General features: G+C 42.1%; 1 protein-coding gene across 1 annotated transcript; it reads right to left on the bottom strand.

The window, feature by feature from the left end:
- Positions 1-2,404: 2,404 nt before the first annotated feature.
- On the bottom strand, positions 2,405-59,367 carry LOC109904478 (plectin-like). The gene is made up of 30 exons (XM_031788501.1): positions 59,281-59,367; positions 53,866-53,943; positions 53,073-53,165; positions 51,243-51,409; positions 46,277-46,392; positions 46,038-46,144; positions 45,573-45,692; positions 45,102-45,197; positions 44,808-44,935; positions 41,640-41,733; positions 41,216-41,370; positions 40,143-40,470; positions 39,902-39,979; positions 39,638-39,799; positions 39,264-39,368; positions 38,677-38,772; positions 38,456-38,581; positions 38,170-38,322; positions 37,757-37,911; positions 37,322-37,448; positions 36,790-36,973; positions 34,536-34,693; positions 24,317-24,495; positions 24,043-24,181; positions 23,439-23,795; positions 23,104-23,187; positions 22,900-23,004; positions 22,119-22,217; positions 11,970-15,320; positions 2,405-11,583 (listed from the first exon to the last, which is right to left on the bottom strand). Exons 2-30 carry the CDS (start codon positions 53,923-53,925, stop codon positions 5,221-5,223), a joined length of 13,485 nt encoding a protein of 4,494 aa, XP_031644361.1. The 5' UTR covers positions 53,926-53,943; positions 59,281-59,367; the 3' UTR covers positions 2,405-5,220.
- Positions 59,368-72,089: the final 12,722 nt, after the last annotated feature.

Here is a 72,089-nt window from a genome sequence, read left to right on the forward strand (position 1 = left end):
TACCACGCTGCATCTTGGTCCGATCCTTACTCCTCTTCAGACGAAGAGGAGATCTGCCGTTACAGAAACACCCACCAACCAAGGACCAAGCAGCATGGTAAACAGGCAGCAGCAGCAGCAGCAGGAGAGGCAGCGATACTTGGAAAATGGACTTGGGAGGAGATTTTGGACGGCAAAGGACCCTGGGAACAGCCAGGGGAATATCGCCGCCCCAAAGCAGAGCTGGAGGCAGCGAAAGCAGAGAGGTGGCATTATGAGGAGCTAGCACGGCAGAGCGGCTGGAAGCCCGAGTGGCAGCCCCAAACATTTCTTGGGTGGGGGCACACGGGGAGTGTGGCGAAGCCAGGTAGGAGACCTGCGCCAACTTCCCGTGCTTACCAGAGAGCGAGAGGGACCGGTCAGGCACCGTGTTATGCTGTGGAGCGCACAGTGTCCCCGGTGCAGGTGCAGAGCCCGTGCGGTACATTCCAGCTCCTCGTATCGGCCCGGGCTAGAGTGGGCATTGAGCCAGGTGCCATGAAGCCGGCTCTACTCATCTGGTCTCCAGTGCGTCTCCTTGGGCCGGTGTACATAGCACCAGCCTTATGCATGGTGTCCCCGGTTCACCAGGACAGCCCAGTGCGGGCTATTCCACCTCGCCGCACTGCCCTGGCTACCGGGAGCATTCAACCAGGTAAGGTTGGGCAGACTCGGTGCTCAAGAGCTCCAGTGCGCCTGCACAGTCCGGTCTACCCAGTGCCACTTCCACGCACCAGCCCTCCGGTGGCAGCCCCCCGCACCAGGCTGTCTCTCTGTTTTCTGCCTACAGGTGTTCCCGTCTGTCCTGAGCCGCCAGAGTCTCCCGTCTGTCCTGAGCCGCCAGAGTCTCCCGTCTGTCCTGAGCCGCCAGAGTCTCCCGTCTGTCCTGAGCCGCCAGAGTCTCCCGTCTGTCCTGAGCCGCCAGAGTCTCCCGTCTGTCCTGAGCCGCCAGAGTCTCCCGTCTGTCCTGAGCCGCCAGAGTCTCCCGTCTGTCCTGAGCCGCCAGAGTCTCCCGTCTGTCCTGAGCCGCCAGCCAGCCAGGAGCCGCCAGCCAGCCAGGAGCCGCCAGAGCCGTCAGCCAGGAGCCGCCAGAGCCGTCAGCCAGGAGCCGGTGCGGTACACCGCCAGAGCCGTCAGCTAGTCAGGAGCCGCCAGAGCCGTCAGTCAGCCAGGCGATGCCAGAATCGCCCTTCACTCCGGAGCTGCCGGAGTCGTCCGGCGCTGCCGGAATCTCCCGTCCATTTGGGTCCCAAGACTAGGGTCCCCAGTCAGAGGTCGGCGGCAAAGTGTCGACGTTTGTCCGCCACCGCGGACAAACGTCCACCCAGACCCTCCCCTATAGGTTCAGGTTTTGCGGATGGAGTCCGCACCTTTGGGGGGGGGGGGGGGGTACTGTCACGTTCTGACCTTTATTACCTTTGTTTTGTCTTTATTTAGTATGGTCAGGGCGTGAGTTGGGGTGGGCAGTCTGTTTGTTTTTCAATGTTTGGTTTCTGTTTCAGCCTAGTATGGTTCTCAATCAGAGGCAGGTGTCGTTAGTTGTCTCTGATTGAGAATCATACTTAGGTAGCCTGGGTTTCATATCAAATCTAATCACTGTTGTTTTGTGGGTGTTTGTTTCCGTGTGTGTTTGTCGTCACACGGTACTGTTTCGTTTTTTGTAGATTTCACGTTACCGTTTATTGTTTTTGTTCGAGTGTTCATTCGTCTTTATTAAAACTATTATGGACACTTACCACGCTGCATCTTGGTCCGATCCTTACTTCTCTTCAGACAAAGAGGAGATCTGCCGTTACAATATTGATATTCATTTGTTTCAAATGTATATTCAATACGCACCAGTCACTGACCTTCCACCACTTGAGGTTCTCTGTTGACATTGCTTTCGGACAGCAACATATGGATAGAATAGTTAAAGTGCTTATCAAACCATTCAGAGATGTTAGTCTGGATTATACCGTGTCTGCAGGCAGTGTCTGGTAATAGATTCCGCTAGTGTGGTTCGACTGAGTATGTTCTCGACTTTGAGTAAATACTGTTTGTTGCAAACATCATACAGCAACAAACCAATAGGACAATGACCAATAGGCATTTCACTATATAATCTTTTTCTCAATATGAGCTGCATTGCTAGACCTCAAGCAGTTGATGAGTGTCCTGAGAATTGTTTTGGGGGGGAAATGTTGAGTCTTATGATTTTAGGTAAGATGTACAACTACATGAATAGTTGACATTTCAATATCCAAAATAATAACTGTGATATGTATTTCCCGATGTGCAGAGATGATACCTATAGCTCCCTGTAAACAAGAAATTGTGAAAAATATAGTTTAGATTAAGATTCATTTCTAAATTAAAAAATGCAGAGTCAAAAATGCAATGGAAATAGATTGAACTTTAGATGTTTATTTGGTACATGAAAACTTAAGTGAAAAGCTACATTTTGTGTGCATATGTCATCATGCACTGATTTTTATCTGCAAGAAGTCCGTTTGGTGGAAACACCACTGGTGGGAAAATACACATTTTCTTCATGTGGATTTTTTAATATTCACATGAGAATCTGTCACCAATTGGATGGAATAGTATCCCCTTTTCTAACACCTCATTTGACACTTAACAGTGACAATATTAGATAATATGTAAACTGTGGCTCAATTTCACTTGTGCTGATGTAAAGATGGAGTTCCACACCTTTCGTATTGTATTATTGTCTGTGTCATTAAATAATTCATAAGAATTTGAAAGCTATTAAGAGCAAGAGTTGTGTATAGTGTTTTGTGAGTACAATAAATTACTGGAGGTGACAACTGTCTAAGAGCAATGCATTCAAACCTTAAAATACTGATTCTCCAATTACATCCATGAAGCCCTTATTCTTGTGTTGAATTCCACTGAATTAAAGCTAGTTATTGGGCGAGCTGACAAAATACACATAGAAATGTGAGTTATATATCTATCATTCTCATTTGAAAGCAAGTATAAGAAGCGTTAGATCTGTTCAATGTGTGCTATTTCTATGCTTCCCGTTCTAAAGTTTATTTTTTGCATCTTTTACTTTCGGTTTTGTACGCGGGCTTCAAACAGTTGAAAATACGATATTTTTGGTTATGAAAAATATATTTTGCAGCAGTTTACATGGTACAATGATTTTCTATACAAAACTTACTTGTTTGGTTAAATAAACTGAAATTGGGCAAATAATTATACATTTTAGCAACCAGGTAATGGTGGAGCGATTTCTGCATAGTGCATCTTTACATAAAGATTTGTTTGGAGTGCAAAAATCTTCACTCGAACATAAAAAAATGTAAATACTCAAAATACATTGCATTTCGTATTGATACCTCAGAAGTTTATTTACATTCTTAAGGTGTTAACATTAAAATACAATGTCACCCTTTCAATACACCATTTTAACCATGCCTGATAACCCAACTTTAAAGTACATCCTTCAAACCATTTTAAAGGCTTCACAACGAAAAAATGGATACAACTATTTATATTGCATATTTTCAACCAGGTTTGTACAACATGCAAAGCAAAAATAAAATGAATATTGAGATAGAACATGATGATTTACAAAGGCAAGTACTTTTAAGGAAGAAAAAAAAACAAGCAATTGTCTTGGGAAATATGAACACTGGTTCACGAGGCAACAAGTGACGAAGCTAAAATATATTTTCCAAATATGTAGAATACAGTCAGTAAAGAATGTCTTATACATTTCAAAACTGAATAATTTGTGATAAACATTTATTTAAATCTTAGCCTTGTACAAATGTTCTTAGTTTAATCTAGTGAAATAAAAGGGTGTTGATGCGGTATGAATACTGTATGACTGCCATGAATTTGGGAAATACCTGATAATAACCATATTATTTTTCCAGTTCTGAATCACTCAATTTACAGTATTATTCACACCTTGTAGTCTGTGAAACCCTTTCATGCATTGAATATGCAGGCACTAACAAAAACATTACATTACAGCAATTGTGATTCATGTGGTGGTGGTTAGGGCTGTTACCATATGAGATCAGATATATTAGTAGGCAGGTGTAGGGTAGAACCAAGGCAGTAAAATGATTCATTATATTTTGCATAATAAACATTAAGATCTGCCTTTTCAGAGTTATTTGTTAATAATTGTCTGAAAAATAAAAAGGCTGAAATGAATTATGTAAACGTATCTCGGTGTAGTCTTAAGTGTGAACGCTAACGTTAAGTTCTTTGTTTTGACTTGACGGTCTCAGGAAAACATAGGCTTCAACAAAATGAAGAAAAAATTACTTGAATATACAGAATTTATTTAAGATTTGTGTCTGGCAAAAAGATTTCTGCTGAGAAGTTATTGCAGCTTGAGATGAGACCAGGGGTGTCCAATGGTGTTTCATGGTGATGTGAGGCATCTTTTACTTCAAGTGTGTTGGTCCATGTTTTATTATGTTGCCATCCTTGGAATGCTCTCTCCAGAAGGATGCTTAACTGTATAAAGACTGCATAGTTTTAACTCTTTGGTAGTCCATTGTATATCACAAGCAGGGGATAGGTAGAATCCAGACATTGGCACAGTATTAGGGACAGTGTAGCAGAGATAAGAAAAGATTTTGAGGCTTGGTTTTCTTGAAGCATTTGCTCCAGTGTTATAATAATTCATTGTTCTGTGACTCTTTACTCTGCTCTGCTTATTGGAAGTTTAGTATCTATTTCTAGATATTCTAAATGTCCTCCTATCAAATAGTTTAACAGCTTTCACATCTAATTTGGTTTGCTATAAAAATGGATACTTTAACCAAGATACTTTCTTTGATGGAATTTAATAGAATCCAAATATAATTTTAACCCAAGTCAGAAAATATCAATTACAATTAATAACAAGCTGACTTAAAAATAGAACATTTTCAATATGTCTAATATTGAAAACGTTATTATCAATATCATTGTAGTTGCTAAAAATAAAAAGATTGTATTCAAACTGTCAGCTCTTCTGTATTTAAGCATATAAATAATGCAACAAAAATGGACTTCTCAGACACAATATAAAAGAGAGCAACTTAAAATGTACTTTGAAAATGTAAAACTGAATCAAATTTTGACAAAATGAACTTAAAGCCAGCAAAAATAATTACAATATATTGCTGAAAAGCCCCATAATAACCACACGCAGAGCAGAATAAAGGTAGACTATTTTTCTAATAAGAATTAGGCAACTGGGGAGTAATTTGTTTGTATTGTGGTAAAAATTCTCTCTTCAGAATTGCAGTTCCTGCCCATTGCTAATGATGTCAGGGCCTGTGCTAGCGCATCCATGCTAAGTCCGCTGTGTGATCCTGCATCATATCTGCGCCCATAGCTTGTGGAGCTGAAGGATGAGGAAGATAAATTAGTGGAGAAGCCAGAGCCTGTGGCATCAAAGCTCCCTCGTCTGGAGCCTGACCTGGAGCCAGTTCTAGAGTCGGGCCGGGAACCGGATGCTGACCCAGAACTGCTAACACTGTAAGGACTGTAAAGCCCTTTACTTGACTGAGAAGACCCTTCCAACAGACGCAGACCAGAACCCTCCTCAATCATGCTTCTATCCATGGCATCCTTGTATGAGATCTTAAGCTTTGTCTTGGGGCAGGTGAGGTATTTGGAGTATCCACTGATATCCCGTAGCTTCTGTGCAGTATGTGCATCTAGGGTGCCCTTGTTGACAGCAACATCCAGTGGAACTCTGCCATTGACGTCTGGTTCGATCAAACCACCAGTTAGATATTGTACTTCTAGGAATCTCTGACCCGCCTCATAATACAACCACCCCTTTTTTAATGCTTGTGCAGCAGACATTTTTGTTTTTGTTCGGGGATCCTCAAATCCATTGAAGGCCTTCTGTGCCAGGTTGATTCGGTCAACCATGATCTTATCCACAAGTCCCATGTTCATTGCATCTGCAACTGAGAATTTCTCTCCAGTATTTGGATCAATGATGCCACCAGTGGAAGCCTGAGCCTCCAGCAATCTTTGACCTGTGATATTGTCCACAAGATTTCTGTGCATGGCTTCTGTGACTGACACCTTATCCAATGTGTCAGTATCTAGTATTCCAGCCACAGGGCCCGATTCTTCTATTGGGTCATTCCATATTGTTGCTGGGGGTTTGATAGAGGGGGCTGAACTATTGGAGTAAGATGATGTGGACCCAAAGGAGGAGGACCTAGATCTGGTGCCACTTACGTTTCCGGACAGCATGTCCGCAAACTCTGTGATGGACAGAGTGCCAGCACGGTACTGATCCAGAGCAGACTGGTCAATGAGGCCCTTTGTAGTGGCATCATCAATATCATACTGTTGGCCAGACCTTCTATCAATGATCATGGACTTCACAACGCCATCAGATGAGGAGATAGTAATCTCCTCCCACTCACACTCCTGCTCTGCAAGCTCCATGTAGGTCTGGTGATCAATAAGTCCTTTGTGATATGCCTCATACACAGACATCTCTTTGCCTGTCTCTGGGTCAACAATGACTACTCTACATTTACGCACAGACGATTTGGAGGATGTCTTCCTCTCACGTTTCTTTTCTTTTAACAGGAAAAGTGCAAGTCCAGTTTCCGGGTCAATCAGGCATCGCTCCATCAGCTGCAGGTAAGTGAGGTTCTCGTCAGTGTTAGGGTCAAAGAAGCCTTTAGTGTCATCAGATGGGTCTGTAAGAATGCCATTCATCTCCTCATCAAACAGACCACGTGTGTAGGCCATCTCAACTGGCAAGCGGTGACTCTCTTCTGGATCAACGATCCCACCAGTGGCAATTTGGGCTTCCAATAGTCGAATGCCATGGTCTTTCAGAATGAGACCCTTTTTCATAGCCTGGAATAGAGAGATGTTCTTGCCAGAGTACGGATCCCTGTAGCCTGTAACGGCACGCTCAGCAGAGATGAGCTTGTCTTTGAACTCTGAACCAACGACTCCCATTTTAACAGCTTCACCAACATTCAGCTTCAGGTTCTGTATTGGGTCAATTATATATCCTGTTGCTGCTTGAGCCTCAAGAAGTTCAAAGGCTGTCCCGGGTCTTATCATGTTCTTTTTCATTGCTTGGTAGATTGACAGGCGATCTTTGCTAGATTCTACATATACTCCGGCAATGCAGCTTGTGCCCTCAAGGTACTTCTTCACTTCTCTGCTGACCTCTTCCACTGAGATAAGGCCTTCAGTGAGATCATTGTATGTCTTTTGGTCAATAATCTGCGAACAAAGCAGCTCATCCAAGGTAACTTGCTTTCTGAGACCCTTGAAAAGCAGCCTTCTGTCTGCCATTGAAAGTAATCGCACACCACTCTCTTTATCAATTTTGCATCTCTTCAGCAGTTGGGCATAGGTCTGTCTCTCCTCTGTGGTTGGATCAACATAACCTTGTACATCACAGTTTGGATCAGTGATCCTGTCAAATGTTTCCTTATTGATGTACCCGCGTTGCATGGCAACATCTGTGGGAAGGTGGAAGTAGTATTCTGGATCCATAAGGCCTCCAGTGGAAGCCTGGGCTTCAAGGAGCCTCAGGGCATAATCCTCAGGAACAAGGTATTTTTTCATCGCTTGGAAGAGAGAGATTACTTTTCCACTGTAAGGATCCTTGTAGCCAGTGACTGCCCTCTCGGCAGAAAGAAGTTTGTCATGGATTTCAGGGCCGACTATCCCTTTGCGCACAGCCTCGTCAACAGTTAGCAATTCATCTTTCACAGGGTCAATGATGAATCCTGTTGCTGCTTGGGCCTCCAGGAGACTGATAGCAAAATCAGGCTTAATGAGACCTCTCTTCCATGCCTGGTAAACACTGACCTTAGAGTCGGAGTCTGAGAGGATTCCAGCAATACTGCCAGTGCCAAACAGATACTGCTTTACAGATGGCATTTCCATAACCTCACGGATAGTTTTCTTCTCTTGCTTCAACAGATTGTATGTATGAAGATCGATAATGCGAGAACTGTAGAGGTCCTCAATAGTGACTCTTCGTCTGATCACATCACAGGACATGCTCTGCTCTACTTTCAGTATGTCCCTTTGTTCAATGATTTCAATGACGATGATGATCATTCTCTCCTTTGTGATTTGCCCACGGCGATACTGTTCCAGGAGCCTTAGCTTTTCCTCCTCAGGGAGCAGGTTTGACATCATGACATCCCATAGGGTCATTACCTTCCCTCCATAGGTCTGATGAGGGATATCCACTTGACTGTTAGTCAAGTCTGTCTGTGCCTGTTCTTCTGTGTATATGTAGGACTTTTCCACTGGACTTTGAGCTTCAGCTTTTGATAGTGGCAGGAAGCACAGACCAGTATCTGGATCTCTTATGCATTTCTCTTGCAGTTGTTTATACGTGTAATTTTCATTAGTGTTGGGGTCAACGAAGGCTTTGATATCCCCTGACGGGTCAGTAAAGGTCTTAGCCATCTGCTTATTGAAATAGCCACGTTGGAAGGCCACATCATTTGGGACACGGTGACTGCTGACTGGGTCAATAATCCCTCCTGTGGCCATCTGAGCTTCCAAAAGGGGAATGGCATGTTCTCGTAGCACAAGCTCCTTCTTCATGGCTTGGAAGAGGGAAATAATGTTGCCTGTGTATGGATCTCTGAAACCAGTCACTGCTTTCTCAGCTGAAAGAAGTTTCTCGTGAACCTCAGGACCAACAACTCCTGCTTTCACAGCATCATCCACAGTGTACCGCTGGTTTTTGACAGGATCGATAATGAAACCAGTTGCTGCTTGTCCCTCGAGTAATGCAAGACCTGTATTTTGTCTCAATATATTCTTCTTTATTGCTTGATAAATGCTAACCTTTTCCTTTGAGTCACCCATATAGATGCCTGCAATCTGTCCATCTGTTCCTTGCAAGTATTTCCTGACTGCGTCCATGTCACTGATTTCTTTCGGTTTCTTTTCGCCCTGTTGGAGTTGATCATATGTAGCTTCATCAATTATTTTGGATTCAAACAATGAGTTGGCAGTGACAGGTGCTCTAAGACCTTCAAAGCTGGCCTGTTCTTTTTCCTGTTTCTTGGTCTCCTTTTTATCAACCATTGTGACAAGGATTGTAATAATTCGTTCAATAGTCACTGTTCCAGTTCTGTACTGTTGAATTACCTCGATTCTTTGTTCCTCTGTAATATATTCAGAGTTTATGATCTCCCAAATAGTGACTTTCCTTCCTTTGAAAGGTCCATACTGCAGCTCCATTGTTGCCTGATTCAAGGCATCTTTGATCTGGAGCTCAGTGTATTGATGATCCTCTTTTGACTTTTGTTTCTCTTTTGACTTTTGAATTGCATTCTCTGAGAGCGGAAGAAATGGAAAACCAGTCTCTTCGTCAGTGACACATTTTTTCATGAGTTGTACATAAGATGCATTCTCCCACATGTTAGGATCAAAGAATACTTTAGTTTCATCAGTGTGGTTGCTCAAGGTCTTGTTCATTTCTTCTTCAAAATATCCACGTTTACAGGCAACATCATGTGGGATGCGATAACTTTTGACTGGATCAATTATACCTCCAGTTGCAAGCTGAGCCTCTAGTAGACGGATACCCTGGTCTTTCTTAATAAGGTCTTTCAACATTGCCTGAAATAGGGATACATTCTTTCCAGTGTAGGGATCTTTGTAGCCATTAACAGCTCTCTCTGCAGACAGAAGTTTTTCATGCATCTCTGGGCCAACAAGACCTGATTTAACAGCCTCATCCACAGTGAGCTTCTGATTTTTGACAGGGTCAATTATAAATCCAGTCCCAGCTTGAGCCTCAAGAAGTGTCAATGCAGTCTCGGGAGAGAGCATCTGTTTCTTTACAGCTTGATAGAATGGTATTTTCTCCTTGGTTGACTCAACGATCACTCCAGCAATGCTAGGTGTTCCTCTTAAGGCTTTCTTAACACATTCCATCTCAGAGATTTCAATGACAGTTGTTTTGCCATTATGCAATTTGTTGAACAAATCTTTATTGATGATCTTTGATTCTAGAAGTTCAGCTGCAGTGACAGGAGTCCTCAGACCATCAAACACAATTTGACTCTTCTTCACTTTGTCTTCCACAACACTAATGACAATTTTGATACATTTTTCTATTGTGATTTTTCCGGTCTTATACTGATGAATCAGATCCTTCCTCTGTAGCTCTGTAAAATACTCTGAGTTAATGATTTCCCAAATGGTCACAGTCTTTCCTTGGAATCTTCCAACTAGAACAGAGATATTTGCTTTAGTGAGTACATCTTTAGTCTCTTCAGTTGTGTAGGTCTTGTCACTTTGTGCAGCGTTCTCTGTGATTGGTAACACAAGTAGGCCTGTCTCTGCATCTGAGGTGCACCTCTCCAATAATTGCTGATAAGTGAGGCTCTCCTGAGTGCTTGGGTCAAGGAATAACTTTGAGTCAGCAGTAGGGTTTGATAAAGTTCTGTTAATCTCAGAATCCAATTGGCCCTGCTTATAGGCTGTCTGGAGTGGTACACGGTGACTATTGACAGGGTCAATTATTCCACCAGTTGCAATCTGAGCATCCAGAAGTCTAACGGCCTGGTCTTGTTCAATCAAACCCTTTTTCATTGCCTCAAAGAGTGAGATTTTGTCTCCAGTATAAGGATCTTTGTAACCAGTAGCTGCTTTTTCTGCAGAAAGCATTTTGATATGGAGTTCTGGACCGATTAATTCCTCATTTACAGCTTCATCCACAGAGAGCATTCTGTTTTTCACTGGATCAATGAGGTACCCAGATGCTGCCTGAGCTTCAAGAAGCATTGTGGCAGCATCAGGAGAAAGTTTATTCTCTTTCATGGCCTGATACACACTCATTTTCTGCTTGGCTGGGGTCAAGACTCCGCCAACACTATTCTTGCCTTTGAGACATGTTTTCACTTTCTCAGTCTTGCTCAGGTCTTGCACTGTGGTTTTCCCTGTTTTCAGCTTGTCAAAGTCCATTTTGTTCAGTATACCAATGTCATGGAGCCTGCTGGTAGGAACCTTGTCCCTAATCCCATCAAAAGCAAATGGTGAATCTTTGTTTTTCTTTGCACCATCTACTACTTCAGACCCATTGAATACTTTATTTGTAGTCCCCACCATTGTCATTGCAATTAGCTGGTCTTCAGGGACCTCCTCAGTTTGAATCTCCCTTTCTTTAGTGTGGGGTGTTACTGATTTTTTAGGTGTAGAAAGTTGCTGCAGCTTCTCACGAAGCTTTTTATTCTCCTCACCCAACAAATTCTCTTGTTCAAGCCTTTTATTTTCAAGATCCTGCATCTCTTTCTGCTTATTGCACATCTCCTCCTCAGCATCCTTCTGCTTTTTCAAAACGGCATCCATGGTAGCCTGGAGTTTCTTCTTCTCCTGTTCCATCTGCTTCATTTGATGATCCTGCTCATCTTTGAGGGCTTTGGCCTTCTTAACCTCATCTTCAAACTGTTTCTCAAGCTTATTTCTCTCTTCCTCAATGAGCTTTTCTTTTTTCAGCAACATTTGTTTTTCTGTCAGGATAGTCTGCTCAATAATTATCTTTTCCTTTTTAATTTGTTTTTGTTGGGCATTGGCCATCTAATTTGGAGAGAAAAAAATAAAGATAAAATTAATACAACTTTAAAGACATTTTTGCACATGGTCTTAACATTATATTATTCTGATTATAGTTAACTGCTACATAATATAATCAAAATATTAATATATAAATATGATATACGACATGTAATATTCTGAAATGTATTCGAAATCGGTTTCATTTGAAAAGCATTTGCTAGAAAATACAATTTCATTCACAAAACGCTGCAACATTCAGTTCATGAGCTGGACACTTAGTATTGATGACAGTCTCTGCAATTCACATGAATAGGACATTTGGATCTCCTTTATGTGTTAGTGTTTTTGAGAAGCTTATGGTTATTTGCAAATGGATTTTCACAAGATTATTTTACATTGCACAATACCTCTTTAGACTTAGTCTGTAGGTCTGCAGCCTCTTTTTGTAATTTCTCCTTTTCTTTCTCAAGGTCAGCTATGGTTTTACATAAATCATCAGACTGTTTGCATCTCTGTAATCTCTGCCCCTCCAGTTTATCTACAATTACTTTTTCTGAAGCATTTTGCTCTTTCTCTTGGAGACAAACTCTTATCTCATCAGCTTGTTTCTTGAATTTCATGGCCTCCTCCTCTGCTTTGGACTGAGCATCACTGAGCTGTGTCACCCTAAGCTTCAATTTCTCTGCTTCTGCAGTTGTTTCACGCTGCCTCTTGCGCTCAGCCTCTAGAGATTTTTGGAAGCCCTTTGTCTCCTCATCAAGATGCTGATGCATTTGCTGCTTGTCCTCCAGCAGTTTTTGGGCATGCTCCTGAGCTTTGTCCTTTTGTTTCTGGAGCTTCTCTGCCTCAGCTTTCAGTTTAGTTGCTTCTTGGATAGCTTGCATATTCTCCTTCATCATTTTGTCAGCAAGAGCCCTCTGTTCGGCAAGCTCGGACTCTGCAATCTGTCTCTCTTGGGCTGCCTCCTGAGCTTCTAAGCTTAGCCTGGCAGCATCCTCTGCTAACTTCTTCATGTTCTCAGCTTCCTCTTTCAGGAATTTCTGAGCATTAGCTTTGTCTTTACTCATGAGACGCTGATTCTCATTCTCAATTCTAAGCTTAAGTTTGACCAGCTCCTCTATCTGGACCTTGACCTTAAATAGTTCATCCTCAACTTGAACTTTCTGCTTGACAGCATTGCTAACTTCATCCTTCTGGCGCTGAAGCTCCTCATCTAAAACATATTTCTGCTTATCAGTCTCATCCAGTCGCATTTTCACCTTTGCTAGCTCCTGCTCAACTTGTGTCTTCTGCTTCAATGTTTGTTGAGCTAGCTTTTTGTGCTTGGCCATCTCTGCGTCTGCCTGCTGCTTCTGTTTCAGAGCAGAAGCCTCAGCTTCTGCTCGCTTTGCAGCCTCCTGCTCTGCTTCCTTCTTCAGTCTCTCAGCATCCCCCTGAGCCTTGGCCTGTTTGGCGGCCTCAGCTTCAGCTGCTTTCTTCTGTTTCTCAGCATTCTCTGCTTTTTGACGGAGTAAAGCAGCCTCTTTCTCAGCTTTCTCCTTGGCCTTCTCAGCTTCTTGTGCAAGTTTCTTAGCCATGTCAAACTCCTCTTTGAGCTTGGCCTGGGAAAGATTGTTCTCTTTCTGCTTGACCAGAACATCCTGTGCTCTCTTTTCTGCATCACTACATTTCTGTGCAGCCTCTTTGGCTAGAATAATCTGTTTCTCTGTTTCTTTGTCAGCATTGTCCTTCTGCTTGTTAGCATCGGCAGCAATCGTTTTGAGGCGCTCAACTTCTTCCTGAGCTGCACGGCATTGTTGCGCTGCTTCTCCCTCTGCAGCAGTGATCTTTTTAACTTTCTCTTCAGCTTGCTTTCTTTTGTTCTCCTCCTCTAAAGCAAGCTTTCTGAGTTTCTCTTCCTCTTCCTCAGCCTTGACTCTGTTCTTATGCGTCTCATCTGCAATGCCTTTAAGCTTGTTCAACTCCAACTCAAGATCCAACTTGCCTGTTGATGCCTTCTCAAAGTTTAGTTTTAGGATGCAAATCTCCTCCTCGACCACCCTCCTCTGCTTAAGAGTTTCCTCTACAATCTTCTTCTGCCTCTCCAATTCAGAATCAGAAGTCTTCATAAGCTGGGTGATCTTTTCATCAATGTCTTGCTTGTGCTGTTTTGCTTGGTCTTCTAAGACCTTTCTCTTATAACCCTCATCTTCGGCTTTTCTCCTAAGTCTCTCATTTTCTGCCTCTTTATCCTTCAGGGCAATCTCAGCTTCAGTTTTCAGGCCAGTTGCTTCATTAATGGCTGCCAGTTTTTCCTTGAGTATCTTCTCAGCCTCTGCTCTTTGCCGAGCCGCATTATTCTCCGCTACCTGCCTCTGCTTCTTTGCCTCTTCAGCGATTGATCTCAGCTTAGTCGCCTCTTCAGCTAGTTGCCTCATTTTTGATGCCTCAGACTCGAGGAGATTTCTGCTTTTCTCTGTTGTAGACATGGTCTCCTTCTCAGCTTTCAACTTCAACTGAAGAAGAACTTCCATTTCACTTCTCACTTCAGCCAGTTCGTCTTCTAGCTGTTTTCTTTCTTTTACTGCAGCATTCACCTCATTTTTCAGGCGCTGGAGCTCTTCATCCAATAAAGACCTCTGTTGCTTACCATGGTCAAAGTCAGACCTTAGGCGAATTAACTCTTGTTCTGCAGAGAGCTTCTGCTGTGCTGTTCCCTCTGCCAATTTCCTCTGTTTATCCAGCTCCTTCTCTGCCATTTCCTTTTGCTTAAGAGCAGCATTTTCAGCCTTAGCCCTTCTCTTTGCCTCTTGCTCAGCTTCCTCTTTCTGTTTCTCTGCTTCCTCCTGAGCCTGGCTCTTCTTGTGGGCTTCTTCCTCAGCCTGGAGCCTCAAACGGAGTGCCTCATTGGCTTTCTGCCTCCACTTCTCAAGCTCCTTCTCTGCTTCCTCCCTGGCTTTGTTGGCTTCTTCTTGTTGCTTCTTGAGATACTCTGCCTCTTCCTGCAACTGAATAACAGTTCCCTGTTCTTGTTTCAGCGATGCCTCAAGCTTTACTGCCTTCTCATTAAAGGACAAGCGTTTGTTCTGCAGTTCGGTGGCGGCACTCTTCTGTGCCACCTCCTCCGCAACCATGACCTGCCTATGCTTCTCCCCTTCTGCCTGTTTCATGCGCCTCTCTGCCTCTTCAGCTTGCATCTTGAACTTCTGCAACTCATCCAGGGCCTTCTGCTTTTGCTTGGCAGCTTCTTGTTCTGCCTCTGTTTTGCGAATCAGCTCCTCCTCTGCGTTGCGCTTTTTCTGAGTCTCTTCATTCACCTGCTTGCGAAGCTTCTCTGCCTCCTCCTGAGTAACTTTCCTCAGTCTCTCAGCCTCGGCAGCCATGTCCCTGAGCTCCTGAAGTTGGGCCTCAGCTGTGGCCTTTTGCTTTATGGTAGTCTCTAATTGGATTCTGATGATATGGATCTCCTTCTCCATCTTGGTACGACTATACAGTGCCTCCTCAACCTGCTGGCTCTTGGTTTGGATCTCCTGCTCTGACATGTTCTTGAGTTCGTGCAGCTCCTGCTGTATGTTGTGCTTCTGTTTCTCAGAATCTACTTTCACAACCTCTCTCCTGCTGACCTCTTCTTTCATTTTCAACTTGAGTTCCTGGGCTTCTTGTTCCGCTTTAGTGATAGCTTTGATGTGTGCCTCAGCTAACTGCCTTTGTTTGTCTAATTCAGCCTGCATCTCAGCCAACTTTTTTCTCTCCTCTTTCTTTAGTATTTCAGTAGCTGTCTGTATGAGTGGAAGCAAACAGAAAAGTGTCAAACAATGTTAAGTATTACAGTGTTAGAATATAAATGTTTGAGCTGTTTGAAATACTCAAAAAAGTTAAACGTTTAAGTACATGTAGGTAGACAGAGTGGGGTCCACAATTATTGACACCCTTGATAAAAGATGAGCAAAAATGACTGTATAAAATCAATCATTCAAATACTGATAGCTACAGTGCGTTCGGAAAGTATTCAGACCCCTTCACTTTTTCCACCTTTGTGACTCACCACCTGGATTTGGTCTTATGTAGCAAAGCTGAAATTGTGTTTTTTTACATTGGATAAATTAGAGACTCAGAGCTACACAATGGTATATCATACACTGCATTTGAGGAACAATGGGAAAGTAATTCTGCTTTGAAAGTTGATCAACTTGTAAACTCACTTTTGAGAAAATCACCTTCAAATGTTTTGATATCTAGTGATGAGCTCTTCTTTGTCTACACCGATTCATCATCATTCACACCCTCTTAAGCTTTAGCCCCACCCATCTCGTTTCACTCTTGGAGCGCACACTTGACGCTCTGGCTGATGATTTGTTTACCTCTGGATAACATGAAAACAGCCGTTATTGACACCGGCCATATTCAACTGGTGTTATACACACACGTCACGTAATGTTTGCTAACGAGCCAGCCAGCTAACATTAGCTAGTTAAGCAACAATGAACAAAGTGCCAACAACGAACAAAGTGCCAACATTAATAAAAAAAATACATATATTTAACTAGGCAACAAACTAACTAAGAACAAATTCTTATTTCCAATGACGGCCTACACCGGCCAAACCCAGACAACACTGGGCCAATTGTGTGCCGCCCTATGGGACTCCCAATCACATCCGGTTGTGATACAGCCTGGATTCGAATCAGGGTGTCTGTAGTGATGCCTCTAGTACTGAGATGCCGTGACTTAGACCGCTGCTCCACTCGGGGGCCACATTAGGTTCTAACTAGAAAAGAAAACAGCTCTGGGAAATGAATAATAACATCCGCTAGGGAGCCAGCCAGCTAACGTTAGCTAGCTAGCTAACAGTACACCTTAGCTTAAGACATTTACAGTGGGGCAAAAAGTATTTAGTCAGCCACAAATTGTGCAAGTTCTCCCACTTAAAAAGATGAGAGAGGCCTGTAATTTTCATCATAGTTACACTTCAACTATGACAGACAAAATGAGATTGTAGGATTGTAGGATTTTTTAATGAATTTATTTGCAAATTATGGTGGAAAATAAGTATTTGGTCCCCTACAAACAAGCAAGATTTCTGGCTCTCACAGACCTGTAACTTCTTCTTTAAGAGGCTCCTCTGTCCTCCACTCGTTACCTGTATTAATGGCACCTGTTTGAACTTGTTATCAGTATAAAATACACCTGTCCACAACCTCAAACTGTCACACTCCAAACGCCACTATGGCCAAGACCAAAGAGCTGTCAAAGGACACCAGAAACAAAATTGTAGACCTGCACCACTTGGTTTGAAGAAATCAACTGTGGGAGCAATTATTAGGAAATGGAAGACATACAAGACCACTGATAATCTCCCTCGATCTGGGGCTCCATGCAAGATCTCACCCCGTGGGGTCAAAATGATCACAAGAACGGTGAGCAAAAATCCCAGAACCACACGGGGGAACCTAGTGAATGACCTGCAGAGAGCTGGGACCAAAGTAACAAAGCCTACCATCAGTAACACACTACGCCGCCAGGGACTCAAATCCTGCAGTGCCAGACGTGTCCCCATGCTTAAGCCAGTACATGTCTAGGCCCGTCTGAAGTTTGCTAGAGAGCATTTGGATGATCCAGAAGAAGATTGGGAGAATGTCATATGGTCAGATGAAACCAAAATATAACTTTTTGGTAAAAACTCAACTCGTCGTGTTTGGAGGACAAAGAATGCTGAGTTGCAGGAGCATTCTTTAACCCATAGCTAGCTAGCTAGATAAACAATGCACCTAATGCACCTAGCACCTAGCTAGCTAGCAACATTTAAGATCACATACATCATATAACGTTAGCTGGTTAAACAACAACAAACAAAGTGCCAACAATGCCACAGTGCTGGGAGCTAACCAACCAGGGCCAATGTTAGCTAGCTAGCATTAGGCTTTAACTAGAAAAGAAAATGCCTCTGGGAAACAAATAATAACGTCAGCTAGGGAGCCAGCCAGCTAACGTTAGCTAGCTAGCTAACAGTACACTTTAGCTTGAAATGAAACCACTTTCTGTCAAAATTACAAACGTGTAATATCTGAAAATGTAGCTAGCTATCGCTAGACTATCTCACCTATATACATCATCATGCCTGATGGACGCGTCTCCCTGTCAGGAATGCCATGCCACAGTTGCCCTTAGTTTGAAAATGTAATCTGGAGACAGCTGTTTTCTCCATCTCTTTAGCTATCATACTCTAATTCCACTGTTTCAAAACTTGATCCTCCAGAAAGTGGAAAGCAACACTTATGCAGCTCCGCTACACAATACCTAAAAAAAAGGCTGCATTCGACAGGATTACCAACACATACTGATGAGCTCATAGACAGAAGCCTTCAATATGGCAGACCAATCCAAACTCCTCTCTCGGCATGTCCAGCCCACTCATTATCTCAGCCAATCATGGCTAGTGGTAAGGTTGCTCACTTTTTCTGTGGCTTAACTAACAAGGCTCATCATTTAACAATTGTTTTCTTACTTACAGATGAAATGCAAGTTTGTTTGGCACATGAAAGTTCACATGTTCGAGAAGCCATTTCTGCCCCAAAAAACACATTAGTTACGCTTAGTTTCCTGAATCGGGTCAAATTTTGTTACGTTACAGCCTTGTTTAAAATAAAAATTAAACTCAGCAATCTACAACCACAATACCCCATAATGACAAAGCGTGAACAGGTTTTTAGAAACTTGATTGGACATGATTTGGAAAGGCAGACACCTGTCTATATACAGTCCCACAGTTGTCAGAGCAAAAACCAAGCCATGAGGTCAAAGGAATTGTCTGTAGAGTTCAGAGACAGGATTGTGTCAAGGCACAGCTAAGGGGAAGGGTACCAAAACATTTCTGCAGCATTGAAGGTTTCCAAGAACTGAGCAATCGTGGGAGAAGGGCCTTGGTCAGAGAGGTGACCAACAACCCGATGGTCACTCTGAAAGAGCTCCAGAGTTCCTCTGTGGAGATGGGAGAACCTTTCAGAATGACAATCATCTCTGCAGCACTCCACCAATCATGCCTTTATGGTAGAGCGGCCAGATGGAAGCCACTTCCTCAGTAAAAGGCACATGACAGCCGCTTTGAGTTTTCCAAAAGGCATCTAAAGGACTCTTGGACCATGAGAAACAAGATTCTCTGGTCTGATGAAACCAAGATTGAACTCTTTGGCCTGAATGCCAACCTTCACGTCTGGAGGAAACCAGGCACCACACATCACCTGCCCAATACCATCCCTACGGTGAAGCATGGTGATGGCATCATCATGCTGAGGGCTTGTTTTTCAGTGGCAGGGACTGGGAGACTAGTCAGGATCGAGGGAAAGATGAACAGAGCAAAGAGAGAGAGATCCTTGATGAAAATCTGCTCCCAAGCGCTCAGGACCTCAGACTGGGTTAAAAGGTTCACTTTCCAACAGGACAACAACCTTAAAAACACACAGCCAAGACAACACAGGAGTGGCTTGAATGTCTCTGAGTGTCCTTCAGTGGCCCAGCTAGAGCCCAGACTTGAACCCGATCTAACATCTCTGGAGAGACCTGAAAATAGCTGTACAGCGATGCTCCCCATCCAACCTGACAGAGGTTGAGAGGATCTGCAGAGAAGAATGGGAGAAACTCTCCAAATACAGGTGTGCCAAGATTGTAGCGTCATACCCAAGAAGACACAAGGCTGTAATCGCTGCCAAAGGTGCTTCAACAAAGTACTGAGTAAAGGGTCTGAATACTTATGTAAATGTTTAAATTTCTGTTTTTTTTAATACATAAAAAAAAAAATACTGTCTAAAAACCTGTTTGAACTTTGTTATTATTGTGTGTAGATTTATGAGTAAACATTTAATACATTTTAGAATAAGGCTGTAACGTAACAAAATTGGGAAAAAGTGAAGGGATCTGAATACTTTCCGAATGCACTGTATATTGTATGCTAAAAATGTTTTTGAGCACACAATTTATTTTATACAGTCATTTTTCTCATCTTTATCATGGTTGTCAATAATGTCGGAACCTAAATGTATTTCAAATGAATAAATATTTGTTATCTAGGGACAGAAATGTTTTCTATTTGCTTTGAGAAAATAATCCCATACTTAATGTATGGCTCACATAGTGAGACTTTACATTGCAACAACACTATTGAGGTATTTTTCCTTGTTTTCTCTTGTAGTAACCATTTCATCTTTCATTACTAATATCAACTAAGAATCAATCAAAGAACACGTTCAATGTACTGACTTGGCTACTACTCTTGAACTTTTACTTGGACTAAGATTGTATTATCTTTTACCTTCTTCAAATTCAAATCCACCATGTTTTAAAATTGGAAATAAACTTGAAAGGAAAGAAGCAGAGAAATAATAATGTGCAAAGACCATGCAAAGTGTATTACCCACAGAGGCTAAGTTTAAATCGAGTTGATCAGTATTTTTTAATTATTAGGAAAAATTCGGAGCACCTACATGGCCATGTACAGAAGTTTGTAAAATGTCAAAGCTACTGTACGTAAGCAAGGCAATCCCAATTACTGACATTTACTGCATAATCTAATCCTACTTTTATGCAAGATATTGTGGAAGATATATTATTTGATTAATAAGAGACAAGGTCCAAAAATGGGGATTTGATGTCTTCGCTATTATTGTACAACGTAGAAAATAGTAAAGAATTAAGAAAAACTGGTGAACTGGTGTTCTGACTGGTACTATATACTGACAAGGATATACAGTGCCTTGCGAAAGTATTCGGCCCCCTTGAACTTTGCGACCTTTTGCCACATTTCAGGCTTCAAACATAAAGATATAAAACTGTATTTTTTTGTGAAGAATCAACAGCAAGTGGGACAAAATCATGAAGTGGAACGACATTTATTGGATATTTCAAACTTTTTTAACAAATCAAAAACTGAAGAATTGGGCGTGCAAAATTATTCAGCCCCCTTAAGTTAATACTTTGTAGCGCCACCTTTTGCTGCGATTACAGCTGTAAGTCGCTCGGGGTATGTCTCTCAGTTTTGCACATCGAGAGACTGAAACTTTTCCCCATTCCTCCTTGCAAAACAGCTCGAGCTCAGTGAGGTTGGATGGAGAGCATTTGTGAACAGCAGTTTTCAGTTCTATCCACAGATTCTCGATTGGATTCAGGTCTGGACTTTGACTTGGCCATTCTAACACCTGGATAGGTTTATTTTTTAACCATTCCATTGTAGATTTTGCTTTATGTTTTGGATCATTGTCTTGTTGGAAGACAAATCTCTGTCCCAGTTTCAGGTCTTCCATTCTTCCAGAATGGTCCTGTATTTGGCTCCATCCATCTTCCCATCAATTTTAACCATCTTCCCTGTCCCTGCTGAAGAAAAGCAGGCCCAAACCATGATGCTGCCACCACCATGTTTGACAGTGGGGATGGTGTGTTCAGGGTGATGAGCTGTGTTGCTTTTACACAAAACATAACATTTTGCATTGTTGCCAAAAAGTTCAATTTTGGTTTCATCTGACCAGAGCACCTTCTTCCACATGTTTGGTGTGTCTCCCAGGTGGCTTGTGGCAAACTTTAAACAACACTTTTTATGGATATCTTTAAGAAATGGCTTTCTTCTTGCCACTCTTCCATAAAGGCCAGATTTGTGCAATATACGACTGATTGTTGTCTTATGGACAGAGTCTCCCACCTCAGCTGTAGATCTCTGCAGTTCATCCAGAGTGATCATGGGCCTCTTGGCTGCATCTCTGATCAGTCTTCTCCTTGTATGAGCTGAAAGTTTAGAGGGACGGCCAGGTCTTGGTAGATTTGCAGTGGTCTGATACTCCTTCCATTTCAATATTATCGCTTGCACAGTGCTCCTTGGGATGTTTAAAGCTTGGGAAATCTTTTTGTATCCAAATCCGGCTTTAAACTTCTTCACAACCGTATCTCGGACATGCCTGGTGTGTTCCTTGTTCTTCATGATGCTCTCTGCGCTTTTAACGGACCTCTGAGACTATCACAGTGCAGGTGCATTTATACGGAGACTTGATTACACACAGGTGGATTGTATTTATCATCATTAGTCATTTAGGTCAACATTGGATCATTCAGAGATCCTCACTGAACTTCTGGAGAGAGTTTGCTGCACTGAAAGTAAAGGGGATGAATAATTTTGCACGCCCAATTTTTCAGTTTTTGATTTGTTAAAAAGGTTTGAAATATCCAATAAATGTCGTTCCACTTCATGATTGTGTCCCACTTGTTGTTGATTCTTCACAAAAAAATACAGTTTTATATCTTTATGTTTGAAGCCTGAAATTTGGCAAAAGGTCGCAAAGTTCAAGGGGGCCGAATACTTTCGCAAGGCACTGTATTTGATTTTCCATAAAGAGAGTGTTTTATAGTAACTGTTGTTATAGCCTGCGTATGTGAGTCTGTTCGTTCCATCATGCCACTCCTTGACATGCCACAAAATGTTTGGCATGGAAAAGAGTTGACATATGATAGCACAAACAGATCTTGGACCAGGATATTGTTGTTGTGGTTAGTGGATAAGCAGGGTGCTGCTGCCTATTTTCAATCTGTCCCTCAATTACCTCCTCATCCTCAAGTCGGCGCTGTGTCTCCATTATAAACTTGATGTACTGGCTGGTCAGAGTCATCAATTCACTGTAGCGAGTTCTCAGAGTCACATACTGAAAGACAATTCCAGATGTTTAAAGTCCTGAAACAATTGTGAATAATGATCATACCTCCAAGACATGCTAGCCTCTCACCATAACAATAACAGGGGAGGTTAGCATTTTGGGGGGGGTATGATATCTATGCCTGCATTCATCATTATTCATGACTAATTCAAGATTATCCATAATCATGGTAGCATCCAATGTAGAAGTGTTAGAAACATTCTTATTCTTATTTACAATAAAAGTGATTCCAAAATGACACAAGACATTATTTACCATTCATTTCTATTGGGCAAAACATAATCTGAAACACAACTAAAACAAACAGCAAATGCATCCAACAAGTTTGTAGAGTCACTAGCTTGATGTAATTATTGTGTGCTAGGAATATGTGGCCAAATACTACATTTCTGACTACTTTAATAGACATATAATTTCTCCCAATACCTTTAGTCCTCTAAAATGGGAGGGGACTATGTACAAAACCTGCTGCCATTTCTAAATGGTTCACCCAATATGGATGAAAATACACTCATATTAAAGCTGTCAGTCTGCACCTTTATCTCGTAATCATTGTTTAATTAAAACTGTCCCAATACTTTTGCAGCTCACTGTAATTGTAAACAACTTTAAAGCTACTGAAGCTGTAAAAGACTATTAAATAAATTCCCCATCTTGTCTATATGTCTACCTCTTGGATGATATTGTCAGATGCACACTCCATTTTGGTTTTCTTTAGGGGCGAAGCCAGAGGTGCCATCAGAGCTTTGTACGTCACCAACTGAAGCTCATAGTCCTGGGGAAAACACATTGACATAATATACAAATATCATTGCTGCAACAAATCTGCATTTGCATAATCTTATTTTAAGTGACATCTGATCTGCATACGCACCTTGACCGCATCAATATATGACCTTGCATGTTTTTGACACTCCTCAACCTTATCTTTGTTTTTCTCGATCTCTTCTAGGAGTTTCTGCAATAATAAAAGATTGTAAAACTGAAAAACCGAGTCTTGATAACGTAACATTACATTCCATCATCGAGCTAAGAATCTTCATCTCCCCTATTTGTAATGGAAGCCTCCTGATACCTAGTCCTGGGTGCCTCACATCGATGGTGGATTAGGTGAATTTCCCTGTTACTATGTAAAACACTGAGCATCTAGGTAGAAAAGCGTTATATAAATCCAATCAATTATTATTATTATTATCAGTTGTACAGTACCTTCTCCTGTGCCAACTGCTGCTTGAGGGCCTCGCTGTCACCGATGGGCACAGCCTGGATTTTCTCCTGCCTCTGCTTGGCATCATTGAGCCATCTGATGAGCCAGTCATAGCTCTTGCGGTAGGAGCGCATCTGCCTCCCTAGCAAGTCCAGCTCGCGTTGGCGCAGGTCTATCTGGCCGAACACGGCCTGCCAGCGCTCCTCTAGCACAGCCACTACTTGGCGAAAGTGTTCCAGCTCGGCATCGTGCTCGCTGTGGACCTGCGTCATCCACTCGTTTACGACCATCGCCTTCTGCAGCTCTTCCTGGAGAGTGTCGAACGTATTCTGGTCATCCTCGGCCTCGCCAAGCATTGTCTACCAGAGAGAGAGAGGGAGAATAAGAGAGTAGACAGAGAGAGAAAGCGAGATTTATATATATATATATATATAAAAAAAAGAGAGAGAGAGAGAGAGAGCAAGAAAGAGGGGGAGAGAGAGAGGAACATTGCTAGAAATGGATAGAAATCATTAAGTCACTGTCTGATAACCAGTCCGTCCATATGAAAGCATTGTCTACACACCAACGGATAGAATACAGTTAATTCTAACAGAGATACTGTACCTTTAGCTGGGTGCGGTAGTTCTCCACCGCTTTTTCGTCTGTTGGCATCTTATTGACATCTCGTAAACGGGCTTCGTACTTTTTGAGGGTGTCCTCTACACCCTTTGTGCTGCGGATCACTATGTCGATGGTTTGCAGTCTAAACAAGGAGTGGTGTATAGTGTTAGCTGTGTGTATTATGATTCAGATAAACTATTTAGATTGAAGATGTTACTTATTGGTCTTATGGTTTTGATATGCATGTAGTAACAATCAGAGTTAGCGAGGTCCTCACTTGTCCAGGTACACGGAGGACAGGCTGTAGATGTGCTCCATCTTCTTCAGCGTAATATTCAGCTCAGAGCACAGTACTAGGGCGGAGCTGGACTGCTGAGCGGATGTCAGTACCTTCTGTGTCTTCTCAGCCACATTGGTCAGGTCTTTCTTCAAGTCCTCCAACTCTGACTGGACTTTCTATGAGCAGAAAAGGGAATAATGGACCATAACTAGCCATTCCACCTGTAGTCTTTTTTTCATGGAGTTGCTAACAAGCAAAATAGGAATACAAGGGTCTTCTGAAATTATTACGACAAGAATCGAGCAGATGTAACATACTACACAGCATGTCTGATCTAAAAACGTTAGTTTGCCCTTTTACTGTCTAACTTAATTTACTTGATACAAGGGAACTTGAAATAGTTTCCTAAACAATAACCCTCTGTTGAATGTGGCCTGTTTCAAATAGGCATGTTATCTATTTTGGGCTGACAATTCATCACAGATCTACCATTAACTTCAATCTGTTTACTTTGGGATTGGATGTGTGATTTACGTTAACCATTGCAGGTGGCATGGTGACCCCCGGAATCTAAATTACATACAGTCATATGAAAAAATAAGTACACCCCCTGCAAAGTGTTTTTTATTTTGTTTTACATATTTGGACACCTGGATATTTGAGCTAAATTCCAACCACATGCATTAATAAAGGTAAACCAATTAACAAATCACACACAAAAAAAAAAATAGCTTTGAAAATGCAATTTCCTCATTGGAAAAAGTCAGTATACCCCTACCTTTACCATGACATAAAATGGCAAAGATTTGAATCAGGTGCACCACAACAAGTGCAAATAATTAGAAAATCATTAGAGAGTAACTTGGGAAAGTCCAGCCTTCCAGAAGGTCCAGAAACTTGGTCTGGTTTGGTCTTAACCATATGTGTGGTAACACATCATGCCAAAATCAAAAGACCTATCAAAGGCCCTTAGAAGAAAGATTATTGATGCCCATGAGTCTGGGAGGGGTTAGATATCAATTTCCAAGCAATTCGAAGTACATCATTCCACTGTCAAACAGATCATCTACAAATGGAGAAAATTCCAGACCACTGGCAATCTACCTAGGACAGGTAGTCCCACAAAATTCAGCCCGAGAGCTGACCGAAAGATGCTCATGGAAGTCTCAAATAACCCCAGCGTAACATCAAGAGATTTACAGGCTTCTCTAGCCACAATCTATGACAACTGTCAGAAAGAGACTAACTTGGCCTATATGGATGGTCAGGAAGGAAGAAACCTCTGGCAAGAATTGAAAATGGCTGTCTAGCAATGATCAACAATCAACTTGACAGAGCTTGAAGTATTTAAAAAACAATAATGGGAAAATATTGTAAAATCCAGGTGTGCAAAGCTCTTAAAGACTTACAGCTGTAATCACTGCCGGTAACATCTGTTTCCAACTCACACCCTCAAAAATGTAGATGCCCTGAACGCAGCTCACTTTCCAGCTCACACTCTCAAACACCTAGATCCCCCTGAACGCAGCTCACGCTCCAGATCCCAATCAACTTCATTTTAATCACCTGTTCACACACCTAAACGTCATTATCACACACTATTTAGATCAGTTTTTTGCACCCAATCACTGTAAAGTATTGTTTGTTTTTGTGACATGCGTCTTTCGGAGCGCTGGTTTCCCTGTGATTTACTCCTCCGTGTATGATAGTTTTTGCCTGACTCACTAACAACGCCTTTTGCTATTCCCTGCCTGTAGTTTAGCCTGACTCACGAACAACGCCTTTTGCTATTCCCTGCCTGTAGTTTAGCCTATCGGATTTCCTGTTATCTACATATTGCCTGATCTTACTAGCCTTTTCCCTGCCTGTACTGTTGCCCTTTTGGACCCCCTGTGTATGACCTTCTGCCTGCCCCTGGACCCAGCTATCTGCCTCCTGTGGCCCTTTGCAATAAACATCGCCCTGCGCTTGAAACCAGCTCTGTCTCCCCTCGTGTTCATTACACCACCAAAAGGTGCTTCCACAAAGTAGTGACTCAGGGTGTGAATATTTTACTTTTGGTGGGAAAATATATACTGTACACTACCGGTCAAAAGTTTTAGAACACCTACTCATTCAAGGTTCTTTTTATTTATTTTTTTTACTATTTTCCACATTGTAAAATACTGAAGACAACAAAACCATGAAATATCACATGGAATCATGGAATCAAAAAAGTGTGAAACAAATCCAAATATATATTTGAGAATTCAAAGTAGCCACCCTTTGCCTTGATGACAGCTTTGCACACTCTTGCAATTCTCTCAACCAACTTCATCAGGTAGTCACATGGAATACATTTCAATTAACAGGTGTGCTTTAAGATAATTTGTGGAATTTCTTTCCTTCTTAATTTGTTTGAGCCAATCAGTTGTGTTGTGACAAGGTAGGGGGGTATACAGAAGAAAGACCAATTTGGTAAAAGACCAAGACCATAATATGGCAAGAACAGCTCAAATTAGCAAAGAGAAACGACAGTCCAGCATTACTTTAAGACATGAAGGTCAGTCGATACGGAACATTTCAAGAACTTTGAAAGTTTCTTCAAGTGAGGTCGCAAAAACCATCAAGCGCTATTATGAAACCATTTTATTTGTAAACTACACGGTAATGTAAAAGTTTTAAAAAACAATTTGTGATCCAATACGTAACATAGTACATGTATCATCATTTGGTTTTAATCCAGAGAAAAGTATCGAGATCCTCTGATGGTGTAGAGGGATTCTAATTGTGGATTTAAAAGAAAACATCAATCGAACAATAACACCTTTGTTTTTAAGCCCTGCATTTCTAATCCCTTCATATTATTGTTGGATCTGATTTTAACACCTAACATTAACGATACATAGATATGCTGATATTTGACAAACTTACTTTCCTCTTGACAGTTTTAAACTTTCTGAGATGTAGCCATTATTTACTATTTTACACCTATTTTACACATAACTTTAACCAATTTTATAGGAGATTCTCAAATTGAAATATTCCAGGTATTTATACACTGCTCAAAAAAATAAAGGGAACACTTAAACAACACAATGTAACTCCAAGTCAATCACACTTCTGTGAAATCAAACTGTCCACTTAGGAAGCAACACTGATTGACAGTAAATTTCACATGCTGTTGTAGAAATGGAATAGACAACTATAGGCAATTAGCAAGACACCTCCAATAAAGGAGTGGTTCTGCAGGTGGTGACCACAGACCACTTCTCAGTTCCTATGCTTCCTGGCTGATGTTTTGGACACTTTTGAATGCTGGCGGTGCTTTCACTCTAGTGGTAGCATGAGACGGAGTCTACAACCCACACAAGTGGCTCAGGTAGTGCAGCTCATCCAGGATGGCACATCAATGCGAGCTGTGGCAAGAAGGTTTGCTGTGTCTGTCAGCGTAGTGTCCAGAGAATGGAGGCGCTACCAGGAGACAGACCAGTACATCAGGAGATGTGGAGGAGGCCGTAGGAGGGCAACAACCCAGCAGCAGGACCGCTACCTCCGCCTTTGTGCAAGGAGGAGCAGGAGGAGCACTGCCAGAGCCCTGCAAAATGACCTCCAGCAGGTCACAAATGTGCATGCGTCTGCTCAAACGGTCAGAAACAGACTCCATGAGGGTGGTATGAGGGCCCGACGTCCACAGGTGGGGGTTGTGCTTACAGCCCAACACTGTGCAGGACGTTTGGCATTTGCCAGAGAACACCAAGATTGGCAAATTCGCCACTGGCGCCCTGTGCTCTTCACAGATGAAAGCAGGTTCACACTGAGCACATGTGACAGATGTGACAGAGTCTGGAGACGCCGTGGAGAATGTTCTGCTGCCTGCAACATCCTCCAGCATGACCGGTTTGGTGGTGGGTCAGTCATGGTGTGGCATTCCTTTGGGGGGCGCACAGCCCTCCATGTGCTCGCCAGAGGTAGCCTGACTGCCATTAGGTACCGAGATGAGATCCTCAGACCCCTTGTGAGACCATATGCTGGTGTGGTTGGCCCTGGGATCCTCCTAATGCAAGACAATGCTAGACCTCATGTGGCTGGAGTGTGTCAGCAGTTCCTGCAAGAGGAAGGCATAAAGCTCCTATAGAGCTCCATTTTTATGGAATGGTCTGCCTACCCGTCTTTACTGAAGACTCATCTCTTCAGTGGGTCATATGATTGAGTGTAGTCTGGCCCAGGAGTGTGAAGGTGAACGGAAAGGCTCTGGAGCAACGAACTGCCCTTGCTGTCTCTGCCTGGCCGGTTCCCCTCTTTCCACTGGGATTCTCTGCCTCTAACCCTATTACAGGGGCTGAGTCACTGGCTTACTAGGGCTCTTTCATACCGTCCCTAGGAGGGGTGCGTCACTTGAGTGGGTTGAGTCACTGATGTGATCTTCCTGTCTGGGTTGGCGCCCCCCCCTTGGGTTGTGCCATGGCGGAGATCTTTGTGGGCTATACTCGGCCTTGTCTCAGGATGGTAAGTTGGTGGTTGAAGATATCCCTCTAGTGGTGTGGGGGCTGTGCTTTGGCAAAGTGGGTGGGATTATATCCTTCCTGTTTGTCCCTGTCCGGGGTTGTCCTCGGATGGGGCCACAGTGTCTCCTGACCCCTCCTGTCTCAGCCTCCAGTATTTATGCTGCAGTAGTTTGTGTCGGGGGGCTAGGGTCAGTTTGTTATATCTGGAGTACTTCTCCTGTCCTATCCGGTGTCCTGTGTGAATTTAAGTATGCTGTCTCTAATTCTCTCTTTCTCTCTTTCTCTCTCTCGGAGACCTGAGCCCTAGGACCATGCCTCAGGACTACCTGACATGATGACTCCTTGCTGTCCCCAGTCCACCTGGCCGTGCTGCTGCTCCAGTTTCAACTGTTCTGCCTTATTATTATTGGACCATGCTGGTTATTTATGAACATCTTGGCCATGTTCTGTTATAATCTCCACCCGGCACAGCCAGAAGAGGACTGGCCACCCCACATAGCCTGGTTCCTCTCTAGGTTTCTTCCTAGGTTTTGGCCTTTCTAGGGAGTTTTTCCTAGCCACCGTGCTTCTACACCTGCATTGCTTGCTGTTTGGGGTTTTAGGCTGGGTTTCTGTCCAACACTTTGAGATATCAGCTGATGTACGAAGGGCTATATAAATACATTTGATTTGATTTGATTTGTGGGTTGTAGACTCCATCTCATGCTACCACTAGAGTGAAAGCACCGGCAGCATTCAAAAGTGACCAAAATATCAGCCAGGAAGCATAGGAACTGATAAGTGGTCTGTGGTCACCACCTGCAAGAACCACTCCTTTATTGGGGGTGTCTTGCTAATTGCCACCTGTTGTCTATTCCATTTGCACAACAGCATGTGACATGTATTGTCAATCAGTGTTGCTTCCTAAGTGGACAGTTTGATTTCACAGAAGTGTGATTGACTTGGAGTTACATTGTGTTGTTTAAGGGTTCCCTTTATTTTTTTGAGCAGTGTATATTTCACCCCCCCAGTCCTTTTCCACACAACTTCATCTAAAATTTTAGCCAGGTAAATACTGACTGTCTTTCCTTATCTGTAAGCCATTACAATTATAACTAGCTATACTTATTTCAGCATTTACCATTTATTTAACTAGGCAAGTCAGTTAAGAACAAATTCTTATTTTCAATGACGGCCTAGTGGGTTAACTGCCTGTTCAGGGGCAGAACGAGAGATTTGTACCTTGTCAGCTCGGGGGTTTGAACTTGCAACCGTCCGGTTACTAGTCCAACACTCTAACCACTAGGCTACCCTGCTGCCCCAGGAAGTATAACGTTTCAAATCTATTTATCATTCAGAGGGGTTGGGTTAAATGTGGAAGACACATTTCAGTTGAATGCATGCAGATGTACAACTGACTAGGTATCCCCCTTTCCCTTTCCGTTTAATATATGTTTGTAAACTCACCATTAAATGTACCACAGTGATTGAGTGTCCATATAGCTATACCATGATATTTGCATTGCTACTAAATTAACCTCCAATTGTTCCTCACTATTCCACCCGCTAAAACCCCTGCCCATCCCAAGTTGGGTTGTCATCTCAGTGACCGGCAGACCACCCCTGTCCCCCCGGATCCCAAGGCCCCGAAAGATCAGGGCCAATCCTTCGAAAAGAGCAGACAGTGTCACCTACAGAACAGAAGCAGAATCAGCCACCAAAAGCATTTCCATCGCCCTCACCTGTATTTGTATTATATATACAGTGCCTTGCGAAAGTATTCGGCCCCCTTGACCTTTGCGACCCTTTGCCACATTTCAGGCTTCAAACATAAAGATATAAAACTGTATTTTTTTGTGAAGAATCAACAACAAGTGGGACACAATCATGAAGTGGAACGACATTTATTGGATATTTCAAACTTTTTTAACAAATCAAAAACTGAAAAATTGGGCGTGCAAAATTATTCAGCCCCCTTAAGTTAATACTTTGTAGCGCCACCTTTTGCTGAGATTAAAGCTGTAAGTCGCTCGGGGTATGTCTCTATCAGTTTTGCAGCTCGAGCTCAGTGAGGTTGGATGGAGAGCATTTGTGAACAGCAGTTTTCAGTTCTTTCCACAGATTCTCGATTGGATTCAGGTCTGGACTTTGACTTGGCCATTCTAACACCTGGATATGTTTATTTTTGAACCATTCCATTGTAGATTTTGCTTTATGTTTTGGATCATTGTCTTGTTGGAAGAAAAATCTCCGTCCCAGTCTCAGGTCTTTTGCAGACTCCATCAGGTTTTCTTCCAGAATGGTCCTGTATTTGGCTCCATCCATCTTCCCATCAATTTTAACCATCTTCCCTGTCCCTGCTGAAGAAAAGCAGGCCCAAACCATGATGCTGCCACCACCATGTTTCACAGTGGGGATGTTGTGTTCAGGGTGATGAGCTGTGTTGCTTTTACGCCAAACATAACGTTTTGCATTTTTGCCAAAAAGTTCAATTTTGGTTTCATCTGACCAGAGCACCTTCTTCCACATGTTTGGTGTGTCTCCCAGGTGGCTTGTGGCAAACTTTAAACAACACTTTTTATGGATATCTTTAAGAAATGGCTTTCTTCTTGCCACTCTTCCATAAATGCCAGATTTGTGCAATATACGACTGATTGTTGTCCTATGGACAGAGTCTCCCACCTCAGTTGTAGATCTCTGCAGTTCATCCAGAGTGATCATGGGCCTCTTGGCTGCATCTCTGATCAGTCTTCTCCTTGTATGAGCTGAAAGTTTAGAGGGACGGCCAGGTCTTGGTAGATTTGCAGTGGTCTGATACTCCTTCCATTTCAATATTATCGCTTGCACAGTGCTCCTTGGGATGTTTAAAGCTTGGGAAATCTTTTTGTATCCAAATCCGGCTTTAAACTTCTTCACAACAGTATCTCGGACCTGCCTGGTGTGTCCCTTGTTCTTCATGATGCTCTCTGCGCTTTTAACGGACCTCTGAGACTATCACAGTGCAGGTGCATTTATACAGAGACTTGATTACACACAGGTGGATTGTATTTATCATCATTGGTCATTTAGGTCAACATTGGATCATTCAGAGATCCTCACTGAACTTCTGGAGAGAGTTTGCTGCACTGAAAGTAAAGGGGCTGAATAATTTTGCACGCTAAATTTTTCTGTTTTTGATTTGTTAAAAAAGTTTGAAATATCCAATAATTGTCGTTCCACTTCATGATTGTGTCCCACTTGTTGTTGATTCTTCACAAAAAAAATACAGTTTTATATCTTTATGTTTGAAGCCTGAAATGTGGCAAAAGGTCGCAAAGGTCAAGGGGCCGAATACTTTCGCAAGGCACTGTAGCTATTAAGAAATATATATAAAAAATCCTGCTTATCTTAATTTTCATAAATAACTATTCATATTTGTAATAATGTAGGTGGTTCATGCAAAGGATTGTTACCTCTTATCAGGATTGACATTACAAAAATTACATTTTGGCAAGCAATTATTATCTTAGCAAACAATTATTGTGATTCATCCTATATTGTTCCTAACATCTTTACTCCCTAGCAACAATTGTGTGACACACACACACACACACAACCCCTTTCCCCCACAAACAACCATAAACACAGATGCTAAACAGTTGTTCCATCCCAGAGCCCAAAACAAGAAGGGACTTGATTTATAAATACATATACAGTTGCAGTTGAGAGATTTAATTAACCATTGTCAAGTCCTAGGTGATGGAGATCAGATACACTCCCTTCCCCTGAAACACCCACACGCTGGTCCCCCGTTGTGACCCTATTCCAAAGCATCTCTGTGCAGTCAGACCGTTGATGATTTTGTGCCCAGGGCCACAACAATATGCCCCCTCTCTGAATGTCAGAGTGTGACCCCCTCCCCATGAGTTTCTGCAGCTAGTGTTGCCAGCACTGCCACTGCCTGGGTGGGGACCACCAACCGGCTAGGTACAAGGTTGTCAAGGTTTTCATTAGCAGCTTTCTGAATTTCCTTCTATGTTATGCTCTCCTATCAGTGGGCTTTGGCTTTGTAGGACCAACCCTGCCAGGCAGGCTCAGAATCTTGAGGGGGCGGTGCTGCTTTAGTAGGTCTCTGACCACATTCATCTTTCTGATTTGGCTGCGTATAGGCTACTTACAGTAGGTCCATAAAATAGATAAGAACTTCTCCTTAGTGTATGGGTCACTCATTTTGGTGTCTAGGGTATAGGGTTGTGGATCATTCCACCATGACAGTAAATAAATCAACTATAGTAATAATTTATTTTAAAATGTGTATCCCATATCTGCACAAAATTGAAAGCTCTCTCTCACAACCCCTGTTCACAAACACACATGGGCTCTGGGATTTGCTCCACACTTTTCCAAACACAAAAACACACCACACCTTCCATCACAATACATGCACAAATACCCACATACTGTGCCTTCTATGTCCTCTGTGTTTTATCTCTTCCATGTTGATTCAGTACTTTTGTGTTCCAGTTCCTTATATTTAATGATGTATTATTTCACAAATTATCCTTTCTTCTAATGATGTCTTATCAATTTATTAAATACTGTAAATGGAAAGTCTAAAACATTTTTCCCCCAATATTCCCTATCTAGAATGGTAAAGTGTAGTTGTAGTTTATTTCATTAACAATTGTTGTATTTTATTGCTTTTCTATATATTTATTTCTTACAATCCCTATCATGGCTAATTTTGGGTCTTCCATTATTCGACGACTCTATGTCTATTTTCGTGCCAGCAAGCCTTTTACCCAGTCTTTTAACTATTATTTTATCTTTAAAGAAAGCAAATTTGGCAACGATTGGCCGCTCATATCTCCGTCCGAAACGGTGTACACGTTCCAAGAACTTCTCCTTCTTTCTTTTGGATACCAGTAAGTACCAGATGTTCTATCATGGATCTAGTCTGTATGTCAAGTAAGGCTTCTCTCAAAAAGATGGTTTCCTTTTTAAGTTCATTAACGTTGGTTTCAATCTTGTTGACTGTCCCTTTTAGCTTGTTTGTTTCTTTCTCCAATGTCACAGCTTTTTCATCACTCATCCTGAGCCTTGCCTTCAACTCCTTTATATCCTTACTGACTAATTCGAGTATGCCCAATTTGTCATTTATCGATTTTAACAGATCAGTTCCCACCCTTACCATTCCCGGTTGTGAAAAGCTTTCGGGATTGGTTCTCCTTTTTTACTCTCTGTCATGTTTGGGTGTTGCTTGTTTTGGTAATATTTGTCGATAAATTTCTCTAGCGTTATGATTTGTTTTGTGTTGTTATCGAGATTGAAGGTTATTACCCACCAGTTTGTGATGTGCTAATATTTAGTCTAACTTACCGATATTGAATATTACGTTTTGATCTTGAGGTGATCTACACTACTGTGTTCAGTCCGCCATCTTGCTCAATCTAGGGTGTGAATACTTATGTAAATGAGATATTTCTGTATTTCATTTTCAATACATTTGCAAAAAAATCTTAAAAACATGTTTTCACTTTGTCATTATGGGGTAGGGTGTAGATGTGTTAGAAAAACATATTTAATATATTTTGAATTCCGACTGTAACACAACAAAATATGGAATAAGTCAAGATATATGAATACTTTCTGAAGGAACTGTATTTTTGTGTCGACCACAGGAAGACTAGCTGATGCATGTGCAACAGCTAATGGAGATCCTAATAAACAAAACAAAACAATGTCACTTAGGGGTGAAGTCACTGCAGTACCTTCTGCTCAGTGGTCCTCTGGGCGCAAGCCATGAGCGGGTTCTTGTCCACGGGTTGACGCAGACGTGTAACAGTGCGAGTCTCACAGATCTCCAGCTTGAGACGCAGGTCCTTGATCTTGGTCAGGTAGCTCAGGCACTCAGATTCATCTTCCTCACCTGAACAGAATGGAGAAACCATTACAAAGGTGTATAAAAATATTAATTTACAGCTCAAGAGGACTAGAATCCCAGATCCCAGATAAAATAGTGCTCTGATCGCTGATTAACCTCTTAGACTATAACACAGTGTTAAGAACCTCAATGAACCGTAAAGGAAATCACCTCATTCCCTTAATATTGAATGATACAAAGAGCATATTTTTGCTTAAAATGATCAGCTTACATGGGTTGCATCCCAAATGTAACTGTATTCCTTATATAGCGCACTACTTTGGACCAGGGTTCATCTCACAGCAAGAATTGGCAAATCTGGTGCAGTCCATGAGGAGGACATGCACTGCAGTACTTAATGCAGCTGGTGGCCACACCTGATACTGACTGTTACTTTTGATTTTGACCCCCCCCCCCCCCCCCCCCCTTTGATCAGGGACACATTATTCCATTTCTGTTAGTCACATGTCTGTGGAACTTGTTCAGTTTATGTCTCAGTTGTTGAATCTTGTTATGTTCATACAAATATTTACACATGTTAAGTTTGCTTAAAATAAACGCAGTTGACAGTTTCTTTTTTTGCTGAGTTTATGTCATTTGTTCTTTTACTTGTGAGACACAGCTGAGTGAGCATAATCATTTGCTTTTTTTATTTTACTGGACTGATGGCCTGCATCTGATGGTCAGTCTGAGGGGAGGGAGCAGCGGTGAGGCTGCCTCTCACCCTATTCATCGTCCCTCCCCTCTCCCTCCCTCCGCTGAGAAAAGGGGACAAAGTCTTCCACTTCATTATTTATGCCTCATTCACCAATTCATCTTATTACTCATAATAACAACAACGCAAGCTTATCGAAACACTTTGCTACTCATTCATCGCAGCATGAGTGGAAGTATGGGGATTGAGCATTTCATGGCTTATAAAAGTGTTGAACAAAATGTTGACTGTGGTGAATAACAACTTAAACACTAACTTACACATAAAAACAACAGCTTCTTTGCTGTATTTGTTGAGTCTCTCTCTAGTCACAGATTTAAACGTTTTTAAATCTCACAGTATCAACTTTGCTGTGTGCTCGAGGATTCTTTTAAGTCAATGGCTCAAGGAAACTGCAGACACAGTTATCTGAGCTACCTGATTGGCCAGTGATTTGCTCTCTGGGCCTGCCGAATAGGCGGAGTTTTACCTTCAGACACATGTAATGATTCAAAATGGGAAAACATTGCCTTCTCGGCACTAGGGCTGATGAATCAAGTGCACCTACCGCCAACAGCGCAAAATTATATATATCCAGGTGAAAGCTATGATCCCTTATTGATGTCATTAAATCCACTTCAATCAGTGTAGATGAAAGGGAGGAGAGAGGTTAAAGAAGGATTTTTAAGCCTTGAGACAATTGAGACATGTATTGTGTGTGTGTGCCATTCAGAGGGTAAATGGGCAAGACAAAAGATTGAAGTGCCTTTGAACAAGTTATGGTAATAGGTGCCAGGCACACCAGTTTGAGCATGTCAAGAACCGCACCGCTGCTGGGTTTTTCACTCTCAAAATCAAACTCAATCAACTGCCAGCTCATGCAGGAGAAGAATTCAGAATTATTATACATAATTAAACAACACAATGCATCAACACAGGCAAACTCATGCGATTTGACAAGGTGGCTAACACAATGAACAGCGAAGTTAGAGAAAATCTTGGATGGTGATCAAGGATGGTTAGAAAGAGAGAAGTTGATGGAGTGAATCAGAACGGCCCAATTTTCAACCCTTAACTATCAAGGGTAGTTAACACTGCAGTCTGACACTGCAACCAGGACGGACACCTTACCTCCAGTGGGTACCACATTGCCTGTAATGTGAATTCAACAGTTAACCACTATTTGTAGACAAATGGCTGTGATGAAATTCAACATTTCTAACAACAAATATTGAAATCATGATGTTCATGAATGGAAAATGCAACGACAACTCAGAAGGTATGCAACAAAGAGTGCAATAAAGTGTGCATAACAAAGTGCAATACTGATGTCATCAAAAATAACTTGGTTGGATGCTTCTTCTTGTACTATACAGGCCCTCTCAATGCTCGGATGTCTGACACTCACCTTTCTCCACAGAGTGCAGCAGTCCTTCGTAGTGCTGGCTGGCCTTTTTGTAGCCACTCTCCACCTGCATTCGGTCATCTGCCCCAAAGAGCTGGGAGTCCTGGCTGTCTCTTAGAAAGTCTTGGAAGTGGAGCACCAGGTTCCTCAATGCTAGCCTGTACTCCTCCACCGTCAGAGTCCTAAACTGCAGTGATGGGGAAGAAAGATAGGGAGGGTGAGCCTGGTCAGGAAGAGTGTTATATTCTCTTTTCCTGAATTACATCAGAAAATCCCCCCCATTCCAGAACCTTTGGAATTGTATATAAATAATTCTGAGGGAGTAATATAATTCTACAACCAAGAGACACCATCTAATGACAAAAAAAATATGTCCTTTATTCTCTGATCTACTGTCTCCAAAAGTGTATATTGTATGTCCCAAATGGCACCCCATCCCCTATGTAGTGCACTACCTTTGACCAGGGCCCGTAGTGCTCTACATAGGGAATAGGGTGCCATTTGAGACACAACCTGTGTGAAACCTTGAGCTCACCATGGTAATGTTCCATAAGCTGATGAGGTGGATGTCTCTCATCAGGTACTGCCAGGACATGAGGCTCTTCATGTCCACGTGCAGCATCTGCCACAGGACCAGCAGGTTCTGGTGACTTTCGTTCAGACTGTGGAGGAGGTTTGAGGTTAGTGAACCATACAAGTGCTGGGGTCAAATGTCTTTATGAGGCATCAAAGGTCTGACAAAGGTTAAATCAAAGGGCTAAATCAGAAGTTCTATCCACCTTATTTTAGCCTGGTAACCATTCTGTATCTGCTCTCTTGCCAACTCCTTATGGAATTGTCATTGCAAACAACAATGGATTGGACAAGAGCACAAACAGATCTGGGACCAGGATAATGTTGTTAATGATAAGGCTAAATCAAAGGTTTTAGTCATATTGTTTTAAGGCAAGGAGATGATTGGTTGCCTCACCCTGAGACACCGCTCACTGCGTCCTTATTGGTGGGTGGAACCAGGAAACAGATGGAGGGCACAGTGGCCTCGCTGCCTTTGGGGTTCTGTACTTTCCACTTGTATGGTTGAGAGTTGTCCATCAGCACACACTCATCCCCTCTGAGGACTGTGATCTGGAAAAAAGAAAAAGAAACTCCCATGTTGTACTGTATCTGACCAGGACTAATGACAGGCCTTCGAACATGACTAATAAGATAAATAAAATCAACAGATGCTATTGCTGTTATACTTCTAAGTGTCACTAATCTATGTTTTGAATAAACACTCAATTTCCATAGATTCTGATAATATGCGCTTATACTAAGTAGTAGCCTAAGAGTGTTTGCTCCTCCACTGGAAAGCTGGTCACATGAACAGTAATATCTCCTCACCTCCATCTGTTTGAAATCGCAGATGGCCTGGACAGGCACTTTACCCTTGACTGGTGTACCAGGGTTACGTGGCTTCAGCTGGACAATGGTCTTGGCCCTCCGGTTCAGCCCATTCAAGTGGGTCTTAAACTCTTTCAGTTGCTCCTTCTCATCCTATATATGAACCACCACAGGGGTATTTAACAAAACAGACAATGAAAGATGCTGTTGCTTTAGTAATGTCACTGAATCAGAGTTGCTGTATCTTCTCTTCACTTCTTCAATAAAGTAGAATAAGTCAACCTACAACTGCGTCCTGTAACAAGTCCTCGAGTCGTGTGACAGTGATGTTACGGTCACACGTGTATTTCTTCTTCATAGTCTCCTGCATCTTTTTCATCTTCTCCTCTGCCTCTTTCACGTCTGAGAAAAACTAGCAGGGTAGAAAAAGAGGAGCACAAACCGTTTTAGAGATAGGATGATGCATTTTAATTGGACTATCTGAGGGGGATACATGAGTTGGCATACTTGGAAGTAGGAAGTGTTCTCTTTCAGGTGGGACTCGATGCAACAGCAAAGCTGCAGGATCCAACTCCACTGGGTCTGCAAGGCTTTAGTGAAGGCCTTTGGTGGGGAGAGAAAGAAATAGCTTTAAAAACACCTATTCTCATATCCTCTGCTCTTAGAAATAAAAGACAAAGTCAAATCCATGTTAAATATATACTGTAATGTAGGGGTAGGCGGGACAATTTTTGCAGATTTTTGCAGATAGAACATAATTACAACAATTTTAACACCGCAAATTCACCACAAGTAAGCCCAAAAAGAGATTGTATTTGAAAATAACATGATCATTTCATACCTTGATTACATTGAGGAACAATCACAAATCTTAATTTTATTAATGGGTACATATTTTCTAAATACATTTATTTAGCTGAATTTCTTTGAACCAAAAACGAAAATCTGAAAAACTTTGCAGTGCCAAAACAAATCACTTGTGGGACGGTTTTGGTCCATGGGCCCCCTGTTAACGACCCCTGCTGTAATGTGTGTGTTTGTATAGTGTTCAGGAAATTACAACAACTTAGAAACTCTAGTGATTGTGTTCTCACCTCTACAGACTGCTTGGCAGGGTGACCCTCCTTCAACAGTTTGTCTCCTTGGATCTGGACACTGTTGACCCGCTTCTCTCTGTGCTCCAGCTCTTTCATCACCCCCTGAAACAAAAACAAAAAACAGAGTGTTATGGCATTAGGGGGGATATTACTAGATATGAAAGTGCATCCACCTAATCATAATAAATTATATTTCATTGTCAAAATAATAATTTAACATAATCTGATCAAAATCAAATTAAAGATGGGAGTACTACGGTTCTGTACAGTGCAGTACCTTTTTACTTTACCCTACAAGATCTGTATTGTGCCTAACTCTATTTAGCTAATGTTGAACTTTCCAGGTTGGGTGAGGATGAGAACAGCCATACCGAGTAGTTGTCTTTCTTGGCATTCATGTTGGTATTGCGTTCGCTCCAGTCATAGTTAACCTCTTCCTCCTCTTTCTCATTCAGCCACATCAACTCCTTGGTGGCTGCAGTGACAAAGGCATGAAGGTCATCCAGGCTGCACAGACGAGCCTTGGAAGAACTCTGAGGAGAAAATAATTACAATGAGATTGGGGAAGCATTAGATAAATGGCAGATTGTTGAAAAGTTGTAGTTGTACGTTAATATTTTGAGTCAATAACTTACCAGAAGCTTGCTATAATGCAACTCCAGCTTGAGTAAGTAGTCTCTGTAGGCACATTTGCTGACAGGGGAGAGCTGACTCTGAAGGGGAATAGAAAAATACTAAAGATTAGAGAAGAAGCATGGCTAAAAAAAGAAGCGATCATTTTGGCAGTAACCAAAGAGGATCAATGATGGTATGACTGACTCAAGTCTAATTTTCCCCTAACTCCAATCCCATCCCAGGTAGTTTTTCACACTGTACCTCGTCTGCTTTTGCTTTGTTGATCTTAGTATGGAACTCCTCCACTGACTGGTGCAGGCTGCGGTGGCTGCCCAGCCGGGACTCCACAGTGTGCAGGTCCGAGCCCCATTCCCCCTGGTCCACCCACCTCTGGTTCTCCTCAACCCAAGCCAGCAGGTCCTGGATGTAGCACAGGGTCACCTCATCCAGCTCGGGACACACCCTCATTGGAACCTGCTGAAGGGTCTGCATCTGGGACATGGGTATCTGGGTGGTAGTCACTCCGGACTTCAGGCTCAGGTTGTACTCACTGCAAAGGTTCACCAGCCGCTCGTGGAGACGGTACACTCTGGAGGTAAAACAGGAGAAACAATGCTGAATCGTTCAATGACAACAAAACAGGTATTTCAATCAATTGGATTTAACAAGTTGGTTTAACAATACAGTAAGGGCTTAGGTTTCATCGCGTGTCGCACAAGGCCTCACAATAATACAGTAATGCTCCGAGTGGATGAGACTGTGGAATAGCCAGACTGCTAAATAGTCAATTAATGGTACCTAAACTATCAATACTGACTATCTTGCACTGACCCTACTCAAACTCACTAAACTATATATACACACTCACTCACACACACTACATTGTCACTCCAACACAAAAAAAACCACACATTCACATACACTACTACCCCCCCCCCCCCCCCCCCCCCCCCACACACACACACACACATTACAAACTCACACACTTTTACAGTCATGATTTGTGGCTGCTACTCTGTTCTTTATTTTACTATTATTATTATCTATTCTGATGCCTAGTCACGTTATTCTGCCTTCATGTACAGTACATTTCTACCTCAAATACCTCTGCACATTGATCTGGTACTGGTAACTGGTACCTCCTGTATATAGCTCCATTCTTGTGTATTTTATTTTATTTATTTTGTGTTACAATTATAAAAAAATTACGATCGTTGGGAAGGGCTCGTAAGCAGGCATTTCACGGTAAAGTCTACACCAGTTGTATTGTGACACAAAGTTAGATTTTATTTTGATGTGGAGCTTAAATGGTTTTACTCAGTGGTTGTTCTGACCTGCGGTACATCTGTTCAGCTTGTAGATGGCGTCCGTCCTTCAGCAGCTGAACATCATTGAAGAGGTACCGGATCATGCCCTCTGCCTTGTCCAGGTCTGTCTCTACCTCTGCTGTGTGCTTAGCAGGCTTTGCTGAGCTCAGCAAACGGAGATCCTAGAACATAGATACAGTATAAACACTATGACACCATGTGTTCCATCTTGAATACAGCATTAGTAGACATCAGTCCATGAGCCTGAGAATGCTTTTGAACATCCGAACACATCCAATCTCACATAACTGTGGGGTATTCAATCACTGTATCATTGACTACTCAGTCTAGCAGCATGGATTTGTGGTGACAAATCTGTAGGGCCACAGATTGTACATTATAAAGTCTACATTGGCTGTGACTGTCTGCCCCGGCAGGGTGTGAGACTCACCATCTGTAGCAAACCCTCAACCTGGTTGAGCTGCTCCTCACACAACCCAGACTCCATCTGGACCTTACTGACAATCCTCTGCAGCTGCTCCAGCCTGAGGGTGAAAGGTCAACACATCAGGTCAACACATGTTCCACAGTCTCTCCTAAATCAGCTCTGAGGCTGGGGTATTGTCTAATGAGGTAATGGAATAACTAGATGGTGGTACTGTAAATCATGACTGGTAATACTTTACTCAAAGACAACAGTGGCCCTTTGGCCAGATCCCTTGTGAAACAAGCATTTTGACCTCAATGAATGGGACAACCTAGTAAAATAACGATAAAATAAAATAATAATGTCGGTATAAATTTAAATCCAATGGACATAAATTTCAATAAATTTCAAGAGCATCAATACAAATATCTGGAGAAAAAAAGACATTCGGCAAATTAGAGCAAACATTACACAATCTTCTCAGAAACATTATGCAGGCAGGGTAAAACACTCACTCCTTCTTCTCCTTCTTCTTGCGAAGTAAATACTCTAAACCGTAGCTCTGACGGCAAAGGCCATGATGGATTCTCTGATAGCTAGTCCTCCCCAGTTGCTATGATGACAGTCCATAGGATGTTGTAATGCGATAAGGCCATGCTGCTGCTCCAGTTTCAACTTCCACCTGACTGTGCTGCTGCTCTAGTTTCAACTGTTCTGCCTTATTATTATTCGACCATGCTGGTCATTTATGAACATTGAACATCTTGACCATGTTCTGTTATAATCTCCACCCGGCACAGCCAGAAGAGGACTGGCCACCCCACATAGCCTGGTTCCTCTCTAGGTTTCTTCCTAGGTATTGGCCTTTCTAGGGAGTTTTTCCTAGCCACCGTGCTTCTCCACCTGCATTGCTTGCTGTTTGGGGTTTTAGGCTGGGTTTCTGTACAGCACTTTGAGATATCAGCTGATGTACGAAGGGCTATATAAATACATTTGATTTGATTTGATTTGATTTGATAAGGTTTTGTGAGGTTAGCTGTGCTGTGACTCACAGCCCACAGTAGCTTCCCTGACTACTGCCCTGACTGCTTACTTTAAGACTGGAAGTCTTGTGATGAGGGACCAACCCTTAACAAAAATTACATATGCCCTGCTTTCTTGTGATTTGGTAAGGATGGTCCTATAATAACTTATTTATGACGTAAATAATCACATTATTGAACGATTTTGAACTCTTAGATCCAGACATAAGTTCTGGATCTTTCAGTGAATCATCATGTGGTTGTCCAGCTCTCTTTATCTCACAATGTCTTCTCACATCCACCAAACTGGTTATAATCAACATAGTTACAGTACCAGTCAAAAGTTTGGACACACCTACTCATTCAAGGGTTTTTCTTAATTTTTTTACCATTTTCTACATTATAAAATAATAGTGAAGACATCAAAACCATGAAATAACACATATGGAATCATGTAGTAACCAAAAAAGTATTAAACAAATCAAAATATATTTTATATTTTGAGATTCTTCAAAGTAGTCAGCATTTGCCTTGATGACAGCTTTGCACACGCTTGGCCTTCTCTCAACCAGCTTCATCAGGTAGTCACCTGGAATGCATTTCAATCAACAGGTGTGCCTTTTTAAATGTTAATTTCTGGAATTTATTTCCTTCTTAATGTGTTTGAGCCAATCAGTGACAAGGTAGGGGTGGTATACAGAAGATAGCCCTATTTGGTCCATATTATGGCAAGAACAGCTCAAATAAGCAAAGAGAAACAAAAGTCCATCATTACTTTAAGACATAGGTCAGTCAATCTGGAAAATGTCAAGAACTTTGATGTACCTGTACTGACCTCGCCTTCTGGACGATAGCGGGGTGAACAGGCAGTGGCTCGGGTGCTTGTTGTCCTTGATGATCTTTATGGCCTTCCTGTGACATCGGGTGGTGTAGGTGTCCTGGAGGGCAGGTAGTTTGCCCCCGGTGATGCGTTGTGCAGACCTCACTACCCTCTGGAGAGCCTTACGGTTGTGGGCGGAGCAGTTGCTGTACCAGGCGGTGATACAGCCCGACCGGATGCTCTCGATTGTGCATCTGTAGAAGTTTGTGAGTGCTTTTGGTGACGAGACAAATTTATTCAGCCTCCTGAGGTTGAAGAGGCGCTGCTGCGCCTTCTTCACGATGCTGTCTGTGTGGGTGGACCAATTCAGTTTGTCTGTGATGTGTACGCCGATGAACGTAAAACTTACTACCCTCTCCACTACTGTTCCATCGATGTGGATAGGGGGGTGTTCCCTCTGCTGTTTCCTGAAGTCCACAATCATCTCCTTAGTTTTGTTGAAGTTGAGTGTGAGGTTATTTACCTGACAACACACTCCGAGGGCCCTCACCTCCTCCCTGTAGGCCGTCTCGTCGTTGTTGGTAATCAAGCCTACCACTGTTGTGTCGTCCGCAAACTTGATGATTGAGTTGGAGGTGTGCGTGGCCACGCAGTCATGGGTGAACAGGGAGTACAGGAGAAGGCTCAGAACACACCCTCGTGGGGCCCCAGTGTTGAGGATCAGCGGGGTGGAGATATTGTTACCTACCCTCACCACCTGGGGGCGGCCCGTCAGGCAGTCCAGTACCCAGTTGCACAGGGCGGGGTCGAGACCCAGGGTCTCGAGCTTGATAACGAGTTTGGAGGGTACTATGGTGTTAAATGCTGAGCTGTAGTCGATGAACAGCATTTCTCACATAGGTATTCGTCTTGTCCAGATGGGTTAGGCAGTGTGCAGTGTGGTTGAGATTGCATCGCCTGTGGACCTATTTGGGCGGTAAGCAAATTGGAGTGGGTCTAGGGTGTCAGGTAGGGTGGAGGTGATATGGTCTCTCAAAGCACTTCATGAGGACGGAAGTGAGTGCTACAGGGCGTAGTTACAGAGGCCTTTGGGTGTGAATGCTCTTTTTTTACAATGTTTTATGTCCAGTTTAATGTGTTACTTCTAATAGACATTGATTTTTTAATTTAACAACTGAAATTCAACAGAAACACCACGTGACAGAGTTCCCAAATCAATAATTTCTCCTCAGAACTGCATCTAACAAAAACATCTGTAACGGAATTCAACATCATCTCAAAGATGAAGGTATAATCTCAAACATCATTGACCCTCCACAGTGCTGTACGTACATATAATGGCAGTCTCACCTCTCATATTCTGTCCTTAGAAGACGCTCTCTCTCCAGTATGGCTACATGGAGACGACCCCACTCCTTCTCCACATCAATAGGCTGGTACCCAGGGGGAACCTTGACATTACCCACCTGAACTGCACCCTACAAGGACAGACAACGACAAGCACAGGCGGGAATATTTTCAAAAAAGGGCCAGCATTTACTTGATGCATTTAGATTATTTAACTATTCTTCAGATGTGTCCCAACATTCACGCTGGGCGTTGTGGTTTGCACCTTCTTCTCCTTTTAGTGGTTTAATTGCTAACCTCAAAAGACATATAGATGTGTTTGGATCGATTCTTGTCTGCTTCCTTTGCAGGCAGCTCTGTCTCCTTGAACTTCAGAAACTGGCGCCAAAGAACCTGTGGTTTTAAGATGTTGCTGAATTAATTCAACATGACAATTAAACATACGAAGCTCTTGTTTGATCACATCGCTCAGACAATTTTCAGAAATCAGAGACAAACAGTTAGATTATTTCCTTACCAAGCAAGACATAAGTTATGGAGGCTAGTACCCTTTACCAGTGAATTATTTTCTCATTGCAGACCACTTCCATAACTGCTACCCCATTGGCCCCAATAGGAACAAATTATGCTAAATGAATTCACTGTTACAACTGAACATAGCCTTTGTCATACATCAAGTCTCTAAGACAATTATAATAAATTTGGAGCAGACAGAATATTCACTTACATGTATCAAGAGATTTCCCTAATAGGTGAGGAGACTTTTACCTCAATCTCCTCATAGCTGGTAGGGAACTTCCTCTCCTCAAACACAATTATGTGGTGTCTGATCCACTGCAGCAGCAGGGTCACCAGCTCATAGTACTCCTGCCAGCGCAGCTCCAGCTCCTGAGGGACACACAAGAGACAGAAAATGGTTCATTAGAGAAAGGTTGAATAGACTAAATCAGTTGCGGGTAGTCACCATATCACTGCATTAAACATCACTCCACTGGTTAAACATGGTGTAGGGTGAGGTTTCCTCTAGATGCTGATCTTGGGTCAGTTTTGCATTTACCCCTCTAATGGTTAATGTCGGAGGAGAAGCTGATCCTACACCTGTACTTAATGGAAAATTCACTCCGGAGCATCAAAGACATCTTACATTTTGGGAAGATGTGATCTCAAAGATGAGACCAGGAGGATTCCCCCTAGTGGTGATGGCCTATATGGTTCCAAGAAGACGACACTTACGTTGGCTTTCACCTCATCCTGGACATCAGGTACACGGGGCATGACGTCATACAGGGAGGAGACGTATGTGATGATGGACTTCTCGTCTGGGTGTGGCACATCCACATCTTAATAGAGGGGAGACAATGAACACCAGTTAAAAAACGATTTTAGAAAAAGATAAATGCAAGTATTCATACAAATACGCCACTAATAGTATTGAGAGTAATTGAGAAAACGATACAAGTGAGTTCCCTTACCTTCTGGGTCGAGCAGCCGAGTAACTCCCAGGTCTCTCTCTGCCACACTGAAGGCCTGCTCCAGGTTCTCTACATGGGTCTGTCGGTACACCTTACTCATGTCAATCAGAGTAGGGCTGGGGACAGAACATAGAAAAGACTATAAAACTATAAAATTGCATCTCAGACACCGTATTTTCTTATAGGATATAGGACAAATGGTTGTATTATATTCATCTTTGCAACCCCAAAACATTCAGGTAAAACCAATACATGTAGGTTATTTTCTAAAAACATGAGGATAAAACATAATATAAGCACACAAATAATATTGTTATGGCCTACATCATTTTGCCCCTGTCAGGCATCTGTACAACAATCAAACCCATTGACTGATCCAGCAGCTTGTTGCTGTAGGCCAGAGATCATCAACTAGATTCAACCGCGGACCGTTTTTTCTTCTTGAGCGAACGATCAGGGGCCCGGAACATAATTATAATTAACTTGTAGCCTGAAAATTTACTGCAAGAAGCCCAAAAAGATATAATATTTGACCAAAACATAATCATTTCAAACCTTGCTTGGATTTGTATACTATCACATATCTCTCTGTTATGCATGGGAATATTTGGGAACAGATTTCTAAAATGAATATCCCTTGGAGCTGATTTCATGGTATTGTCCAACAATGAAAATTCCCCCAAAAATAACCGCCAGGTGGGGAACCCTGCTGTAGGCAGTTTAATTGTGATGAACTGACTGCATTAGATACTTATCGACATTCCTCTCTCAGAGGAATGTTTATACAGACAGGGGCAAGCAAAAACAAGAGCTCCTACTAACAACCAATTCATTTTGAAATTCCATGTACAACTTGTTAGATGTATACTGCCAATAAAGCTAATTGCAGTCAAATAGTGTGCAGATACAATATTTGACTGCTTGGAATGAGCACAGGGCATCTCATATTTGCCAATTGATTTAGCCTAGCGTGGTTAAACAAAATACAGGGGCTTTGTAAACAATAGGCGAAAAATGCATAACTTATTATATTCCCTATTAGAAAATAACTAATGTCTAGAAGTAGAATAAAAAAGGAAACGGCTATCAAAATGTATCCCAACCACCACCTTAATGAAACAATGACATAAACCCTGCATACCCTTGCACAACTCTCTGCACATAGTAGTCTCCATGGCCCCTGGGGTAGTGATCCATATCAGAGTAGAGGACCTGTCTATAGGAGTGTCTGTCCCTGCTCAGGTGCACTATGCGTGGGTCTGATCCTGACCCAGACCCTGCCTCCTGCTCCCCGATCTGAGAACCTCGGCTGGAGGAGAACTCCCCCGGGTTCTGCAACCCCCGATTTGAGTCAAAAGTGCTACTCTCAGCTGAGATGTCCTCACACAGCATGACAACCCGGTCTTCCAGGTCACTGACAGAGCCCTGGGTGCTGCTGGAGGTGCTGTTCAACCGTCTCTTGGAGGAGCGGAACTTCTTCTTTAGACTGTGCATCATGTTGATGGTGTGTGTCCTCAACTGCAACAGTGTCCAAACTCTCCTCTTGCAGTTTTTCTCTTCAGTCTTACAAATCCATCCATGTATGAGACTATGACTGATGTTTTTCAGATTTAGCTCAGATGTAGCATCCCCTTTCCACTGCTAGATGATGTGCAAGCCTTGACTGTTATAGAATTGATAGATTACTTTCTCATACATTTCTCTCGTTCAATTAGTTGTACGTGAGCCCAGACTGCTTTGTTGCTTTGTCGTTCTGCAGAGTGTGCTTCTGTCTTGCTCTTGGTCTGTGTGAAGTTTGTATGGCAGACACACCTGAGACACCTGGGCATACCTGAGCTATGCTGCTACTTGCTGAGAATTAAAAGCACAGCCCCTGTGGGCATCTTATTTTCAAATTCATGGGACACACACCCTCAGTCACAATCCTCTCTCTTTTCATGCAACTAAATAAAACCACAAAGCTGCCTCGCCTAGCCACCTCCTGTGCCTTTCTCCTGAGTCCTGTATGTAGTGTGTGAGCATACAGGGTGTGTGTTTGTACAGTATGTGCAAACATGAAAAGTCTCTTGTCAAACTCTATCCTGACCCCTTATGGTAGTTGTTATGCATATTCTTTTTACACAGACATTTAGCCAGCAAATCTACTTTTTCATTGTAGATTGAATGTTACTGCTATGTGAGGTGTTGGATTTGCACCTACCTGCCTCGGTGGATGACCGTGGAAGATCTTTCACCCAGAACTGTCAATAGGCTAATTGAAATGTTGGGTTTTGTTGTTTCTTGCTGTAGTGAAAAGTCCTATACAAATTACATCTATTATTATTATTATTTATTATTGCTATGTATGTGAATGCATACCTGGTCATGCGTGATTGCTACGTCAAATAAAATGTTTTCGTCAATGAAAACAAATAAAATAACGAGAAGTACTTGCAACTGACTGCATAACTGTAGCGGAAGAATGAGATAAGGTGATACTTGCGACTAGCGACTTGCAGGCGCTGAGGACCAGCGTGATGACTCAATCACGATTTATGCCATTTGGATGGTTGACCATTTGTGGGCTATCACAGGGAGCATGGACACCGTTGGACAGATGAAATCCACTAAATGAATGTTACTATGAATTACATCACTGTAACTCTAAGTTCCGCGATGCATACAAAGCCCGCTCTCCCTCCGGAAAATCTTGCATCCATCTTGCATCTACAGTCTTATAGGCAGAAACACAAACAATCGGAAACCACGCTTCAAAATTGTTTTGATCACGCTGACTGAAATATGTTCCAGTCAGCCTCAGAGAACAACATCGACCTATACACTGACTCGGTGAGTGCGGTTATAAAGAAGTGCATTGTAGATGCTGTACCCACTGTGACTATTAAAACCTACCCTAACCAGAAACCGTTGATGGATAGCGGCATTTGTGCAAAACTGAAAGCGCGATTCACCTTCCATTTAACCATGGAAAGAGGTCTGGGAATATGGCTGAATATAAACCGTGTAGTTATTCCCTCCGCAAGGCAATCAAACAAGCGAAATGCCAGTACAGAGACAAGGTGGAGTCGAAATTCAACGGCTTAGACACGAGACGTATGTCTACTGGAAATCACGGACTACAAAAAGAAAACCACCGACGTCACGCTCCCAGACAAACTAAACACCTTCTTTGCCCGCTTTGAGGGTAATACATTACCACCGCCGCAGCCCACTGACAAGGACTACCCCCCCTCTTCTTCGTTGCTGACGTGAGTAAGACCTTTAAACATGTTAACCCTCGCAAGGCTGCTGGCCCAGACGGCATCCCTAGCCGCGCCCACAGAGCATGCGCATACAAGCTGGCTGGTGTGTTTACAGACATATTCAATCGCTCCCTATCCCAGACTGTTGTCCCCACATGCTTCAAGATGGCTACCATTGTTTCTGTACTAAAGAAGGTAAAAAATAACTGAACTATAACTGACTACTGCCCTGAAGCACTCACTTCTGTCATCAAGTGCTTTGAGAGACTAGCCAAGGATCATATCACCTCCACCTTACAGGCCACCTTAGACCCACAGTTTGCATACCACCCCAACAGTGTCCACAGACGATGCAATTGCCATCACACTGCACACTGCCGTATCCCATCTGGACAAAAGGAATACCTATGTTAGAATGCTGTTCATTGACTACAGCTCAGCATTCAACACCATAGTACCCTCCAAGCTCATCATCATGCTGGAGGCCCTGGGACTAAACCCAAAACTAAATGCAATTGCGTCCTGGACTTTCTGACGGGCCGCCCCCAGGTGGTGAAGGTAGAAAATAACATCTCCACTTCACTGACCCTCAACACTGGGGCCCCACAAGGGTGTGTGCTCAACCCCCTCCTGTACTCCCTGTTCACCCACGACTGCGTGGCCATGCACGCCTCCAATTCAATCATCAAGTTTGCAGACGACACAACAGTAGTGGGCTTGATTACCAATAACGATGAGACAGCTTACAGGGAGGAGGTGAGGGCACTCGGAGTGTGTCAGGAAAACAACCTCTCTCACAAAGTCAAAAAACTAAGGAGATGATCATGGGCCAAAGAACACAGCACTGGGAGCACCCCCCTATCCCCAACAAAGGGACAGTAGTGGAGAAGGTGGAACGTTTTTTAAGTTCCTCGGCGTACACATCACAGACGAACTGAAATGGTCCACCCACACAGACAGTGTGGTGATGGAGGCGCAACAGCGCCTCTTCAACCTCAGGAGGCTGAAGAAATTTGTCTTGTCATCCGACCCCCTGACAAACTTTTACAGATGCACAATCGAGAGCATCCTCTCGGGCTGTATCACAGCCTGGTACTGAGCTTGCCTCAATAAATGAATGCCAGAACATTGGCCACCAGGATTAGCCATTTGTATCTAGTCTCTTAATAATTGCGTAAACGGTGCAAATTAGACACATTCATTATAGTCATACTAAGTGGTGACGCAAGGCTCACTACCTTGACTAGATCCTCTATAGGGAGGCATAGGGCCTGTTGCATTTATTCACATAATATTGGAGTCAGATTGCTAAATGTAGTTTATTATTATATTCAACATTTCTACATAATTGTTGGATAATTTCCATCCAACTATAAATGGTGACCCCTCCTCAGTTGACAGGGATTTTTACACCCTTACATAACTACTTTAACAAGTCAGCCTTTCTGCAGTGCACAGCAATTATGAATTTCACAATCCTCTCTTTGTGTGTACAGTAATAAAGAAAACATAACATGTATGTGGAAACTTGATCACAGGGGTTCACTACGTCCAAAGGATGTATATAATAGCAAGTCCAGGCAAGCGCATGATCAGGCATAGCTAAAAAATATATTCTTGCATGTCCATTTAGCCCCCTGGCACAACCTTCATCCGTGACCCCATAATTTCCTCAATCCCCAGTCAGATCACCTCAACACTACTTCTTCAAGGCTGCATCTCACCTGTGTTTGTGTATGACAGCGTTGAAGAGCTTGCCGTCCCTCCAGCTGGTGGTGAAGTTGTCGCAGCGCATCCCATGGTATCCCTCCACCATGCGCTGGGACCACAGCAGCAGCTTCTCCTTCGCCGTCATGTCGTCTGACTGGCCATTCACCTGGATGTCTGAGATCTGGGGGGGGGTTGGTATTGGTAAGGCAGGCTATAGAGTATTCTTTAATTGTGGGATCCATAGGGTATCCCAATAGTATTAACACATCCGAGGGCTGTGGATAAGGGCTGTGGATAAAGTGCACATACTGGAAGAGAACTGTACATGCTTTAGTCATTATGCATGGATTTAAAGTTCAAAGCCACCTGACATGATCCAGGCAGATGTTACATTTTCAACCTGAATAACCAACAGTCAGATGTAAAAATCACATGGAATTCATCACTCCTGAACAGCTTTATGTTCCCGGGTGCAGAATCCAACTTGTGAAAGTAAAAACATCCATGGGGTACAGAATTGAAGGTGAAGCAAATTACTGCAGTGAATTCCTACTTGAAAGAAGATGGAAGACAAAGCTATGAGTCACAGGTACAGCCTTTTGAATCTCTCAGCAGTCTATTTCCCTCAGTAGTCTATGGTGGAGCTGTGTTTACTTTAGTGTTTTGTTTCTGATGCTCAACGCTCAATACTATGTGTGCATTGCGTACTGTGTTCAATGCATTGTTAAATAATGAATGTATTGCCATGCTAGAAATACTATGCATGACTCAATCCCTCTCAACCACCAAAAATAAAACAATACCCAAAGAAAAACTGTCAGGCGTTCTAATATTACTTTCAGGTTTTTGTTATGGTAAGGGTGGAGAGCGAAAATATGTAGGACTTATCGTCTCATCCCTCTCGCTTCTTCTCTGTAGTGGGGGAACCTCACTACTATGTACACTCTCACGATGTGACTCACACCACATGGAAAGAGGCCCTCCGACCTCTCAATTCACCTTCATGAGAATCTAGAGAGATTCCTGCTTCCTTCTACTTCATCAAGGCATCATGTTTTGATGAGAGGACTCAAAGGACTAAAATAACATAGAGTCTGCATCTCAAATAGCCCCCTATTCCCTATAAAGTGTGCTACTTTTGACCAGAGACCTATGGGGTCCTCTCATCAAAAAATAAGTATAGCCAATAGTGGGACTAGAGCCGCTACCTGCCACACCCACCTCTCCTGCCTGTCAACGGGAAACACTGAGTCCCCCTGAAGTGGACGGAATCCCACATGATGTTAATCCCACTATAACCAGTATACCCATTATAGCATCAACAAATATCCTTGTGCCCTTCTTTTTCCATATTTAAAAATATTCTCAACTGCTAAACAAATAACCAAATGCTCCTGGCATCTTCCATTCGGGGAGAAATAAGTTCCATCCGAGTTATATTGAGGATGAAAACCTCACATGGTCTTCAAATAAGTGTTTCAATATGTTTTTTCAATGTTCAGTCTGAAATCCCTCAGACATATGGTAATCATGAGTAGTAGAGTTGTATATAGATAGTGGCTGCCAAATGCTAAAAGATGCCGATTTGGAATAATAGAATTTGACTCAAATCTGCTCTGTCAACATAAGTGGTGGGCTTGGGAATTGATTAGTTGGCCAAGACAAGTCATACTGTAGCTTTTCCTACTATTATAGGCAAGGATAACAAATTATCCTTCCAGGTGAAATATACCAAACAGGTTATAGGATGTTGTACCTGGATCCCATCACCCTGGCCAGGCTTATCATTTTAATAATAATAAACATATTGGTTGTTGTTATGCTATGAGTGAAGCATGATATACCTGGAAGTGAAGGATGATGGTCCATATCAGGCCCAGGGTCAGCTTGGGGTTTCCATCGGCAATGTCATCATTCCTGATGTTGACCAGTTTAACCTGTCACAAAGGGGACACAAGTATGTACAAGCATTTTAAAGAAAATTGTCCCTCTAGATTAAGTTATATCTAAATGGTTATCTAATGAATTATAAGGTATTGGGAATGTTAGTTTACATTATGAGAATCAGTTCAAAGTGAAAAAAATATGTAAAAAAAACACTGAGGGTACAAAACATTAGCATACCTGCTCTTTTCATGACATAGACTGACCAGGTGAATCCAGGTCAAAGCTATGTCACCTGTTAAATCAACTTCCGTATAGATGCAGGGAAGGACACAGGTTAAAGAAGGATTTTTAAGCCTTAAAACAACAGACACGAATTGCACCATTCAGAGGGCAAGACACAATATTTAAGTGCCTTTGAACGGGGTATGTTAGTAGGTGCTAGGCAAATCGGTATGAGTGTGTCAAGAACTGCAATGTTGCTGTTTTTTTCACACTCCAAAGTGTCCTGTGTGTATCAAGAATGTCACACCACCCAAAGGGCATCCAGCCAGCTTGACACAACTGTGGGAAGCATTGGAGTCAACATTGGCCAGCATCCCTGTGGAATGCTTTCGACACCTTGTAGAGTCCATGTCCTGAAGAACATAGGCTGTTCTGATGGCAAAATGGGGAGCAACTCAGCGTTAGGAAGGTGTTCCTAGTGTTTTGAAGACTCAATGTTGATTGACGCAATTAATCATCACATTGTACCTGTCTGTGTTTGAGGAAGTCCAGTCCGATCTGTACATTCTGCAGTTTGTGGAAGCGCATGCGCCCCTTCTCCCTGGGCTGTGAGAAGAGAACAAACTTTAGAGGGAGAAGAGACAGCACAAACAATACCAATAGGGCAAGGAAGAGAAGGCCCCATGACTGCAGGCAAAGTATTTCAGATAGAGAAAACATTTGATATGGATAACAAGCAGCAGTCATGGTCCTATATAATCAACCACACTGAATGGACATTACAGAACAGTTCATAACAGAGCAAATGGAATGACACCAAACACCTGGAAACCATGTGTTTGATGTATTTGATACCATCCCATCTATTCCGCTCCAGTCATTACCAAAAGCCAGTTTTCCCCAATTCGGGTACCACCAACTTCCTGTGATGGACATTGAATTTGAGATTTGACTCCAAATTTCATTGAGTTGTGGTCAGAGATGAACACAGTATCTCATGACTGTCCAGTCCCCCCTTCATTTTACACCTGGCTTTACATGGCCCTATTGAAAAGCATTGTAATAAGATCCAGAGGCATGAACATTCTAAGGAAAATGGGTGAAGATGAGAATGTTAAACCTGGACCACGTGCTACTGGATTCTTCCAATCATCAATCACTTCCATGTTCAATGCATCGATCTAAACATTACAAAATTTAAAAATGACATGAAAGCTACCCTTTAGCCTAGGAGTTGGACCCTGAGAAAAACTACAATTATTTTTGCAGATAAATGACACCTAAATTACATTATTACCATTTGATCTACAACACAATCCATTCTTACCAAGCAGATACCCGAAGTTAAGCAGAGGTGCTAAGAGACTTTATGCTTCTTAATCTCTAGATAATGGTCAAGTGTGCAGGAGACCTGCATATTTGGTCCACCATTACATGCATCGGTACAGCAAGTCACAAGCTCTCAGTCAACCACAAGCTCAACTAGTGTACAGGTCGATCTCTTTTTGGCTTGCAGTATCACTCTGGCTTCTGTTTACAGTAAGTTGGGTCAAATGAACGGATGCCTGCATCTCTTTCTCAGAACTCAGACTAATACGCAAAGACTTGGAGGGAGGGCACAGACGAAACTAGAAGACTGAACATGAAATGATCTAGGGCTGAAACTGAAGGAAATATCCCAGCTTTATTCATAATGTTTTTTATACCATGGGTGGGTCTAATCCTGAATGCTGGGTGGTTAAAACTGCATTCTAGCCGGTGTCAATTCCACAAGTTACCACCAGCTAAATCTATGAAGTTAAAATGCATATTTATTCTGTTCCTTCACAATCCACTGTCTCATCAGTCCAGCCAGACAATTTATAAACTTGATCTCCACTATAGAAAAACATTTAGACATTCTCACATTTATTTTAGACTAACATTTCGTTTTCAACAGCAGAGATTTGTTTAAACCTTGCTGTCTGTCTCTCTGAAATTTGCAACCTTGTTTCAATATTCAAAATCGATCTTCAGCTGTCCCATAGTAATGAACGGGAGTTGGGTCGAAAGCACATATTTCTTTGCCAGGCAATATCACGCCTCATTATGGAGTTGGGTCGAAAGCACATATTTCTTTGCCAGGCAATATCACGCCTCATTATGGATGTATCCAAATAAATGTCACTAGAAAACGTCTTAAACAAATGCAAATGCATACTTTGCTGTTATTCTGGCTAGATAGCAAGCAAGGGATTAGAACATTGGAACATTTAGAATGAACCACATAGATACAGAACAAAAAGACTGAACGACTGGGTCGCGTCTCTGGCTACCGAACCGATAGAACGAATGACCAGTCGGCTTGGGTAGCAACCCTAGAATTGTGTCGGGACTATATCTAGTTGAAGGATGAAATAGTGTGAATAAATTAATCAAAATAATGTGTTTAATGAAAATATGTCAATCATCATGAATATGTTGGTAACCAGTTGTATACAAGTGATAATGTCTCCGAAGCCGGTGTTTGTAGGATATATTGACTTGTCTCAGGCCTAACGACACCCGTGCCAATATATCCTACAAACACCAACTTCTCAGGCATTATAACTTAAATAAGTAAACAAGAAACCTTCTCCACCCACATAGCTTATCACAGCACAATGACTAGGGACTACCAGTCATTTACCACACAATATCCCAAAATCGAACACAAAAAGGACAATCTCATATCTTCATTCCCTACTCAGTGATGCTCAGCTCAACCTTTTTGCAGAGTAGGGTTGGATTTCTTCTTGCAGAGTTGGGTTTCTGTGTTGCATTCCAAATGGCACCCTGTTCCCTACATAGTGTACCACTTTTGACCAGGGCCTATAGGGAAAGTATTCAGACCCCTTGACTTTTTCCACATTTTGTTATGTTACAGCCTTATTCTAAAGAGCATAAATAAATATATAAAAATCCTCATTAATCTACACACAATACCAGATATTGACAAATCAAAAATAGTTTTACAATTTTTATTTACCCCTTCTCCCCAATTTTGTGATATCCAATTGGTAGTTACAGTCTTGTCTCATCGCTGCAACTCCCGTTCAGACTCTGGAGAGGCGAAGGTCAAGAGCTGTGCGTCCTCCGAAACACAACCCAACCAACCTGCACTGCTTCTTGACACAATGCCCACATAACCCGGAAGCCAGCCACACCAACGTGTCGGAGGAAACTACGTACACCTGGCGACCGTGTCAGCTTGCACTGTGCCCGGCCCACCACAGAAGTCGCTAGTGCGTGATGGGACAAGGACATCCCTGCCGGCCAAACCCTCCCCTAACCCGGACAATGCTTGGCCAATTGTGCACCGCCCGATGAGTCTCCGGTTGCGGCCGGCTGCGACAGAGCCTGGACTGCAACCCGGAATCTCTAGTGGCACAGCTAGCACTGGGATGCAGAGCCTTAGACCACTGAGCCACTTGGGAGGCCCCAATTTTAAAATATGAAACAAAAATACCAGATGCATCCTGTTTCCATTGATCATCTTTGAGATGTTTCGCACAACTTGATTGTGCATGTCAGAGCAAAAAACAAGCCATGAGGTTGAAGGAATTGTCCGTAGAGCTCAGAGACATTATTGTGTCGAGGCACAGATCTGGAGAAAGGTACCAGAACATTTCTGGAGCTTTGAAGGTCCCCAAGAATACAGTGGCCTCCATAATTCTTAAATGGAAGTAACCAAGACTCTTCCTAGAGCTGGCTGCCTGGCCAAACTGAGTAATCGGGGGAGATGGGCGATGGTCACTCTAACAGAGCTCCAGAGTTCCTCTGTGGAGATGGGAGAACCTTCCAGAAGGACAACCAAAGCTGCAGCACTCCATCAATCAGTCCTTTGTGGTAGAGTGGCCAGACGGAAGCCACTCCACAGTAAAAGGTACATGACAGCCCACTTGGAGTTTGCCAAAAGGCAACTAAAGGACTCTCAGACCATGAGAAACAAGATTCTCTGATCTGATGAAACCAAGATTTAACTCTTTGGCCTGAATGCCAAGTGTCACGTCTGGAGGAAACCTGGCACCATCCCTATGGTGAAGCATGGTGGTGACAGCATCATGCTGTTTTTTTAGCGGCAGGGACTGAGAGACTAGCCAGGATCGAGGGAAAGATGAACGGAGCAAAGTACAGAGAGATCCTTGATGAAAACCTGCTCCAGAGGGCTCAGGACCTCAGAGTTCACCTTCCAACAGGACAATAACCCTAAGCACACAGCCAAGACAACACAGGAACGGCTTCAGGACAAGTCTCAGAATGTCCTTGAGTGGCCCAGCCAGAGCCCGGACTTGAACCTGATCTAACATCTCTGGAGATACCTGAAAATAGCTGTGCAACAACGCTCCCCATCCAACCTGACAGAGCTTGAGAGGATCTGCAGAGAAGAATGGGAGAAACTCCCCAAATACATGTGTGCTAAGCTTAGCATCATCGTAGCATCATACCCAAAAAGACTCGAGGCTGTAATCGCTGATAAAGTAAAGGGTCTGAATACTTATGTAAACGTGATATTTCATGTATTTTTTATTAAATTACAAAAAATGTGTAAAAACCTGTTTTTGCTTTGTCATTATGGGGTACTGTGTGTAAATTTATTAGGGGGATAAAGTAATCAACTTTAGAATAAGGCTGTAACATAACATGTGGAAAACGTCAAGGGGTCTGAATACTTTCCGAATGCACTGTATGTAGGGAATAGGGCGCCACTTGGGACACAGTCCTAGTCTCTACAAGCTCGTCGACAAATGGAAAAAGAGGACTACGTTGCATACACAGAGAGGGCAAGACAAGGAGGGGACATCGACATGCACAACCCGGCAGCCACCTGGGGGAGTGACACATGCCACGCCTGAGGAGGCACTACACAGTCCACGCCCACTCAAAAACCGCAAGTTCCTGGCAATGTCACGCTCCCTCGCTACCACAGCAAGATCATCACAAGAGAAGAGGCAAAGGAAAAGGGGGCAAAGGTTAGGGCAAGACAGGAATTAGAAAAGGAAAAACAGGGGTCAAACAAGTGCAAAGGCAGAGAAATAGAGAGAGTGAGAGAGAGAGAAAGAGCGAGAGCGAGCGACAGAAAAAGACACGAAAATTATGAAATAAGTGTTAAATTAATGCTATGAGATATTATTTCCAAAAACACCTTCAAATCAGTACTATGTATAGGCTAAATCAAATTGTGAGGAATTCTTAAACATGTAGTGTATTGTTCGTGGACCACATACTGTATCTCTGCAGGTTTTAACACGAGGTGATAAAGCCTAAAGCCTAAAGTATTACATGTGACGTCGAGGAAAGATTACAAAATATATAATGCATAATCATGATTCTTTATAAACTCAGCAAAAAAAGAACTAAGGCAAACTTTAGAGGGAGAACGTTGTTAGGACACCAGACATCACGGTCAACAACGTTGCCTATGGGCACAAACCCACCGTCGCTGGACCAGACAGGACTGGCAAAAAGTGCTCTTCACTGACGAGTCGCGGTATTGTCTCACCAGGGGTGATGGTGGAATTCGCGTTTATCGGCGAAGGAATGAGTGTTACACCGAGGCCTGTACTCTGGAGCGGGTTCGATTTGGAGGTGGAGGGTCCATCATGGTGTGGGGCGGTGTGTCACAGCATCATCGGACTGAGCTTGTTGTCATTTTGCTATTTTGCTTGTTATGTGCATACAAATATTTACACATGTTAAATTTGCTGAAAATAAAACGCAGTTGACAGTGAGAGGAGGTTTATTTTTTTGCTGAGTATACAGCATCATGACAGATTTAAAAAAAGATAGTATAATGGACTGAAAAGTAGGATGGGGAAAAGGGACAGAAGGAAAGGAGAGTTTGGGAATGAAGGTTGGATAGGTTGTAGCAGAAGCAGAGGTCCTTCTCCTTCCAGTCAGAGTACAAAGGTCATAGGGACTCACCAGTGTCTCTCCAGAGAGCACCTCCAGCAGGGAGATGAGGTTGTGTCCATCTCTGAGGTCCTCGTACAGATCAGTGATATGCCGCTGGGCCTGGGGAGGGGAGAGGTCAAGAGAGACAGTTTGAGACTATTCACAGAGATGGGTTCATTACACTTGAAGTTAAGGTATTTTCTCTGTATTCAATACACTGATCAGCTATGAGGAATGAATCATGTACTGTAAATACTCATGATCCAACAAGACCAGTGCTCAGAAAAGCTCTGTTTGTGAAGGAACAACACTGTTCCTGAGAATTGAATCTGGGATTATGGGCCAATTTTCAGTAAACAACATTCGCAATCACCACTTTGACAGACTGGAGTGGCCATAGTATTTATAACTAAAGAAACCTCTAGTAATGCTATAGTATCTCTGTCAGTATATCTTGATTGTAATCATACTCCCCGACTCACACAAGGCAAAATGATCACACAAAAAAATAAAAATAAAAAATGTATTTGTCACATGCGCCAAATACAACAGCATTACAGTGAAATGTAATTACTTACAAGCCCTTAATCGACATTGCTTTAAGAAGTTAAGAAAAATAAATGTTAAGTAAAAAAGAGATTTTTTTTTATTACAAATAATTAAACAGCAGCAGTAAAAAGCAATAGCGAGGCTATATACAGGCAAGGGGTACCGGTACAGAGTCAATGTGCTAAGGCAACGGTTAGTCAAGGTAATTAAGGTAATATGTACATGTAGGTAGAGTAAAAGTGACTATGCATAGATAATAAACAGAGAGTAGCAGCAGTGTAGAAGAAAAGTCTAGGTAGTCCTTGGATTAGCTGTTCAGGAGTCTTATGGCCTGGGGGTAGAAGATGTTAAGAAGCCTTTTGGACATAGACTTGGCATTCCGGTACCGCTTGCCGTGTGGTAGTAGAGAGAACAGTGGCGGCAGCGTAGCCTAGTGGTTAGAGCGTTGGACTAGTAACCGAAAGGTTGCAAGATCAAATCCTGAGCTGACACAGGTACAAATCTTTCATTCTGCCCCTGAACAAGGCAGCTAGGCCGTCATTGAAAATAAGATTTTGTTTTAACTGACTTGCCTAGTAAAATAAAAGATAACAGTCATCTGTGCATCTGTAGAAGTTTGTGAGTGCTTTTGGTGACAAGCCGAATTTCTTCAGCCTCCTGAGGTTCTTTGCTGTCTGTGTGGGTGGACCAATTCAGTTTGTCTGTGATGTGTAAGCCGAGGAACTTAAAACTTACTACCCTCTCCACTACTGTTCCATCAACCCAGCAGCAGGACCGCTACCTCTGCCTTTGTGCAAGGAGGAGCAGGAGGAGCACTGCCAGAGCCCTGCAAACTGACCTCCAGCAGGCCACAAATGTGCATGTGTCTGCTCAAACGGTCAGAAACAGACTCCATGAGGGTGGTAGGGGGTTGTGGGGGTTGTGCTTACAGCCCAACACCGTGCAGGACGTTTGGCATTTGCCAGAGAACACCAAGACTGGCAAATTCGCCACTGGCGCCCTGTGCTCTTCACAGATAGATGAAAGCAGGTTCACACTGAGCACATGTGACAGACATGACAGTCTGGAGACGCCGTGGAGAACGTTCTGTTGCCTGCAACATCCTCCAGCATGACCGTTTTGGCGGTGGGTCAGTCATGGTGTGGGGTGGCATTTCTTTGGGGTGCCGCACAGCCCTCCATGTGCTCGCCAGAGGTAGCCTGACTGTCATTAGGTACCGAGATGAGATCCTCAGACCCCTTGTGAGACATATGCTGGTGCGGTTGGCCCTGGGTTCCTCCTAATGCAAAACAATGCTAGACCTCATGTGGCTGGAGTGTGTCAGCAGTTCCTGCAAGAGGAAGGCATTGATACTATGGACTGGCCCGCCCGTTCCCCAGACCTAAATCCAATTGAGCACATCTGGGACATCATGTCTCGCTCCATCCACCAACGCCATTCCACAGACTATCCACAGACTATCCAGGAGATGGCGGTTGCTTTAGTCCAGGTCTGGGAGGAGATCCCTCAGGAGACCATCCGCCACCTCATCAGGAGCATGCCCAGGCGCTGTAGGGAGGTCATACAGGCACGTGGAGGCCACACACACTACTGAGCCTCATTTTGACTTGTTTTAAGGACATTACATCAAAGTTGGATCAGTGTGGTTTTCCACTTTAATTTTGAGTGTGACTCCAAATCCAGACCTCCATGGGTTGATAAATTTGATTTCCATTGATCATTTTTGTGTGATTTTGTTGTCAGCACATTCAACTATGTAAAGAAAAAAAAAGTATTTAATAAGAATATTTCATTCATTCAGATCTAGGATTTGTTATTTTAGTGTTCCCTTAATTTTTTTGAGCAGTGTATAAATATTAGATTGAGGCAATGTCGGAGTGGCATTGACTAAAATACAGTAGAATATATTTTTTTATTTAACCTTTATTTAACTCTGCAAATCAGGTAAGAACAAACTCATTTACAATGGTGGCCTACTGGGGAACAGTGGGTTAACTGCCTTGTTCAGGGACAGAACGATAGATTTCTACCTTGTCAGCAAGGGGATTCAACCTTTCGGTAACTGGACCAACGCTCTAACCACTAGGCTATATAAGATGAGTGAAGTAGTATGTAAACATTCAGTGACTAGTATTCCATTATTATCATGATCATTAATTCCATTATTCCAAGTCTATGTATACAGGGCAGCAGGCACCAAGGTGCAAGGTTGCGTAACAGGGTGGAAGGTGGCTAGTGATAGCTATTTAATTGAACAACATTACCCATAACATCAAACTAACTATGGAGTACAGCAAGGATAACATTCATTTTTTGGACCTCGACATTAGTAAAAATGACAAAGGTTGTTTGCACACATCAATCTTTAGGAAACATACAGATGGGAATACCATTCTGAGGGCAGACAGCTTTCACCCCAAAAGGCAAAAAGAGATTATTCCATATGGCCAATTCCAAAGAGTCCGCAGAATTTGCGATCAGGAAACAGACTACAGTGTCAAATCTGCTGAATTAGAGAATCGCTTCTTGAATCGAGGCTACAGCGTTCAGGTCCTGAAAGATGCAGGTATAAGGGCTGGATTACTTGACAGAGAGAGCTTGTTGCGAAGGGGTGTATTTTGAGAGTGTATTTTGTTACAAAATATAGCACTGAAGCAGAGAACATTAAAATAATAATTTAAAATTATTGGGGAATCATCCAAAGTGATACGCTTCTACACCAAGTCTTTCCTGAGCCACCAGTCATAAGCTTTAAGAGATGTCCTACCCTAAATGACAAATTAGTCCACAGTTATCTTCCGGGTGACTCTCAAAAAACTTGGCTTGACCACAAACCCAAGGGCTCTTTTAAATGTAACCATTGCAACCATTGCAGAAATATAGCACAGGAGAAGTATTTTGTTCACACAGCTTCCACTCATGTCATTTATAGATTTGAATGTCCACAGTGCAAGGTGTTCTACATTGAACGGACAAAGAGATGCCTTCAAGACCGCTTAGCGGAGCACAAGTACACCATACGGGTAAGAAATGAAGACTACCCCATGGCAAGGCACTACAAGTCCCTACACCATGGCAACCCTGCCAAGCTATGGGTATTGATCATGTTCCGGCTTCTATTAGAAAAGGGGACCCGCTTAAACAGTTAAACGAAAGGGAAGGTTTTTGGATTTACAAACTACAGGCCACTAAATACCCTGGTTTAAATGAAGGTATGGATTTCTCACCCTTCCTGTAGGGTTGTGATGCGTCCATTTGCTGTCATCTAGTGGACATTTTGCTCAATTGCCCTCAGCTATGTTTTGACTGTTGTTGTTCATGTTTTGCTGTGTTCTAGTGTACTAGGGAATATATTTCTTTCTTATTTTTGACACTTCTCCCAGTCATATTTACGGTTAGAACTACCTCTCTAAGTGTTCTGATAGTTCTAGCTTGGAGTTGTACCTTTATGATAACATAGCTACATCATTTCACCTTATAATGTGTATATTATTGCTTACTAGGTGTGTCCAATCAATCTTGTAACCACTCCTTCTTTCAATTAGGGCTAATTGGAAAAGCTGTTCAAAAGAGGACATTGTATTCCTTTTTTTTTATTTTGTACTTCCTGATGAAGGCCATGCAGCCGAAACACGTCGTTTTTTAAAAACGTTGTTTCTATTGAACATGCCATACTAATAAAGGCATTTTAATTAATTATATGAAGAGTACCTTGGTCCTCCTTTCTTTTTGATGACCAATTTACCCCTTTTACCAAAGAGCACCTTCTATCTACCAAAATGTACTATTGTGTACCTTAGTAGCGCTTCCCTCCCTCCTCTTTCTCCAAATACAAGTTCATCTGACTCTGGGGAAGTAGATAAAGGGCCTCATTGCCAAAATCCCTTTAATAGTTTCAGTAGACTATATGGATGCAGATACTGATGTGCTTCACCTGCAAGACAGTAAATTCTGCTTCAATCCTATTCCAACGACTTGACAAACGTTCACAGGACAGCTAAAAGAGCAGTTCAATTTTTTGGGAAACATTCATCAAGTTTGCAAACAGGAGCAGAAAAAAAGTCACAAAAAAACAAGAAAAAAAATGCTAGATAAGTAGACATCCCCTCTTCTTACTCATGTTGGAAAGGTTTAGCCATACAACCATACAGTAAAGTTTCACTAGAATCTGCTTTAGCTACGTGTTCTGGCTAGTGATTCCAAGTGTGTGGTGAGAGATAGAGGAAGAATGTACATGCAGCTAAAACGATCACAGCCAGCCCACACTGAATGAAAGGCCTGTAATTATAGCAGACCAGACCAGACTAGGGGGTATGGTACAAAGCAATAGAAATTAGTCATCAGCCATTCCACCACATGGCACAATCACAAAATAACCCTTTTCACGGAGCATTTGTTTCCTTCATCACTCAATTTGAGGGAAACCTCCATCAATAAGTGTTTTCATACAGTGTACACTGTCCCAAATAGCACCCTATTCCCCACATAGGTGCTTTTGACCAGAGCTTAGGGAATGGGACGCAGCCCAAGACAGGAGATAATGAATCAGTTGCAGACAGATACAAAGTGCTGATCAGTTTCCATGTTTGACAGGAGTGGTTAATGTTATTAAGCATTTGGTTTGGATGTTTTTCCAAACTTATGTCACATCTAATTTGGTTTGCCAAACTACCCACACTGTTGTAAAAAAAAAAGAAGGGAATCCATTGTGTCTGAATTGAATGGAGGACATCAAAACAAGACTGATTTGATGCTATGAGTGTGTCTCACTTGATAAAAACTTTCCATATGTCCACAACTAATGCAAAAATATGATGTGGGGTGAAAGTTGAAACTGGACTTGAAATTATGAACTGTGTGTGATTTGGAGTGGTCAAGGTCATAGCACAAGCACAGACAGACATGATAGCTGGCGGCAGTAAGCCCCCTTCTCCCTTCAAAGGTCACCACAGGTGTGTTACATAGTACCCAGATACCTCTTACACCTTTAACCTTCAAGATCATACATCTTTCTCTTTAAAAGGGGACATTCACGTATTATCATGAAGAAGAGCAGACTTGGATGACTGCTTAGGGCTTGTTTGGGCTTGAGCAGTGGAGAGTGAAACTGCTCTTCTGCCAGGCCCTGTATCTCCGCAAGGCAGGTAAAGTTAGAGAGCATGGAAAGTCCATGTTTAACACTTTTCTGGTTACTACATGATTCCATATGTGTTATTTCATCGTTTTTACATCTTCCCTACTATTCTACAATGTAGAAAATAGTACAAATAAAATAAAAACCCTGGAATGAGTAGGTGTGTCCAAACTTTTGATTGGTACTGTATATGAGAATTCAAATAGGAAATGTAACCCTATGCAAAACTGATAGATACATTTATGCTTGGAGGGTCTAAGTCAATGAACAACAACCACTATCAATCATTAACAAATATGATAAAACTGTCAGCTTTGGTGGAGAAGCCTGTCACTATACAGTACATTCGTGCTGGGGTTGTAAAGTGTGGTACCCACCCTTCCTACAGACGGGGAGCCTCCTCCTCATGATAACACACCAATGGCTACATCTTCGACTCTGCCAACCCACCAAATATCTATGCGTGTGCGAGCATGTGATGGCCATTGCATAATGAAGATAGGAATTTTAACAAAACACAATAAATAATATGGCTTACACACGTGCACAGCAGGTTCTGATTTATGATGTATGTAGGAATACTATGAATCTTGGCGAGCTCCCTAAAGCAAGGCCAAGGTATTGAGACCTGTGGGCATCGGAAGGCAAAAATACTAGCTACTCAAATTCACTACTGTCATCGTTAATGCAGCAGCATGTCTCTTGGCTTGGGAATATTTTAGTTGGAATGTATTCTTCGAGCACATACAGTGCCTTCAGAAAGTATTCATACCCCTTGACTTATTCAACATTTTGTTGTGTTACAGCCTGAATTCAAAGGATTAAATAGATTTTATACACACTATGAAAACCTGATGAAATGAAAACATGTTTTTAGACATTTTTGCAAATGTGTAAAAAATGAATTACATAAATATCTTATTTACCTAAGTATTCACACCCATGAGTCAATACTTTGTAGAAGCACCTTTGACAGTGATTACAGCTGTGAGTCTTTCTGGGTAGGAGCTTTCACACCTCGATTGTGCAACATTTGTCCATTATTCTTTTCAAAATTCTTGAAGCGCAGTCAAATTGGTTGTTGATCATCGATAGACAACCATTTTCAGGTCGCCATAGATTTTCAAGTAGATTTAACTCAAAACTAACTCAGCCACTCAGGAACATTCACGGTCTTCTTGGTAAGTAACTCCCGTGTAGATTTGGCCTTGTGTTTTAGGTTATTGTCCTGCTGAAAGGTCAATTAATCTCCTAGTGTCTGGTGGAAAGCAGACCACGTTTTCCTCTAGAATTTGTTCCTGTGCTTAGCTCTAATTATGTTTCTATTCATCCTAAGAAACTCCCTAGTCCTTGCCTATGACAAGCATACCCATAACATGATGCAGCCACCACGATGCTTGAAATTATGAAGAGTGGTACTCACTTGTGTTGGATTTTTCCCAAGCATAACAGTTTGTATTCAGTTCATAATGTGTATTTCATTGTTTGGAATAATTTTTATTCTGTACAGGCTTCCTTCTTTTCATCGTCAGTTTTCTCCAACACAGCCATTAAACTCTGTAACTGTTTTAAAGTCACCATTGCCGCAGGAAGTTTTTTATTGTGAAAAATATTAAATCACACCCCCCCCCAACCCCCTCAACGAAAAAAATAATTGCAGCACCCCCAAACTACTTTCCACGTCTAAGTATCGGCCTCTAGCTAAAATCCATGTGTGGTTTCCTTCCTTTCCGACAACTGAGTTAGGAAGGACGCCTGTATCTTTGTAGTGACTGGGTGTATTGATAAGCCATCCAAAGTGTAATTAATAACTTCACCATGCTCAAAAGGATAATTAATGTCTGCTTTTTTTAACCCATCTAACAACAGGTGCCCTTCTTTGTGAGGCATTGGACAACCTGTTTTTGTGGTTGAATCTGTGTTTGAAATTCACTTCTCGACTGAGGGACCTTACAGATAGTTGTATGTGTGGGGTACAGAGATGAGGTAGTCATTCAAAAATCATGTTAAGCACTATTATTGCACACAGAGTCCATGCAACTTATTATGTGACTTAAGAAAGTCTTATTTAGGCTTGCAATTACAAAGGGGTTGAATACTTATTGACTCAAGACATTTCAGCTTTTCATTTTTTATTAATTTGTAACAATTTCGAAAAACATAATTCAAATCAAATCAAATTATATTTGTCACATACACATGGTTAGCAGATGTTAATGCGAGTGTAGCGAAATTCTTGTGCTTCTAGTTACGAATTCCACTCTGGCATCATGGGATATTGTTTGTAGGCCAGTGGCAAAAAAATCTCTATTTAATAAATGTTCAATTCAGGCTGTAACACAACAAAATGTGGACAAAGTCAAGTGGTGTGAATAGTTTGTGAAGGCAGTGTATGTGCCACTGTTTTTTCCAGAGGTCCAAATTATAATCTCATGTCATATATTATGCATGTGTTATTGCATCCAAAACTATCGCACAATCTTGTGACTCAAAAATGACACGTGACATTGATCAGCCCACATACATATACCATAGTCGTATGCTGTATACATAAATCAGATGGGATGCATATCGTGTATAAACTGCTCACTTCCAAAATGCAATAACTACCTTCTTAAAAAATACTGCAAGCAACAGATCTCAAATACGGTACATTGGTATGGAAAATGTATAATATTATTTCAACACTGAAGATGGGGCCAAATTGTAAGTATCCCAGACATAAATCTGTGGTTGTCTCCCTCTTCTGTTGAAAACAAGGCACTACAGAAACATGCCACTGTTGATCAAAAATGTTAATTGACGCCCTGAATAATTTCTATACAAAATCATCAAGTTAATCAGGGTCAACTAAACTTGAACTAAACTCCCCCTCCTCACTTTATTTCAATAGTTTTTATTGAGTCGTCAAAAGACAGTTTATCCTTACACCATAAAGGAACCTTTGATGTCTCGCTTATCACCGAAACCTTTTCCTCTGCACATCTACTCTACCTCCTAATCAGCATTTTGACTACTAACATCCAAGGTCAACATTTAATGGAGTTCTGAAATGTTAGTTGACAGTCATGTAAAACTGTGTAAAAAATGAAATGCGAAAGCCGTTTGTTTCCAAGACAACAGACCAAAACACACAGGAGCCAGGAGCCCATTAACTAGTAGCGTTCCTATTGGAATGCAATTCTAAAGGACATCCCCAATATAGCAGTCTGTCTGGACTGTTTCAGTCCACAGGCGATGTTTCTTTTTTTTTGCTAGTATGCGGGCCTAATGTGTTTCTTCCAACCATTAGGCTACATAATGCACCTTGGAATGGTGTCAACAGCACTAGTCACCAAATGCACATAACAAAGGTGTTACACTTCTTGCATTTTAAACTGCCTTTTGGCACTATTTATTTTGATACATTTATTCTATAATTTAGCAGATGCTCTTATCCAGTATCCTTTTTATACTGGTCCCCTGTGGCAATCAAACCCACAACCGTGGCATTGCAAGGGCCATGCTCTACCAGCTGAGCCACACAGTACCCTTTTCACATATATCATCTAATTACATATTATTAGACAGGCTTACACTTCTGAGATTGAGAATTACACTGAAGTTTCTATTCAATCTGAGTTGTGAGGAGTTGTTGGGAGTTCTGATGATATCCTCTACCCATGCATTATAGGCTATTACATCTGTTAGTCATAAATTGTTTCAGCAGAACCAACTGGTTTTCATTGCCATGGCACAGAATCCTCAAGTGCTCCACAGTTATCACACACAATTGTTTTCTCTTTCACAATCTTCAAATGATGAGAAATGAACATGAAAGGAAAGGGTGATAACAAATTGTACATTTCAGTTCCAGAAAAATAAACATGTATTGAGCCATAAATAATGTGTTCGACTGCATTCAATTATTAAAATAATAACACTAAATCATTTACGCATAGAGAGATGGAAGTAAAGGATATTGGGAGATTCATAGGAGTCTGCCCTTTCAGGTCACCTCCCTTGCACTTATCTGATTGTCTGATAGGATCAAGAGATTGAATACAATTGTATAGCACACAAATTTTTTATAGAAAGCTACAAACTATGTTTAGGGCTATGATACAAAAAGTTTCACATGTCAAAAAAGTCCTAATCCTTAGTGACATAATGTAGACATTTATTGTCAATGCTGACTACAAATGTATTTTGTAGTCTATGAGACGGAAACCGGTGTGTCAGCATGAACGGATTGCTTTATTACCCCCTATTGCTATTAGGAGAAGCCATTGCCAACATCAACTTAAAACCCACGCCAAAGCTCTTAAATTTGGCCAAAGATTTATAAAAACCAACTGTTTTTCATTTCTGGCCTGAGCAACGTTGAGTAAAAGCTATACAAATAATACACCCATTCACTCAGCAGAGACGTTAAAACCTGTGCTAATGGATCTTAGATTATTGAAGTGCACACCAAATGGCGAATAGGGCCGAATAGGGCCAATAGGGCTATGGCCAAAAGTAGTGCACTATGAAACGAATAGGGTGCCATTTGGGACTGTGCCAGTGAATAGCACACATGCCTTCAAATCCACTGAGCCATTCTGGGACCCTGAGGAAAAGTGAAGGGAAACTTCCAGTATGTTATGGTTGTATCTAGCAGCCAGTTCTTTATTTAAACTTGTCGGGGGGAAACCTCCCCTATAACTGAACTAGGTCGAAGGTCTACATGTCAATCAAAGTACTGCCTAACACAAGTGCTCTCTGCCAGGCCATGTTTGTCCCTCCCCTCCTCATCCAACATTTGACCTATATAAGTATTTTCTTTGAATGTGTAATATATGTTAATCAAACATAAAGGCCATCCAATACTCTGCTAAAAGAAGTCCAATACAGTATGGCAAGAGTGAAAACATAAGGTAGCATTAGCCATGAAACCACAAACGTGATAGACTTCTGCACTTCATTATGCATTGTCTGTAGTGCAACAGCTGCAATGCTGAAAGGAGACCAGGTCAAATGTAAAGCAGCTGAATATTAACACGCAGAGTTAGAGATAACCCACTGCCTAGTTTTACAAAGCAATGTTAGCCATTTCACAGTCAAACCAACATTATTGGTTAGTATGTCTAGTGGTGGATTCAATAAAATGCAGTAGCATATATGTCGTCTTCAATAAGATGTGGTTCATGCAGTAAGGATATTACTTAACAAAACAAGTAGGACTCACTTGAAAAGGGATATCAATGTCAATGTGACTTCCCTGTTTAAATAAAGAATAAATAAAGTAGAAAGCTGTAGAAATCCCTTTATCTAAATAGGCGGTTCCTCTGGTGAGTTCCTGTGAGACTGACCTAGTCTGCAGTCTACCAGCGAGAACACTGGGAGAGATATGGATAGGCCTGTTGTCTGTCTGGACAGAGAGCCGCTAAGAGTCATTTCCAACCATGGTACTTGGCCAACGTTCAGGAAAACAACAATTTGACTCAAAAATCTACAGCTTTACTTTACCATTGTCCTGTCCATCAGACTTGTTGATTTAAAGTAGGGGGGGGTCTTATGGGTGAGTGAGCAAGGCTAGAAAGTAAAATGCTATTATCCTCTCTCTCTCTCTCTCTCTCTCATTCTCTCTCTCTCTCTCACTCTCTCTCTCCACACCTGCAGCCTTTCACTCAGGCATCCTGTAATTTGCCTCAGGGTGTGGCTGTCCCACTGTCTGCAGAGGAGAGCCTGACAGGTTCACTGTAACAAGCTGTGTCAACAGGAAATTACATTTGAAACAAAGAGGTGTGTCAAGTAAGTGCCACATACATAGAGTAGTAGCTAGCTAACCTTTATGAGGTTATCGGAGTAGAATAGTGTGTGATCTATTCTCCAGAGACCAGAAGGCCCATGTATAGCCCATGTATAACTATTAACATTGTGAACATTCCATATAGGAGCACTGTGAAAGCCTATTGAACAGGCTCATAAACAATATAAGACTTGTTGCATAACTCAGTTATGTTTAGAAGGAGAAAGCCAAGAAGGGGGAAAAAAATCAAAGGAGGATTTTCCACAATTCAAGACTTTTGAGTTCACCTTGTAAGCAAGTCTATTCTACACAAGATCAATCAATCAAATGTATTTATAAAGCCCTTTTTTTACACCAGCCGAGGTCACAAAGTGCTGTACAGAAAAATAATTCAGATTTACCATGTAACAGATTAAACATTAGAATGTTATCATATAGTTCTCTAACCCACTACCCACTAAAACTGCTCCACTCTCACAAAAATAACAAATGATCTTTAAGTGAATCAAAATGATAATATCTGTCATAAGGCCCCATGCATTAACAAATCATTTCTGGGTAACAATTAAGTACCTTACTGTAATAGATTTCCATTAACCCCTTACACTCATGGAAATTGACCTATATGAATTGGGACACATATTTCTAACAGAATAACTATAAAAAGCATATGCATGACCATGTTAGCAATTGAAATAGAACACTTGGATATTATGGGGAAATTATCAGACCAAAGGTGAAGACACAACAATCCAAACATCACGCTGTTGATTTTATGTGTATTTTTTTTTATGTAGTTTTCACAGCATTTGTTAATAAAGAAATCTGAAAATAATGACATAATAATAATATTCATTGAAATTTGGGAGTATGTGCAAGATAAAAAAAAACTATTACAAGGGTTTGAGTGAGAGGTCTAACTGGTGTCTCCAAGTGGCCACACACATCTCTAAACTGTGCACAGTTTCTAAGTCATTTCAATCCACTATTGTGACTCACAGAAAGAGCCTTCAACTATAAGGTGCTTGTTTTTGCTCTCCTAGCTTTGCCATTGAGGAACCAAAGCAAGCACACTTGTAGTTTTTTTTGGAACCCTGTGTTCCCACCATCACGCAATTACGGTTCATGTTTACGCAATCCAAAAACGTTCAATTATAAATCTCATTCTGGGTCATCAAATGATGCCCACCTGATTATTGCCAACATGCTAGCTAAGTTAGCTAGCTAAGTTATAAAATATGATCTTACAGTGTTAGGCTTTCAAAAGGCCCTTCACACAAACTACTTGTAATTTTGGTGTGCATAGAATGGAGTCATGAATGCATTCAAGTGCATGTTCCGTGGCAAATTTCCTTCACAATCTGATAAACATAGAAGATAGGC

The sequence above is a fragment of the Oncorhynchus kisutch genome, linkage group LG14, assembly GCF_002021735.2.
Source record: "Oncorhynchus kisutch isolate 150728-3 linkage group LG14, Okis_V2, whole genome shotgun sequence".
Classification (NCBI taxonomy): domain Eukaryota; kingdom Metazoa; phylum Chordata; class Actinopteri; order Salmoniformes; family Salmonidae; genus Oncorhynchus; species Oncorhynchus kisutch.

Excerpts from the sequence above, each read along its gene's own strand:
- LOC109904478 (XM_031788501.1), bottom strand. The coding sequence starts at position 53,925 with ATGCGCTTCCACAAACTGCAGAATGTACAGATCGGACTGGACTTCCTC. Across the intron at positions 39,980-40,142 it reads ACAAAGCAAAAGCAGACGAG|AGTCAGCTCTCCCCTGTCAG; the intron begins GTACAGTGTGAA and ends ATTCCCCTTCAG. Across the intron at positions 38,773-39,263 it reads CTGCCAAGCAGTCTGTAGAG|GCCTTCACTAAAGCCTTGCA; the intron begins GTGAGAACACAA and ends TCCCCACCAAAG.